The sequence below is a fragment of the Anabrus simplex genome, chromosome 6, assembly GCF_040414725.1.
Source record: "Anabrus simplex isolate iqAnaSimp1 chromosome 6, ASM4041472v1, whole genome shotgun sequence".
Lineage (NCBI taxonomy): Eukaryota > Metazoa > Arthropoda > Insecta > Orthoptera > Tettigoniidae > Anabrus > Anabrus simplex.
This window is the reverse complement of record NC_090270.1, coordinates 200,993,697-201,065,785: the sequence shown is the minus strand read 5'-3', so window position 1 is coordinate 201,065,785 and position 72,089 is coordinate 200,993,697. Positions and strand designations below refer to the sequence as shown.

General features: G+C 38.9%; 1 protein-coding gene across 1 annotated transcript; it reads left to right on the top strand.

Moving 5' to 3' along the window:
- The first annotated feature begins 23,058 nt into the window (after positions 1 to 23,058).
- Positions 23,059 to 65,467, top strand: LOC137501219 (DNA repair-scaffolding protein-like). Its single transcript, XM_068228091.1, has 5 exons — positions 23,059 to 23,264; positions 34,792 to 34,974; positions 46,697 to 46,899; positions 51,235 to 51,288; positions 64,872 to 65,467. The coding sequence occupies exons 1-5, from the start codon at positions 23,162 to 23,164 to the stop codon at positions 65,061 to 65,063; spliced, it is 735 nt and encodes a 244-aa protein (XP_068084192.1). The 5' UTR covers positions 23,059 to 23,161; the 3' UTR covers positions 65,064 to 65,467.
- Positions 65,468 to 72,089: the final 6,622 nt, after the last annotated feature.

Below are 72,089 nucleotides of genomic sequence, written 5' to 3'. Positions count from 1 at the left end.
TCATCTGTTTCCTTAGTTTTTATTATATTGAGCATGAGTAAAACAAAGTTGGATTTTTAGCATAATTCACTTACTGTATAGGAAATGTAATTGTGTGTCAGAAATCATATTGAGAAAATATTTGTGAGCATTTTAATCAACATACAGTACCGTATTTGCTCTCATATAACTTGCACTTTTCTGACTGAAAATAAGTGCCAACGGATTGCTTGGATTTCCGGTGATAAGTGATCAACTGCTTATCTTATTCAGCGCATCAGCATAGCTTAGTAATGTCACATCCATTCTCGGGATACTACCACCTGGTAAAGAGCTGGATGAATTTTTCTTCTTTAATGCATGACTTTGTATTTTATGGATATTCATGATATATTAGATTACTAGTTTAATAATTCTTTGCACATTGTGTGCATTCAATAAAGTGTGAACATTTTTGGTGCGTGATATATGCGGGTGATTTGTGTGCGAAGGATTGTATTCCCGAAAAAACTAAAAATTTGCATTAGGCTATTGAAACAAGACAGCGTGCATACTTACCCCATTCATTGCCACTGCCTTCAATCTCCGAGCTATTCTCGTGTGCGTCATTCTGGTCACCATCCCATACGGCATAATTGTGACTTCTGTCCAATGCATTTGTGATGCCCGTCTTCAAGAAGCTCTTCACGATAATGTCTGTCGAAACCATAACCCATGCCCGCATAACCCAATCACACACGAGTTCGACTGATGGCCTCTTTATTTTGTCTGCTGGCATCAGCTCATGCTCCCCTCCTGCGATCCATTTGGCGTACAATTTAGTATGTTGTCTTTTAAGGGCTTGTTGACGGAAACATCTAAGGGCTGTAGATAATGTGCAAGTCCACCACGGATTACGAGATCAGTTTCCATTTCCTGAAGATGTTTCTTCATGTTTTTCACCAAGTGTCCGCGGAAACTGTCCCACACTAGCATTGCTGGGCGTCGAAGCAGTGTCCCTGGCTGTGCTCCCCACACTGTACGGACCCAGTCCTGGACAAGAGCTGTATCCATCCATCCTTTCTCTTGAACCCGTACATGAATGCCTTTGAGAAACTTCACTTTAAGCACTGTTTTTCTTTTGAAAATAACGTACGGTTGCAATTTTCTTCTGTCTGCAGTTATTGCTAGCATGAGAGTGCAGCGCTGTTTTTCACCCCATTTGTACGAGCAAGCACACTAGATTCTCCCTCGCTGAAATCACTTGGAATTCTCTGACAGTTGTTCACCTTCGCAGACTCAATCCCTTTCGTGTCATAAATCTACGGATCCAACCCTGGCTTACTTTCAGATCGGAACAGCCGATTCCTCCTTTAATCGCTAATTCGCACACTTTGAAATGTAGCATCTCGCGCGAGATACTAAGGCATCATTTTGCAACTCTGTAACATAATGAAGCAATTCGTCTTCCAGCCCAGGAAACTTATCAGTTTTCGGCTCTCTGAATGCCTTACGTGTTCTGTTAGTGGTTTCTAGGGCAGCTTTCTGTTTAATCCAGTAGCAAGCATTAAACTCAGACACACCGAATTCTCGACTGGCATCTCTGTTACCATGTTTTTCAGCATATTTTATCACTTTGAGTTTAAACCAGCTGTATAACTCCCACATTTCTCCATGACTTAAAGATCGACCTACATAAGAAAACTGAACTGAGAAACAACAATGAAACATGAAGACAGGATACTAGTACTTGTCGACAATATAACAGATGGACGATACTTAATACTGTGATCACTTGACTGCCTGGACGGGGAAACACTCCCAATTCACGTGATCAGCTCTGCCAGATGGGTAGCGATAAGCATATTGACAAAGACATAAGAGTGAGAGGGATGGCTGAAGCGGGGGTTTGCGAGTTAGGTATTTTAGTTACAACAGATAGCCTCAGCCGTGCTGCAGGTAGAAAGAAATGCAGCTTCTTCTTGTAATGTCACTTACAAAGTACTGTAAGAGCAACTGAGGATATTTAATGTAGGCACGTTCACGGAATACCCAAACTTTATTTTGTGTATGTACCCTATGTCTTTATGACAATGTCAGAAATTAATGCGTGTTTTGTGTGGGGATTTTTTTCCTGCAATTTCAAAAGTTAAAAATGGGGTACGAGGTATACGTGGTGGCGAGTTATATGCGAGCAAATACAGTATATCATTGTTCACTGACTAAGAGAAATGAAATTTGTAGTTGGTAGTTGTAGCCTTGGTATATATTTAATCTAGGTGATTTAATGGTGTGTATTACTACAAATTTTTAGGAAATTTTACTGTTTTATTATGCTTTGATACTTTCATGATCATGCACTCTATGTTTATGTTTCCAGTCAAGTGAGCAACTCGTTTGTTTCTCAAGTGGACAAAGGGGTAACAAAAGAGTTTCCTCATAGTCTTACGTGGTCAGTGTTGGGCAAAGACTCCACTGATGAATGTTGTGAAGTAATACTAGGTTCTCCTCCTTCAAACTACATTGAAATCAAAGATGAATGGAACAACATCATGACAGGAGCAGCTATTGGAAACACTTATAAGTTTACTGGATTGACTGTCATCAAGAAAATCAGTGGAGATGTGTGAGTAAAAAATTATATATTGTTGCAGAATATTTCTGAACTATCTGTTTAAACCTGGAGTTTTATGTGGCTGTGATATTTTGATCACTTGATCTCAAATTATAACACAAACAGTTTACTGAAGAATTGGAATACCGTACATATGACTTTTCATTTCAAGAGTTCCACTTGCATTGTTCAAGTTGCCAGTTACCTGAATCGGTCTGGTAAGTAAACTCATGACCTCATCCCGAGATGGTGCAGCTCTTTTCAGGCACACTCCCAATGGAGATGAACTCCATGTGCCATACCAGGTCTCCTGCCATTCCTAAATTTCTGGCAGGATGGGGAATTGAACCCGGGCCCCCCGAGGACAGCAGCTAATAACACTAACTTTTATGCTATGGAGGCGGACATTGTGTGTGGTGTCAGTGTGCTACTTGTATACTCTGAGCAAATTGACAGTATTAATTGGTGGGAGATTAAGAAATTTAAAATCATTTATTACATTCAATTTAGATCATCATCATCATCATCATCATCATCATCATTTCTTCCCAGCAAGTTGGCTAGGACTTTCTGAATGATACAGCTCCACTAATTCCTCTCCTGGTATATTTTCTCTTTCGCTGTAGCATTCATGTCTCTCTAGACCTAATTTAGAGGAACTTCAGTCTGTTCCAACCTCATGTGTTTTGGATATGCAAATAGTATTAAACTTGGTGCAAGAAACTGGATCCTTTTGCTATTCTGTGGTAACTTCAAACTTTCCATCTTTTCGTAAGGCACTTCCAATAGTTGGAAGCTCTCATTGCCATTATCTTGCTGTCTTAGCCTCTACTGTGGGCAGCTTGAACTCTCAGATTAGAAACGTAACTTGTTCAAATAGTTCTGTCATTTCATAAGTGATTTTATCAAAGACTGGAGTTGCTATTTTATGAATCAGCTTGCTGAACTGCTTGTTATGATTGCTGCCAGAAGATGAGGTGCATATTAGTAAAGGGTTCAGTTTCAGTTGTGTTCTCACACTCTCTGGTAGACATAATTTTGTAGCTTCACAGGCGAATTGGAAAATTATGGTCATTATCTGTACCATTTCGTCAGTTGGATAATGCAATGCCTTATATGTAAATTAATAATTAATAATAATGTTATTTGTTTTACATCCCACTAACTACTTTTACGGTCTTCGGAGACACTGAGGTGCCGGAATTTAGTCCCGCAGGAGTTCTTTTACATGCCAGTAAATCTACTGACACGAGGCTGACGTATTTGAGCACCTTCAAATACCACCGGACTAAGCCAGGATCGAACCTGCCAAGTTGGGGTCAGAAAGCCAGTGACTCAACCATCTGAGCCTCTCAGCCCGGCCTATATGTAAATTAAATCTGTTGATGGGGAACTATTATTACTCTTGGATAGCACAGTTTACACAGTGTTTTGTTTTGCACTTAAAATTACCCTAACTTGTCCTCTTGAATTCCAAATTTATCTTCATCTTTCCTACTTTTAAAAGCTCCAGAAACTGTAGTTTTCTGCAGGTTGAGAATATACAGGGGGAAGCGAAATTCGCGCACTCGGGCGTCACAGCGTGACTCCTCACATGCCAGTAATAAAAAAATGTCTGTCATAAAACTTTGTCCTGCGAGTATATCGGGCAGAAAAAGGACGTTGAAGAGTGGTAATCTGGCAACACTGTAACCACATGTAGGGTAACTACCTATGTCAGCACATACTAGTCGTGCTGTACAGTTGGTGCAGTGGATAGAGTTTGGGTTAGCATACATGGGCTCGAGGGGTCGATCCTGGGTTGAAGCGTATGTTTTTTGTTTTGTAAATGTAGTCCAGGTAGTATGGTATCTGGCACCTTAATCGTCAACAGAGAATAAATTCACGCCCACAACGTGGAAAGGGCGTCTTTCAAAGCTGACCAATGAAAACGACTGTTTGTCCATTTCTAGGATTGTAGTATGTAAGTGCAAATGGTTTCTAGACGACCCGCTGCAACCTCTGTTGACGATTAAGAAGCTGGATACCATACTACCTGGACTACATTTACGAAATAAAAATATACGCCTCAACCCAGGATCAATCCCTCGATCTCCTGCATGCTAACCCAAAACTCTATCCACTGCACCAACCATACAGCATGACTAATATGTGCTGACAGAGGTAGTAGTTACCCTGCATGTGGTTACAGTGTTGCCAGATTGCCACTCTCCAACGTCCTATTTCTGCCGGATGTACTCGCAGGACGAACTTTTGTGAGATAATTTTTTATTGCTGGCATGTGAGGAGTCGCGCTGCGACGCCCGAGTACACAAATTTCGCTTCACCCCGTATAATGGATAGCCTACGAAATCTTGTATCTTCATTTATTTGTGCCTACCATCTTCGTTCAAGAAGTTGGTTACTCCAGTGTGATGACTGCATGTTATGTGTGTGTAATGTGTATAGGGAGAGAGTGAAACTCAGTATTGTTGCATAGCCTAGTCTGGTCAAATAACACCAAGGGGTCTGCTGAAGGCTTAACATCCACATCCCACAAACAAATAAATCACCATCAACAGCGGCATATGCCCTCACTTCACAAGAGCTCTGTGGAGAGGTTTGGAATTGATTCCAGGCTTTTGTCACGCACTCTAGTGATTGGGAATTTATTGTATACCACGACCCTTCCTACCATGTCAGCCAACATTCTGATGGTAATTTTCTTTCCTATTAATGGGCCCGAAAGTAGCTAACCATGGTGTCAAACCATAAAGACTTCATGTCTTAATGATCATGGCCACCAGATGGGTTCCCTTTTGATGCGTTGATTTCTTAAAATTACATACATACATACATTATCATTAAATACTGTTATGCCTTTCAGCGTTCAGTCTGCAAGCCCCTGTGCATTTACTAAACATCGCCACAATCCTCTATTTGCAAGTAGTGCCGTGGTCTCATTTAGTTCTACACCTCTTATCTTTAAATCATTAGAAACTGAGTCTAACCATCGTCATCTTGGTCTACCTCTACTTCTCTTACCCTCCAAAACAGAGTGCATTATTCTCCTAGGTAACCTATCCTCCTCCATTCGTCTCACATGACCCCACCACCAAAGCCGGTTTATGCGTACAGCTTCATCCATCGAGTTCAATCCTAAATTAGCCTTTATCTCCTCATTCCAAGTACTCTCCTGCCATTGTTCCCACCTGTTTGTACCAGCAATCATTCTCGCTACTTTCATGTCTGTTACTACTAACTTATGAATAAGATATCCTGAGTCCACCCAGCTTTCACTTCCGTAAAGCAAAGTTGGTCTGAAAACTGACCGATGTAAAGATAGTTTCGTCTGAGAGCTGACTTCCTTCTTACAGAATACTGTTGATCGCAACTGTGAGCTCACTGCATTAGCTTTACTACACCTTGATTCAATCTCACTTACTATATTACCATCCTGGGAGAACACACAACACATTTATGTAGTTTTATTCACTTTTCCAAATTCAGTTTTTAAATAATGTATGTGTGATGTTAGTTTTCTTTTTGTTAAGAGCAGCTAACATTGTTTTCCCCCTTAAAACAACTATCACCACCACAATAAACGTATCATCAGTTGAAACTACTGGTCTATAAATTAAAGACTTCGCCTTAGTTGGTATAACATTTCAGATGTTGTTACATTGATATTACATTGAGTAATGAACATCTAGTAATTTTTTGAAACATTCTTTAATAGAGCTGCTGGGCTGCTGAATGTGGAGGAAGAAAAGAAGTGCTGCATTCCTCAGAAGTTCCTTTATATTTTGTCAGTAGCAAGCAAACAATGGGAGATGATACACATAAAATCAGGATTTCCTGCTTTACAGCCAGATGTCATCCAACCGCAAATACAACCGTTAATAGAAGTTATAAAACAGGTAAAGTTTTTACCGTCTAGACATCACATTCATGTGTTCAAAGATGGAGTAAGGGAATTGTTACTGAGATAAGAGTGACTGAATAATTATATAGAATAAAGCATATTCAGAGCAATCCGTATAAACCTTTACCATTATAATGACTTAGAACTTCTGAACCAACAAGAGGAGATGTGTATATTCAGTTTTAAATTACAAGAGTGTCTGTGGGAGAATAATTTTTAGAGTAAATGCTGGAAATGTCTTCCATTTGCACCTATACAAATGTACCTGTTGCACCATATTCTGTGACATGGAGCATTACGTGCAAAGTCAATGGCGAAGACGTTGCCACGGGTGCATTCATTGTCTCCTTCAAATTGTCAATGTTACCAGAAAAAGTAAAGGACCTATCGCTGCAATGTGAGGCTGTACATCCCACCTCCCAAGCGCTGCTATCAATGCCAGAGGTTCAGGCGTATGGAATCTCATTACTTGAATCCGTCTGTATGTAGTGCATGTGGCAGAGGAGCTCACGGTGCAGAAGAGTGCACAACTCCTTACAGGTGCAATAACTGCCCTGGTCTTCATTCACCCCGAGATCGAAACTGTCTGGTATATCTCGATGAGAAGAAGATCCAGGTGATCAAGACCCTGGATGGTCTTTCCTACCAGGAAGGGCGCCATAAGTTCAATTCTATGAACGCACCTGCCGAGACGCTAGACTATACAAAGATAGCACCGAGAAGGCGGAGAAGAGGAGCGCCCCTACCAGGCGCTGTCGCACTTCTCCCGCGAAAGAATAATGAATGAGTGCCAGCAGGTACGTCTGCGCCAAAACCTGTGCGCTCCCCTCGTAGGAGGAAACCCCCCCCAAATGCATCTAAATTCTGGGCGTCAGTCTCCTCATCAGTTGACGATGGGATGGACGTCAAGCTTTCATCTACATCACCGGATGTAAGATGCTGATGTCAGTGTTTAGGTTTAAAAGCATCTGCCGCTTATAACCTAACATGCCTCCTGTTGCGAACGACGAAACAACATATCGGCCGCACATAACAAAGTTTAGTTCCATAGGCGCACAAATACAATTTTGAAACAAATCAAATGGAGGACCAGACTGCCCCAAACGAGCAGACACAAACACATCACTCACAAGGTGATTCAAACATTTATTACACATGAATAAAACACTGCATATTTACACATTATGTCCAACAAATTCGAAGGTACACCAAAACACGTGTACTGCTGCCGGTCGCCATGTTCAGTGTCTTTGTATATAACAAAAACGCAGCAGCACATTGCCAACTGTTACAAAATGAAATGCGGCAGACGAGTACCAACACAAAAGCCGCAACATACTCCCCCCTTTGAGGGATCTCAACACTCAAAATCAAAGTCAAGTGTTCATGTTCATCACAGACAAATTAATAAAAAAGTAAACTCAGATACAACATATACAAATATACAACTATACAACATCCTTGGGCAATGGACACAATTTCACTATGGCACGGCGCAAAAGACCAGTTTTAGTCTTTACACTGACCACACGAGTAATATTGTCACAACCAGGATGGAGCTCCTGGATTATACCAGTTTTCCAAACCAGAGGAGGAAGGTTATCCTCCCTTAGAAGCACTAAATCTCCCACAGTTGGAGTCCACTTTCCTACAGAAGACCATTTACGTCTTTGTTGAAGTGATTGTATGTATTCTTTTGACCACCTCTGCCAAAAATCGTGATACAGCTGTTGCACCAAATTCCATTTAGTTAGGCAGGAGCGGGAGCTGTTGGATATGTCTGGAGAGGGGATAGAGGTCAATCGTCTCCCTACTAGAAAATGTCCAGGTGTCAAATAGCATTGATCATTGGGGTCGTCAGTCATTGAACAGAGAGGTCTCAAGTTCAACACAGACTCAATTTGATACAAAAGAGTACTCAGCTCTTCAAAATTAAGAATGCATTTTCCTAGGGTCCGCTTTAAAAGTGATTTTGTGGACTTTATTCCAGCTTCCCAAAGTCCACCGAAATGAGGACTGGAGGGTGGAATAAACTTCCAATTCACATTCAAATTAGATGAATATTCCTCTATTTCAGTAGAGCTATCCTTAATAAATCTTAATAACTCATTGTTGGCTCCAACAAAATTTGTGCCATTATCACTCAAGATGAGATTTGGAAATCCTCTACGGGCCGTGAATCTTCTAAATGCGGCGAGGAAGTCCTGAGTCGTTAGACTCTTCACAGTTTCAAGATGTATTGCTTTAGTGACAAGACAAACAAAGAGAGCAATGTACGCTTTAAACTTTATCTTACTCCTCGGGTTATCACCTTTAATGATGATTGGGCCACCATAATCAAGACCAACCTTAACAAAGGGTAATGATGGCTCAACTCTATACGAGGGTAACTGACCCATTATGTGAGTGGTGAGTGGAGGTTTGCTCTTGAAGCACTTGTAGCATGAATGGATCACACCACGAACAACTGTCTTCCCATGTGGAATCCAAAATCTGTTGCGCAAGGAAAACAATACAGCCTGAGGGCCGGAATGCAATAGCATCTCATGTTCATGTTTAACAATCAACTTAGTAACAAAGTGTTTTGGAGGAAGAATGATGGGGTGTTTTTCATTGTATTCCAACTGAGAATTCACGAGTCGACCACCGACTCTCAACAACCCGTAATCATCGAGGAATGGATTCAAAGTTTTCAATGAGCTCGAAGAGGCAACTACATTATTAGACCTCAAGTCATGAAGTTCCTTACCATACTCAGTAGCTTGCATCAGACTTATTATTTTCATTTCACTAATCATCAGTTCTTCAGGGGTGAGTGGACCAATGACACGAGCATCCTTAGTGGAGCGAACATTGGTAATAAATCTCAGAACATAGCTATAAACTCGCTTAAGTTTGAGAAAGGACGAAAACTTCTCTAACTCAGGTGGGTACATGTTAACTAGCAAGACTCTCAAAGAGGGTTTCGATTCTGCATTCACAGCAGATGGTGTATTACTGGCAACAAAATCAGGGTACACGGGGGACAATTCGTGCAACCAGGTGGGACCATGCCACCATACATCAAGAGAAAACATTTGTGAGGGTAAAACACCTCGAGACAAGTGGTCAGCTGGATTGCTGTGGGTAGGTACGTGTCTCCAGTCTGAGATTGAAGTGAGGGATTGAATTTCAGCAACTCTATTAGCGACAAAGGTTTTCCAACAATTGGCGGGTTTCTGTAACCAACACAGAACTATCGTGCTGTCAGTCCAGCAGTATGTTGAGAAAGGAATGTGCAATTTCAGCGATTCAGTTACCTTACTCATTAGGCGAGAAAGCAATAGAGCAGCACAAAGCTCTAAACGGGCAATAGATTGCTGCTTTAATGGAGCAACTCTCGATTTAGAAGTCAACAGGATCACTGATACCTCATCATTATCAGATACTGTCCTAATATACACACAAGCACCATAGGCAGCTTCTGAAGCGTCAGAAAAGCCATGGATTTCAATAACCTTATTCTTAGCAAAGGGCATTACATTTCTTTGCACTCTGAGGTCATTAAGCAAGGGGAGCTCACTGTAGATAGCATTCCAGATTTCAATAATTTCAGATGAAGGTTCTAACGCATCATCCCAATCAATTTTCAACTGCCAAAGAGACTGCAGGATAAGTTTGCACTTAACCACGGCACATCCTAACAATCCAAGGGGATCAAATATGGAAGCAATGATAGTGAGAATGCTTCTCTTAGTGACTTCCTTAGGTGCTTTCTTCAAGTTTATTTGAAACTGAAACTCATCACATTTAGGATGCCACACGATACCTAATGTTTTAATAGCTTCATCCTTAGTGAGGTTACAAGGTGACAACATTTCTCTATCCTCTACAGGGACATTGGCAAGAGCTTCTGGACAATTTGACGTCCATTTTCTAAGATGAAAATGTGCACTATCAAGCACAGAAGAAATTTCTGATTGAAGCTCCTTAGCTTCTTCAACTGAACTAGTACCTGTCAGCAGGTCGTCAACATAAAAACAAGAGCGAATGATCTCTGATGCAGTGGGGTGAGATTCCTTGTGTTCATCAGCAAGTTGAACTAGACATCTCGTAGCAAGAAAAGGGGCGGAACTTGTACCGTATGTGACAGTAGTAAGACGGTAGTCCTTGATTTCTTCATCAGTAGATTCACGCCAGACAATTTTCTGAAGATTTCTGTGGTCAGGATGAATTAGCACACATCTATACATCTTCGCAATGTCAGCCGCAAGAGCAACAAAATAGGTTCTGAACCTTAAAACAATGGACAGCAAGTCAGGCTGAATAGTAGGACCAACCATTAACATAGAATTCAATGCTATCCCATTTGATGATTCACAACTTCCGTCAAAAACAACTCTCAACTTGGTTGTAGTGCTAGAATCCTTGAGCACACAATGGTGGGACAAGTAAAAGCTTAAAGAGTTAGAGGTCTCTGGAGGTGCAATTTCCATGTGACCCATTTCACTGTATTCACGCATGAAATCTACATACTTCCCTTTCAAGTCTGGAAGCTTAGCAAATTTATTTTCCATCTGTTTGAGCCTTCTAACTGCTTATGCTTAGACTCAGCCACAGGTGGCACTTCAGCACGAATAGGAAGTTTGACAACAAACCTACCAGAATCATCTCTTTGAACACTATTCACAAAGTGTTCTTCACAAGCCCTTTCTTCAGGAGTAAGAACTGGTTGATGAAGTTCTTCAAGCTCCCAAAACCTTTGGAGTTTAGTGTCAATAGAATCAAGTTTTACAAGATTAGCACGACGAGCCTTGGCATTATTCTTAATGCACGACTCAGGGAAAGTGCCTGAGAGCACCCAACCAAATTCGGTATCTAATAAGGCGGGATAACCCTTCTTATGCAAAATATTAGAAGACACAATTTCATAGTAGACATCAGCACCTAGCAAAATATCAATAGTAGAGGGCTGATTAAATGTCCTATCACTCAAAATAATATCATCAGGAATAACCCAATTGGAACAATCAATTTCCTGCGCAGGGAGTGGACTTGTGATTGTGTTCACGACTGCACAGTTCAACTTCAATGTATAATCTGATACGTTGGAGAATAAAACAAGGTTACATGTGGAACTTACAGGAGACACATTCGCATTGCCTATACCAACAATAGGTAGACGACAAGACCTAGTACGAATACCAAGCTTCTTGACAAGATCAGAAGTCACAAAGGATAATTGACTCGCAGAGTCTAACAAAGCTTTAACTAGTATAATCTCTCCTGAGCTATTTTTTACTCCTACACACGCTGTGCTCAGCAAAACATTCGAACCTAGTCCTGAAACAACCTTCATGGCAGTGGGTGAAACAATTGCAGAACTTGTAGCATTCATATTATTGTTATTATTGGGACTTGCTTGTTCCTTGTGAACCAATAAGTTGTGTGGCCCATTACACTGGGGGCACTTGTTTTGCTTACACTGTTTAGAAACATGAGAAGCGGAAAAACAAAGATAACAAAGTTTATTTTCCCTCACAAACTTGCGACGATGATCAATGTTTGCTTGTTTGAACTTTCTACAATCAGAAATGCTGTGATTATCAAGTTTACAAAACCTACAATTTAAGGAAGTGCTATTGTTAGCAATGTGAAGGGCTTTTAGGTTGGATTTTAAGTCTCGTTTTTGCTCAATAACAGGTTTCTTGCATTCTGTTAACTCTAATGTTTGACATTTTCTTTCCAAGAAATCAATTAAATTATTTAGTGTGGGAATATCAGTAGAGGCAAATTTGTTTTCCCATTCACTTCTATGGTTGGACTTGATCTTACTTAGAATCAATTCCTGTAGCAAAATTTCATGTAGTGGAACTTGACCCTCTAAATTGTCAACAGCACTAAGATTAGATTTTACTTGGTTTATCAATTTGCGATATTCAACGGAAGATCCACTAGTACAATTATGGAGATTGAGCAAATGTTTTACGTGCTGTGAAACAATCAAGCGTTTGTTATTGTACCTTTCATCAACTAAATTCCAAGCAACAGTGAAATTATCAGCACATATGGATAGGTTATCTAACAAATCCCTAGGTTCGCCTTGAAGAGACGACAATAGGTAGTGTAGTCTTTGCACATTGTCAATGCGGGTATTGTTAATAACTAAGCTTTGAAAGGTGTTCCTGAAACTCAAGTATTTTGTCAAATCTCCTTTAAAAACAGGCAATTCAATGGGAGGGAGCTTCAAGCTACAGCTAGATCGAGTAGAGTTATCAGAGACAATGGATGTGTTACTAGGACTCCTGGGTCTTTCAAATGAACAAAGCAATTCTTGAATCCTACCAACTATTGCATGATATCTGTTTTCAAATTCATCATGCTCTCCAAAGTGAGTTTCACTAGACTTTGAGTCTAATTCACATTCTAAATACTCCCTAACAATGCTGAATTCCTTCCAAATTTCTGGCAGCCTATTTTGCTTAGAAATTAGTTCGTGATGGTTGATGTTATCTTGCTTTAAGTAATTTTCAAGGTGAGTTAATGACCTTTTAAGTAGACCACGTTTTTGAACAGCCTTTGCTTCGGATTCAAACACCATGATGAATACCGGTAGTTCAGGTAATCAATTATTGACAAGATAATAATAGAAATCAATCCTACAACTATGGTGACTATACAAACAATAAGCCCTATAATCAGTGCACTGCATTCATTTGCATTGTTAGAATGAGTGACAGTCTTTGAATGGAACGAACAATGTAGGTAGATGCACAAAAGCATGAAATAACATATAATAAACCACGTACGTTCTAAAATATAAATTATTAGCACGAAATCGTATAATGCCCATGAGAAGTCAAGACAAATCTGTTATTCTATACACCGAAAGTGCTAGCAGTAGGGTTAGGATATCAGGCAGGATGTCCACCCTAGTCAAGATAGGAACAATAAAGACAAATGGAACAGACTTACAGTGCATGGCGGTGCTGTATCATCAATCATCACTACCACTGGAAACACTCCTTGGCTGGAATCACATGCCCAAAGTGACTGGAAAGTCCAAAGGATGACGTCTGCGATGTAATGTTCACTGGAGTCCAAATTCCAAGTAGCATTTAACATCTCGAACATCAGGGTATCAGATAAAGGCTGGCGTAAACAGCTCACAAGAACAAATGCAATAAATAGCACGTGGTAACTTCCACAGATTGTTAACGTGCGATATCAAAGCAGCTCCAAAACAATGTAGACTTCGTTGAAATCTCAATATGACGAATTCAAACATTCGTAGTAATTAGCCTTAAGCACGACATCCTGGTGCTTTTATACAATAACTGTTCACGATGCTTTTCGCGCCAAGCTCGTTGCTATGTTCAAACGGCGATTGCAGGCAGCAATTCATGACGATAACAATTTTTAGGTGACTGGCACAATGTTCAAAGTTTACAATGATTCTCATCGCGGCCCGGAAAGACCAAAATTTTATGTTGCGAACGACGAAACAACATATCGGCCGCACATAACAAAGTTCAGTTCCATAGGCGCACAAATACAATTTTGAAACAAATCAAATGGAGGACCAGACTGCCCCAAACGAGCAGACACAAACACATCACTCACAATGTGATTCAAACATTTATTACACATGAATAAAACACTGCATATTTACACATTATGTACAACAAATTCAAAGGTACACCAAAACACGTGTACTGCTGCCGGTCGCCATGTTCAGTGTCTTTGTATATAACAAAAACGCAGCAGCACATTGCCAACTGTTACAAAATGAAATGCGGCAGACGAGTACCAACACAAAAGCCGCAACACCTCCCTTATAGTCCACACTATGGCACTGTTACAGTGGAATTGTGTCAGATATGATAGGCATCTTGCTGAGCTGCGCGAACTCATTAATGAGTATTCGGTGAGTATAGTTTGCATTCAGGAAACATATCTCAGACCAGGTCATCATACGGTCTTAAGAAATTTTCGACTACTCGACAGAACGACGGATAAATGATAAAAAGACACATTATATGGTTGTACAGAGACTGAATCATGAGGAGGTTGACAGATTGCCTTTGAAGATTGGGAAATATATGTTTAAAAGAGTAGAGGAGTTTAAATTCCTTGGTGTATTAATTGATGAGCAAAACCGAAGGCAACAGGAATGCCAAGCTAGAATTAAGAATGCAAATAAGGCATTTTACTCTATGAGCCATATATTAGGCTCTAAATTTGAGACGGCAAAATATGGAAAAAAAATAAAAAATCAAATAACTTGCATACCTATTTAATTTTCTTCAAATATACCAGAAATATAAATTCAAACAGCTCACAGTTAATAAAATAATCACAAAAATCATAAATAAAATCTGTCCAATACTCAGATCATTCACAATTCACCGTCGTCATCTGAAAAGTTTCACCGTAGGATCTTTCGTTGCTGGCATCTTTCCACAAATAGTCATCCTCACTACTGTCCACTGAATTTGAAATTCCACATTTCTTAAAGCTTTTTGACACTAGATCATTGGGAACGCGCGCCCATACAGTCTTGATCCAGCTGCATGTTAGTCCCACTTCAGGCCTCTTCACTCCTCCGGTTGGTGTTAACGCGTGATCACCATCAGACATCCATTCGGTGTACAACTGTTTCATTGCAGTTTTGAAAGGCCGGTTCACGCACACATCCAACGACTGTAGAATAGAAGTGAGTCCTGCGGGAATTATCACAAGATCGGTTTTTCCTTTCCTCATCATATCTTTTACGGCATCAGTTAAATGTCCTCGGTAACTGTCCAACACAAGCATGTTTCGTTTTTGTAACAAAGCTCCCGAGCAACGTTGCCAGACGCACTTCACCCCGTCCTCAACTAACGCACTGTCCATCCAGCCGGACTCCTGTCTTCTAACAATAACACCGGACGGCAAGTTTCCTTTCGGAAGTGTTTTCGTTTTAGGAACCACATATGGAGGGAGTTTGGTTCCATCCGCTAATACGCACAACATTTCCGTGCATCGTTGCTTTTCGTTACCACCTGTTCTGATGGTTACACTTGTAGAACCCTTCGTATCCACTGTATTTTCCAATGGCATTTCAAAATAGACAGGTGTCTGGTCAGCATTCCCAATTTGTGACAGCAAATAAGAATTTTGCTTCCTCAAATAAATAATATGACGCTGAAAGGCCGTTAATTTTTCTTCATATGCCCCAGGGAGACATGAAATAGACGTATGTTTCCGAATGCACAATCCCTTTCTCCAATAAAAGTTTTGGATTCATCCATGGCTTGCACCAAAACCCTGTGTTTTGAGTTCTTTTGAGATCTCTAGTGCTTTCAATTGACACATTTCACTAGAAACACCATATCCTAACTCACGTTTTTCTATCACAAATTTGTGGAGTCGTTCTTCAATTTCTGGAAACACTGCACTCCGCCCGCAAATGCTCTGTGATTGCCGTTATTTTTTAAAAGTTTTTCCTTCTTCTTCCGCCAATCACGAATACATGATTCATCAATATCGTACTTTCTGCCAGCGGCATGATTTCTGTATATTTCAGCTTTGCTTACAACTTTAAGTTTCTCATGCGTAGTAAATGACCGCAGATGCCGTTTTGAATCCATCGCTTACCATCGAGACAGCACTTTCACGGGACAGATACGGAACTTGAACATGAGCGAGGTAGACTTCCATAACCAACAGTCTCGACCCTCGCAAAGTACGATATCCAAAGTATAGATAGAAATTTATAAATAATAATAATAAGTACGATATCCTGCGAGATAAGCTATTCACGCACCCAGCATGCCAGCAACACTTATGAAACCAATGACGATTGAGCATCCTCAGCAGCGGCTTTCATATTTACTGCATATTTACTCATATTCTTTGATTTATCGTATTTCATTACCTTACATTTTGCGTTTACATGCCATTGTAACCGTATTGAGAAAAATCGATCTTGTTTTCTAGAACGCAACTAAAACACAATAAGACCTGAATGCCCATTTGCATGTGGTATATTGAGTACGGTAACCATATTCAAATCTATTTCAATACTCCATGTAAACGTGGTAAATATTCTGAGAATGAACGGCTTGAATACGACCCGCACCCAAGATTTAGAACCATTATGTTTTGTTGCAAAAAGTGCGGGTGGTATTCGGGATCATACAGTATCTACAATACAATCGTTCGACCAGTACTTCTGTATAGTTCCGAGACATGGTGTATAACCAAGAAAGAGCAACAGCAGTTGCAAGTCTTTGAGAATAAAGTCTATAGGAAAATATTTGGCCCATGGTTCAATCCTATCTCTCAAAGCTGGCCGAAAAGATCTAATTATGAGATTTACACCCTTTCTCATCAACACACTATAATGGGTGTGATAGAATCTAACAGACTGCACTGGGCTAGATATGTACTGAGGATGCAGGATGACGGAGCACCAGTAGATCTATACAAGGGATCTTTTAATGGGAAAAGACCTTCAGGAAGACCCCGAAGAACCTGGAAGAAGGAGATCAACAAGGTATGCTGGACCCTCCAAATTGATAACTTGGAAGAGTGGGCTCAGTATCGAAAAGGATGGAAGAGGATTGTGAGATCGGCACAGGATCTTCACGTCCTTCGGAAGTCTACAGAGTGAATGAGTGAGAGTGAGTGAGTGATACCTACAGTGAAGAGGTTCCACTAAGAACCCCGCTGGAGGCTGTAGCAGTTTGTGTTCCGCTACCTGTCATAGCAACAGAGTGTAATGTTTATTTTCCAACAGGGCAGCCTCTTAATATAAATGATGTAACTGATCTTATAGATCAGCTTCCACATCCATTTCTCTTATTGGGCGATTTTAATGCCCATCACCCTATACGGGGCTCTGAAACGCCTTGCCCCAGGGGAAGGGAGTTGGAAACATTAGTAAGAGAGCTTGATTTATGTATTTTGAATATAGGTGAACCAACTCATTTCAGTGTACGTTACGGCACATACTCTCGCATATACGTTAGTCTATGCAGCCAAACGCTGGTTCCCGTGTTTCGGTGGAATACACACGATGATTTCTGACAGTGACCATTTTCCCATTGTTCTTACTTTGTTGAAACAGAAATCCGTTGTAGCTCCTCCTCGATGGATTTTTAAACATGCTGATTGGCCAAACTTCACATCACTAGCTGTCTTTAACGACGTGACCAGGCGGAGCGTAGATGGTGATATAACTTACGTAACACAAGTTACTCTTGCTGCTGCTGAGGAATCCATTCCATCGTGCTAAGGCACGAGTTCTTATTCGGCAGAGTAAGAAAGCTTTGTGGAAGAGATATGTGTCGTCTATGACATCACATACATCGTCATCTCAAGTGTGGACTAAACTTCGACGTATTTCGGGTATACATGGATCATCTTCAGTACCGGGAATCTCCATTGCAGGCAGTATCGTCTCTGAAGCGCTTTCGATTGCTAATCACCTAGCCAGTCATTTCGCGGATGTATCTGCCTCCGGGAATTACCATCGTGGTTTCCTCACTCCTAAGAAGGAGGCAGAACGTCATCACCTCGGTTTTGCCACTCAAGCTTCAGAGGACTATAATGTGCCCTTTGTGGAGTGTGAACTCCGCAGCACCTTGGCGCTTTGCAAGGACATGCCTCCTAGACCAGACATGTCCATAACCAGATGTTGAAACATCTTAGTGGGGATAGTTTGTTATATCTCCTTTGTGTATTCAACCGAATCTGGATAGAGGGTGCATTTTCATGTCTGTGGCGAGAGGGCATAGTAATTCCTCTCCTCAAGCCTGACAAAAATCCGAAGTATGCAGGAAGAAGGTACAGACCTATTTGTCTTACTACCTGTTTGTGTAAGCTATTTGAGAGGATGGTAAATCGCCACCTTGTGTGGTGTCTGGAGAAAAAAAGGACTTTTGTCCTATTATCAATATGGTTTTCGAGCTGCTCACTCGACCATTGACCACTTGGAGAGTTCTATCCAGGATGTATTTATCCGCAAACAGCATTTGGTGGCAGTTTTCTTTGACTTAGAAAAGGCATATTACACCACATGGCAATATGGTATCCTTTCAGTCCTGCATTAATGAAGATTTCGAGGTAACATGCCGGTATTTATTGCAAATTTTTTGTCCCTCCGTCTATTCCATGTCCGAGTAGGGAGGGTATATTTGCAATACAACGTTCAAGAAAATGGAGTCCCACTGGAATCGATTCTTTGTGTCATTTTGTTCGCAATTGCCATAAACAGTATTGTCGCTGCTGCTGGTTCAACAGTAATACAGTCACTATATGTGGACGATTTTGCTCTGCATTATAGCTCACACTATATGGCAGTCGCAGAGCGACAATTACAGCAGGCTATTAGGAGATTGGAACAGTGGACCTTAGAACATGGCTTTCGGTTTCCAACTGCAAAGACCTCTGTTGTACACTTTTGCCAGAAGCGCACCCTCGCTCCCATCCTGAGCTTTTCTTAGGGAATGTCGCTCTTCCTATAGTTGACACTTACCAATTTCTTGAGCTCCTTTTCGGTAACAAATTATCAGGAGCCACACGTGCGGCAGTTAAAAGTGCAATGCACTAAGAAGCTGAATATTTTCAAGTTTTTTAGCAGCACTACTTGGGGGGCTACCGCATTGGGCTCCTATGATTTTAGAGGGCACATATTTTATCCAGGTTAGACTACGGCAGTGCAGCATATGGATCATCAAAGCAAAGTGTCCTTGCGAAACTGAATAGCATCCGCCACAACGGGGTTAGGTTGGCAACAGGAGCTTTTTGTACAAGCCCCATTGCTAGCCGGCTCGCTGAATCTGGTGTGCCGCCTTTACACCTGAGGCACCAGCAAATGCTTCTGTCCTATGCTGCAAATTTGCGACAGATGCTACCTCACCCAAGTTATCCTTGCGTATTCCACAGTGGAAACCATCGGCTGTATGCTGCTTATCCTCGAGCAACGCAACTGGTTGGAATATACTTGGATAGCAGTCACAGATTGTTTGATATACTTTCGGTTCCCTGTCTCATCAGACAACCAAGTGGGGTACCTCCGTGGATAATACGACGACCTGAAATAATCCTGTATCTGCACACTGGCCTGAAGGAAAACACGACCTCTCGATTTATCGGAGGCTCTTCCTGTCCATTGTTGGCCGGTATCCAGATTCAGTCGTTTACACGGATGGTTCAAGGACAGAAACGAAAGTGGGCTGTGCGTTCGTTGTTGACAATGATAGGTTTTTTTTTTTTTTTTTTTTTTTGCTCTCCCGGAAACCTGTAGTGTGTACACAGCAGAGCTCTATGCTATCTGTGGAGCTCTGCGGTACGCACTGTCCGATGATCGCCGATACTTTCTGCTGTGTACAGACTCCTTGAGCTCACTACAGTCTATTGATACATGTTTTCCTCGACACCTTCTGGTGCAGTGGATCCAGGACCTGCTGGCTGGGTGTTCGGATGCTGGCACCAGAATCACTTTTATGTGGCTCCCAAGCCACATGGGTGTAGAGGGAAACAAGTTAGCTGATAAGGCTGGCGAGGAGACTTGCATTGCCTGTGTTGCCTTACAAGTTTCCAGCAAGTGATATTCGCTTTCAGCTGAAACATTTGGTCATGTCCCTTTGGGAGATGGAGTAGCAGGCCACTCCACATCCAAATAAGCTGATAGTGATAAAAGGAACAACGAAGGTTTGGAGGACTTCCCTTCGGGCTTCTAAGAGGGAAGAAGTGGTGTTATGTCTTCTTCAGATCGGCCACGGTATAGTAACACACTCCTATTTTCTGAAAGGAGAACGCCGTCCGGTGTGTACTTGCGGCGATTATCTTACCGTAGTACACATCCTTACGGAGTGCGTGGATCTGGTTGATCTGCGCCATAGTCTAAAACTCCCGAGTACCATCTCCCTCGTCCTGCAAGATGACGAGCAGTCAGTAAACCTCTGACGCAAGTGCGATAATGGAAATAACTTGAAAACAATATTCTCTCACCCATGGGTAACTAATGCAAATATCGAGCTTGAATTATTATTATTATTATTATTATTATTATTATTATTATTATTATTATTATTAAGTGATGTACATCCATTTAGTATTAGTATTATTATGTATGTAGTCGAATGATTGCATTGAGTGTGAGGTTATGTCATGAAAGTATTAGTATTATTATTATTATTTACGTAGTCGAATGATCGTATTGTGTGTGAGGTTATGTCACAAAACATACACTGTCTATAGACATTTGTATCAGTTCAATTAATGTAAGAACCTGTATATAATTAATTCTTACCTGTATATATAATTTGTAAACCATAATTGTGAAACACACTGTAACTTCCAGGATGATAATAGGCAGTAGAATGATGGAGAATATTCTGTACATTATAATCTATGTATTAGGCACACTTAAATTTTCGAGAAAGTATATTTGTGATGTAGCTTTCTAGAAGCCTGGCCAGGCACATATATAAGGTGGTGGTCTTGATGGTAACGCGAGTTATTGGTTGACGAGTTATTGTTCAGTAGAGTTATGGTGTAGCAAGAATATTTATCTCGTGTGACATGCAATAGTTGCAGTCTCCATATTGAAGTGACAGTCAGTTGTTTTTTTAAAATGGCGACTCTGTGATGTGAGTGTTTTGTTTGTGACAGCAGTGACTAAGGTTATGTGTGTGTTAATTTGTAAATAGATGTGAATAAATGATTCTGTACCAACTGACAGCATCTCGTGTGCGTTTTTGTGGATACGTTACCTCGTCATCCGTTTTATGAGGGATAGTGGTTTGTATTATCGCATATAATCGTAGTGTTTTGTATTAGTCTTTATATTATTGTTCACTACGTTTTATTAAATTGACTGTTTTAGTTTGTGTTTGTATATTTTAATGTGTTTTTTTAAGTAATTTGCATGGTATATTATTGCATTTTGCCGGGCTGAGTGGCTGAGACGGTTGAGGCGCTGGCCTTCTAACCCCAACTTGGCAGGTTCGATCCTGGCTCAGTCCGGTGGTATTTGAAGGTGCTCAAATATGACAGCCTCGTGTCGGTAGATTTACTGGCACGTAAAAGAACTCCTGCGGCACTAAATTCCAGCACCTCGGCGTCTCCGAAGACCGTAAAAGTAGTTAGTGGGACGTAAAGCAAATAACATCATTATTATTATTATTATTATTATTATTATTATTATTATTATTATTATTATTATTATTATTATATTTTAAGGCAATGTTTTATTCTAACATAATGTATCATTTATCGTTGTACAGAAAATAAGGCATTGCGAAATAGATCCAATGATTATTTTAAACTCACAATCATTGTTCATTTTCATTTGTTTTAAATTCTAGTCAGTGGATACATTTTAAAATTTCAATTATATCATGTCGTCCAACTCGTACCATTAGGGGCCAATGACCTTCGATGTTAGGCCCCTTTAAACAAGCATCATCATCAGCAGCAGCAGCAGCATTTGCTTTTACTCATCTTTCCTTCAGTTCCTGCATTACATGCACTCTATATGTGCAACAATTTCTTTGATGAGTTAATGAAAATGTCCTTGAACATCATCAACTCTGCCTTGACTTATTGCAGATCTGTGATTTCCACCGTCGCTGAGGAACCGGCTAGTTATATCCAGCTTTGTTACTACCGGTAGAATTGTTGGTTTGGTTGTAACATCATGCACACCATATTCACTTGGAAATACTCAGTGTATTTCAGTCAGGCAATTTGTCTTCTAGTACATTTTCAGCACAAAAACACATCAAAGGGAATACTGCATGTTTGTGATATAACTATGAAAATTGTACGAATTAACTTATGCAAAATTAGTCAACAACTGACAGCAGGGGTATCAATATAACAGGGTAGACAAGAAGTCATCGTACCCTTATGTAACCTCTGCTGTTCATTTCCTCATTGACTTATTAAGTAATACTCAATGGAGCGGCTCCACAGTCTCAGTCAAGAAGGAACACAAGAGATACTGAATCGAATTGGTGAGAGGAGATCGATTTGGCTCAATTTGATGAGAAGAAGGGATAGAATGATAGGGCACATCTTAAGACACCCAGGACTTGTTCAGTTGGTTTTTGAGGAAAGTGTAGGCAGTAAGAAGGGAAGGGGTAGACCAAGAAAGCAGGTGCTGACAAATGTGAAAACTACTGCAGTATTAGTTTGGTATCTTATGCCTGCAAAATTTTAACAGGTATTATTTACAGGAAAATTATGATGATGATGCTAGTTGCTTTACGTCACACCGACACAGATAGGTCTTATGGCAACGATGGGATAGGAAAAGCCTAGGAGTTGGAAGGAAGCGGCCATGGCCTTAATTAAGGTACAGCCCCAGCATTTGCCTGGTGTGAAAATGGGAAACCACGGAAAACCATCTTCAGGGCTGAAGCTCACAGTCGCGCGTCTCTACGCGCACGGCCAACTCGCCCGGTGATGATGATTAATGATTAATGGCATTATCACATTACTGTTCTCTCTGTCAAGTTCAATGGGAACTTATTTGTATATGATTGTCAGTTCTGAAGTCTTTACTGATTGTTATCTTGTCTCATTTTTAGGTTGACAGACGTAATACCGCACGGCATACTGTACTAGCTAAATTGTTGGCTAATGTTGATGGCTTTCTGTATATCACTGACTCTTCGCTCTGCTCTGCTGAGTCTACCTGTGGAACTCCTATGTATATCTCCATTTCTGTGAAGCCTGCATGTGTTATTCCCCTTCGAGTTTCTGCTAGGATGGCAAATGTAATTTATTTACAAGATTTACAGCTTTACAATGGTAAGATGACTTTCTGTTTTATTTAATATTTAGTTTGTTAATTTTGATTGGAAAGGTTTTTACATAACAGATTGTAGCTGTGGATTATATTTTCTATGTTTAGAAGTTGCATTTTGTAATTGATAAAATCTTATCACGCAAGTGCCTGCATTTGTTAGAACATTTCTTCATTTAAATTGTTGTCTAGTCATATCTGTACACATTGTGTGTCTAGTTTTTTTTGTTGTGTTGCTGCACTAGGGAGTAAATAATGTTAATATATTATATACAAGTTATTCCCATTTAATGTTGTAAATTTCAGTTTGAATGTGATACCATTAATCTTACAAAAATTCAAATTTGAACAGTTGATGCTAATTTCAATAACTTCTATGGTTAAATGGAGTTTTGTTTTGACTTTCAATCATTTTGGGTTTTGCATATTCAAGCCAAAAATTACATAAGTGGATGTTAACACTGATATTGTCCATTATTCCTAGGAAGGTCATAAGCAGTGATTTTTGACCCCTTCACTTCCTTAGCATTCTGAGCTCTGTTCTGTTCACTGCTTTCTTCCTGTGATATATTTACAAGTGGCACTGTAGGAGCGCATGTTGTAACTAAATAGTATGCCTCTAGCGGTGGTCGCGAGTGGACGAGTTAGTGCCCGTCTCTTGTGTAGTATAGTGTGTAACAATGGCTCAATGGCAAAAACTTACTCTTGTTCAATTATTAGCGGAACTTGAAAAGGAACTGTTAATGAAAATACATTATCAGATGTAGAAGTACAGTGTTGTAATTTCTTTCTGATGTCACCTAAACAGGGCAAACAGTATAGGTACATTATGGACATTTTGTTTTGCCTATGATATGTAGCTGCACAAAGATGACATGAGTGCGAGAGCCATTCAAACATCATGACATATTTTCCTACAAAGAACTAGTCACTTCTTCACTATTGTATGTTAATTTTTAATTTATAAAAATTATTTCAGGGTATGTTGTACTTTACTATATCCTGCATTGTGCTACTGTATAACTTTAATTAGAGTAATCTGCAGAAAAATCTTATGATTTGTAAATAACTCGCCCCTTATTCCGTAAAACTCGACATTTCAGAAACTCGATACTCTCTCAGTCCACATTAGGTTAAGTTCACGGAAGTCTACTGTATGTCAGATAGTGATAGTTATTCGGCTAGCCCGTCTGGTGGTCATGTTCGTTAAAGCTTCAAGTCTATATGGTCTGACACCATGGTTAGCCGGTTCAAGTCCTGTTGGTCGAAAAAACTTTCACCATCAGAAGGTTGGTCATCAAGGTAGGGAAGGTGGTGGTATACAATTTCTAATCACTAAATTGCATGCCAAAATCCTGGTTTCAATTCCAAACCTTTCTGCAGTATTCATATGGAGTGAGGGCATATGACTCTGTTAAGGATGATTTGTCCATCGGATGGAAACGTTAAGCTTTGAGAGACCCCGTGGTGCTATTGAACAGGAGTAGTCTATGTGCAGGCTCTCGGTTTCACCCTCGCCCTTCTTATTATCATATACCATGTCATTCATTTCATCTCATTAACTTCTCTGATGAGGTTGACGTCAGGAAGGGCATCTGGTTGCAAAAACTTACTACAAAGATTCTAATGAAAATATGCATACAGTGAACTTCATATCTACAGTAGACACAGTTACTCCTTCAACTAGCTGTGATAAATCTTGCAGCAGAGGATGATCCCTTAGCAGTGGGCAACCTGTTTGAACAGGAAGGGGACGAGGTGGGAGTGGTCGTGAACTGGGAAGGTCTCCTTCATTTACACCAGGGGATCAGTTATGTGGTAAGGATAGAACAACTATTTGGATTGTTATCAATAGTAGTGGGAACCCTCCTGGAAGGATGGCTGCACAGAATGTATGGAAAGAGACTGCTGGGCTTACGTCTCACGCTAGTATAACATAGAGACTAATAGCAAGGTTAGTACTTGGTGTATATTCATTGATACATCCATGTTGATTAATATAAAGATGTGGACAGAGGCCGAAGCTCGTAGACATATGATGAATAACAATTGGTCTATTTCTTTTGAAAAATTGGATGCATTTATTACTTTGTTATATGCTCGTAGAGCTTATAAACTTACTAGTCTTTTCGAGGATCGTATTTGGTGATCTTTATGGTGTCCCATTATCTTCATTAACACTATGGCAAGAAACACGTTCAAAGAAATACTAAGGTATGTGTGCTTTGATCTCCGTAAAACTACTGTAGTTCCACTTGTTTGCAGATAGATAAATTTGCTATGGCATCAACTGTTTGGAACAGATTTATTGAGAGCTGTTATGGGTGCTAAACCAGGAGCAAATGCCACTGCTGATGAACCCCTCTTCCCCAGCAAAGCTCGGTGCACATTCATGTAGTACATGGCCAACAAGCCAGATAAATTTGGCATAAAATTCTGGCTACTGGTTGATATTGATTCTAAGTATGTGTGCAATGGGTTTTTTTATTGTGGGAAAGACAAAATGTGACCTGCCAGTTAGTCACTCCCTAAAAATGTTGTCATGAAACTCATGGACCCATACCTCAAGAAAGCCGGGCTGAGTGGCTCAGACGGTTGAGGCGCTGGGCTTCTGACCCCAACATGGCAGGTTCGATCCTGGCTCAGTCCGGTGGTATTTGAAGGTGCTCAAATACGTCGGCCTCGTGTCGGTAGATTTACTGGCACGTAAAAGAACTCCCGCGGGACAAAATTCCGGCACCTCGGCGTCTCCGAAAACCGTAAAAGAGTAGTTAGTGGGACGTAAAGCAAATAACTATTATTATTATTATTATTATTATTATTATTATTATTATTATTATTATTATTATTATTATTATTATTATTATTATTATTATTATTATACCTCAAGAAAGGACGTAACGTGACCACTGATAACTTCTTTACATCAGTAAATTTAGCTGAGAGACTGAAAAAGAAGCAAATGAGTATTGTTAGAACAATCATTTGAGTGAGGAAGGAAATCCCAGGGTCAGTGAAAGCATGACGCTTGAATCTGTATTAGACTGTCATACTTCAGAAAAAATATTTCATTACTCGCACAGTATATCGAGGAAACGCCAACAAGAATGTGCTTCTGTTAAGCACTCTGCACCCAAGCGTTCAAGTCAGTGAAGAAAACAAGAAGCTCCCTAGTATTACTGAATTTTACAATGGAACTAAGTATGGTGTGCATAAAGTTGATCAAATGGCACCTAAAATACTCCAGTAGGGCTCTATGTGTATTTTACAACGTACTTGATCTAGCAGCAATAAATTCAGTAATAGTCTACAAGAAATTTACGGGACAGAGAATCTCTCATATGAATATATTCTTCAAGTACCGAGCAAGTGACCGCATGGTTTGGGCCATGTAGCTATCAGCCTGCATTCGGAAGATAGTGGTTTCGAACCCCACTGTTGGCAGCTTTGAAAATGGTTTTCCGTGGTTTCCTATTTTCACACCAGGCAAATGCTGGGGCAGTACCTTAATAAGGGCTGCGTCACTTCCTTCCCACTCCTAGCCCTTTCTTATCCCTTCGTCACCATAAGACCTATTTGTGTCAGTGTGACGTTAAAAAATGTGTAAATCTAATTTTGTGAAGGCAAGATCCCGGTTGTTTGAATTTCCTACACTTCAGACTGAGCCTCAGGTCCAGTGTGCCAGTTGTAAGCAACAACAATGTCAAGCAAACTCCAATTCTAAACAGAACAAAACTTCTGATACGTGTTCTACCGGGTGAGTTGGTCGTGTGGTTAGTGGCATGCAGCTGTGAGCTTGCATCCGGGAGATAGTGGGTTTGAACCCCACTGTCAGCAGCCCTGAAGGTGGTTTTCCATGGTTTTCCATTTCCACACCAGGCAAATGCTGGGGCTGTACCTTACTTAAGGTCATGGCCGCTTCCTTCCCACTCCTAGGCCTTTCCTGTTCCATTGTCGCCATAAGACCTATCTGTGTCGGTGCGACTTAAAGCCAATTCTAAAAAAAAATATACATGTTCTTCATGCAACTAGGTAGTCAGTGGAAAATGTTTGGGTAAGGTGATCACTTGCATAAATTTCTTATCAAGAGCTTGAACAAGTCTGTAAACAAACAGAGAGTATTGTCCACATAAATAATTTTTATCATCTCATAAGCTTTTCACAACAGCATTTGATAGCAAGTGCACCAACATATTTTATTGCTACCTATTAGAAGTGAGGTAAAATGAACAATTATAAATATTTAACAATGGGTTGCTTTGTATACAATAAATTCCAATGGGTAATTAAGTTATTTTAAAATACATTATTGAACATTCAGATGTTTTCCAACCCCTAGATGCTAGATATATAAGCCTCTGCCAGGCTGAGTGGTTCAGACAGTTGAGACACTGGCCTTCTGACCTCAACTTGGCAGGTTTGATGCTGGTTCAGTCTGGTGGTATTTGAAGGTGCTCAAATAAGTCAGCCTCGTGTCAGTAGATTTACTGGCATGTATAAGAACTTGTGTGGGACAAAATTCTGGCATCTCTGTGTCTCTGAAAAACGTCATAAAGTAGTTAGTGGGATGTAATAACAAGGGCATTTTTATTGTTTTTATGACTGTTATTATAACCTTCTGTGGGTGGGGGGCGGTAGAATTGTTCCACGGTATCCCCTACTTGTGCCTGTTGCCATTTCTTGATGGATGCAGTATTTTTGTATCTGTCTCTTGGCACAGGCCAGAGCAAAGTGTAGCTTCCACCGAAGTCCCAGTCTCATCCATGGCTGTGACAATATGGAAGCTGCTGGGGTATGGGTGGTGCTAAGTAATGACATTTGGAGCACAAATAGTGTCAGAGTGTTATGAAAGGTGTTGCTCATAGGATCAGTCGTGCTGCAGTAGCACCTTCTGGTCCAGTGAGGAAAGCAATGGCAAACTACCTCACTCCTCATCTTGCCTAGTACGCCTCATTTGGGCTCTGCCATTGGTTTTTGTGGTTTTCCTATAATTGCATAGCCTTTGGTGGTGCTATCTGAGGATCCAACCAGCCTCTGGGCTGATGACTTAACAGACATCCCCTACTTGTTATAAGAGGTGACTTAAAGGGGCCCCAGGGGCTCTCAATTTGGGAGCTTTGGGTTGGTGCCCATGGGGCCCTTCGCTGTGTCCTGGCATTGCTTCCACATATTTGTGCCAGGCTCCTCACTTTCATATATCCTATTTGAGCTCTCTTTATCAACTCTTGTTCTCTTCTGACCCTGAAAGTTTTTTTTTTTTTTTTTTTTTTTGCTAGTTGCTTTACGTCGCCTTGACACAGATAGGTCTTATGGCGATGAGAAAGTATTAGTTATCGAGGCCTACAGAGTCATTTTCACGCCCTTTGTTGCTCTTTCCTTCTTTCTTTCTTTCTTTCTTTCTTTCTTTCTTTCTTTCTTTCTTTCTTTGGTAGTTACCTTCATTTTTCAAAGTGTTGGACCCCTTCCATTTTTTCCGTTTGATTAGTGTTAATAGAGGATTGTTACCTAGCTGTACTTCCTCTTAAAAAAGTAATCACCACCGCCACCCACGCTAGATATATATATCAGTAAGTGGCAGCGGTTAAAATGACCACCTGCAGCCTTTATAAGTATGTGGAAAGTACAGCTGTTCTAATGTTAAGGACTAGTGCCAATCCTGCATGTCATGCAGTAGGGGGTCCAGTACTCTCTGTTAACCCTTAACAGTCAAATTTTGCTGGTTACATAACTCTACTGGTATTTATTTTTCTGGAAAAGTGTGTGCATATTGCTATCTATTTTTAAGGGTAGACAGTTTTTGTACTTAACTCAAAATGAATTAAAAATACTTTACATGGTTACATAAATGCTGGAAACGTTGGTATGCTTCTCTGTTCTACTTTTGCTCTCTGTATAACATGTCTCAAAGCAAATGCCTTGTGAAGGACTAGCTCCATTCAAATGTTTTTGGAGAAGACTTTGCTTTCTTTTTGTCTTTCTTTACTCTACACGCTGTTACTACACTCAGCACAGTTTTTGAGTATATGGCTTTCTGTTCAGCGACTCATTATCTGAACAGGAAATATTTATTCCATAGACTGTGACATTTTACCCAAGAGTTGCTACTGTTCTCAGAATATACATACATATATTGGAAAAGTTCCATCATATAACAGATCATGATTTTGGAACAAATCCAATGTGTTAGCCATACTTGGTTTTAAAATCAGATTTATGCTATTCTCTACTCTCTGGCAAATGTTTTGATATTTGAGTTTTTTATGTGTTGGTTTATTCCACCATAAAATCAAATATTTAAGTCAATGGATACAGTAAAATCTCGTTAATTTGAAGTAGTTGCGACGAAACAATTGGACTTCGAATGACGTGATTTTGAATTAACCACCAGCTCTTAATTCAGAAATGCCAACCCTTGCTGCTTCACAGAATATTCTAAGACCTGTTACTGCATGCAATTACCTTGATTCACAGTTTAAACCTGAAAACAGAAAAAAAGAAAAAGACCAACCTAAAAACCCTATTTCCAAAATGTATCCAACAAGGTGCATTTACAGTAATAATTATTAAATTAATGTTGTAATGGTCCACCATTTTGATAATTTATTATTGTGATCACAATTCAATACGGATCAAAACCATGAAGTTTATATCCTATGGCAATTACAGTATTCAAATAATGCACTTGGATAACTCACTGCCAAACATAACCTTAGCAGCGAAAAAAATAAACACATAATTCAAATACAAGGACAAATTATGCTGGCTCTCCTGTGCAAATGCTTTATTTCTTTGGATTACTGTACTTTTTGCATTTTTTAGATGCCTTGTACTTGCACGGAAAGTGCCCGACTCTATTCAAACATCGTGGTTTATCAAACTTTATGTCGAGGGGAGGAAGTCTCTTGCTTCCATGTGCATTGCAACACAGTACAATGACCTACACCCTTGTAAGATTTCCCGGCTGGCACTTTTCTCCTTTAAAACCGTAAGTCTGTTTGGGTTTGGCATTAAAAAGAAACAACGCAGTTTCATCAACATTGACAAAATTATAAATTATATTATATTATATTATATTATATTATATTATATTATATTATATTATATTATATTATATTATATTATATTATATTATATTATATTATATTATATTATATTATATTATATTATATTATATTATATTATATTATATTATATTAAATTATATTATATAACTCCACTTCTTTTTTTACAGTGAGCAAATGACTTCACTGGATCACTTTCAACCAAGTTTTAATTGAACATCTTCAGTGTCTGACCTCTGGAACAAGAGTTCTTGGTGTTTTTGTCTGTTATCAACATTGCAGATACAAAGACAGTTTTGTATTGAAGTCATTTGGTGCATTTAATCTCAATTGTGCCTGTTCATTGAGTGTGTTGGCCTACAGCATAAATATATATTGGATAAGTTCCATCATACAAGTACAACAGATCATGATTTTGTAACATATCCAATGTGTTAGCTGTACTTAGTTTTAATATGAGATTTATGCTTTTCTGTACTCTCTGGCAAATGTTTTGATATTTGAGTTTTTTATGTGTAGGTTTATTCCATCATAAAACCAAATATATTTATGAAAATAAGTATAGATTTCACAGATATAATAAATTATATAACATCGAAAACATCTCTGGAATTAAACAACTCTGAGGACCGATTGTATATATGTTACTTGAGATAAGTTCACACTGATGAATTTCATTTCCTGAACTAGGATTGACTGAAGAAATTTTTCCAATCATACTCTTTGATCTCAGTTCAAGGAGTTATTTTGTATGTGAGATACCAGAACAGCTTACTGTAAACATTAATATTACGTTTCTTATAGTAAATGTTAAGAAAATGCACAAAAGACTAACCTCATACTTTGCTAGCTGTAGTTGCTGTCCGTATATAGGCTATGTTACGCTATTCATAATACAGTGTACTTTAATTAAGGCAACGGACGCTACCTTTCCAATCCTATTCTTTTCCCATCCTTGTGTCTCCGAAAAAACCTCCAGTGTGTTAGTACAACGTTAAACCACTAGCAAAAAAGAATAATACAGTGTAACACAATTCTACAAACTAACCTGTGTAAATTATTTACACTGTTATATTATCTCTTTACTGTTTTACAGATGTCTGATTACTCTGATTTGCATTGAAGGAAATTAAAGTGATACGATTAATGCTAGGAGTTCGAGGACCTGTTCCTCAATTCATAGTAAATTTTTGTACGTGTTTAACTTAGACGTTGCAGAACTACTAACTGCTAACTACATCTTTGTTAGCTTTATGAGGTTCAATTTCATTGCTTAGAAATCATTGTTATATGCTATAACTCTTGTACTTTAACAGCATTATAAGAATAATTTGTTTTCATTGTAAGCCAAAATTATAAATTTCATTAACTCATTATGCTTCGTCCAATGTGGCAACCTTCAACTGAGTTAAGTTTTTGTAAATAGTATCTTCTGATGATGAAAATTATGAATTTCATCAGGCTCCCCATGTATTTTATGAAAGAGGAAATCCAATGAGTGAAATAAGTGATAAGTTGAAACTGAGGTATTGCTTGGGAAAAATACCATGGAACACCTAGAACTAAGCCAACCAAGAGAAACAAACCTTTGGCACATGCTGTTACTAACACTGCGATTCTTTGCCACGGGAAGTTTTGAGATAATTGTTGGCGATTTGTTGCATGTAGATACAGCAACAGTTTGCAGAGCCATTCATCGTGTATCTAACCTTATTGCTATACCAAAACACGAGTTTATCAAAATGCCTTCCAAACAAATTTATATGAGGAAAATCATGCATGATTTTTCGATCTACAGCACTTGCCTGGTGTTCTAAGCACCACAGTTTGTACCCACAACATTCCTATAATATCTCCTGAGAGAGTGATAACACAGAAGTTTGTGGGAAGGTATACTCCTCAGAGACAATGGATATCGATGTTGTTGTTATCTTGCAACTAATAAACTTAATTTTTGGAGTCTGTATTGACACTAGTATAAACAACTTTTATTCCTTAATAGTACATAAACTTTAGAGTTCCACTTATTCAATACTTCATCACATTATTCATGTTTAGAATGATGCTTTCATGGCCCGTAATTGTAGACATGATAATAAGTTCTTGGGCTTTTGCCGTGTCTAGAAGACCTAAGGTGAAATTCTTCATGTTTCACAGATAATTTCACCTTGTTTTCTTGATACGGTAAAAGCCAAAAGGTTTATCATCATGTCTATACTATTCATGTTCTAATAGACATTCTACTGAGCTCGATAGCTGCAGTCGCTTAAGTGCGGACAGTATCCAGTATTCGGGAGATAGTGGGATCGAACCTCACTGTCGGCTGTCCTGAAGATAGTTTTCCGTGGTTTCCCATTTTCACACCAGGCAGATGCTGGAGCTGTACCTTAATTAAGGCCACAGATACTTCCTTCCCACTCCTAGTCCTTTCCTGTCCCATCGTCGCCATAAGGTCCGGCTCCATGGCTAAATGGTTAGCATGCTGGCCTTTGATCACAGGGGTCCCGGGTTCGATTCCCGGCAGGGTCGGGAATTTTAACCATAATTGGTTAATTACCCTGGCACAGGGACTGGGTGTATGTGTCGTCTTCATCATCATTTCATCCTCATCACGACACGCAGGTCGCTTACGGGTGTCAAGTCAAAAAACCTGCACCTGGCGAGCCAAAGTCCTCGGACATATCCTGGCATTAAAAGCCATACGCCATTTCATTTGTCGCCATAAGACCTATCTGTGTCGATGTGATGTAAAGCAACTTCTAAAACAAACAAAAAAAAACTGTTGTCCTTAAATGTTAGTTATTTGTGATGCTAGGCTCAGATGCCTAAATATCGTAGCAAGATAGCCAAGTTCTACTCATGATAGCAGTGCATGCTAGGACATATTTTGGCTCATTTTGGGCCATCTTCAGTTAAAAGGAAAGTACAATTACTTATAACTATTTATGAAATGTTGCCATTAAAATTGGCACGTTATGGTATATTGTACATATTAAAAAGTATCACAATAGTTAAAAAAAGGAGCAGGTTATAAATATGAGTAATTAAAGGTCTTTAAAATATTCTCTTTTGACTTGATGAAATGATTGAGAGTGGTACCACTTGTTGAAAGATTGATGCGGATAAAATGTAATGATTTAATGGGTACTGGAAGATATCGTATTATACATGTTCATTTTTGTTGCTAATATTGGTATTTGAGAAAATTATTGTCTGTAAGGAAGCCTATGTTTTTTTGTTATATTGACTAAATTAAGCAGATTTTCTTAATTAAGTTATGTGAACCTAAAATGAAAGGGAGAAACCAGAAGATCAGTGATTGTAATTGTTAGTAATATTGATAATAAGTTAATAAGTATTTGAACTTACATTGTCTTTCAGTCACTCTTGTTGTGGTTATCAGGTGAAATGATCATCTGAGTGAGTATGTGCTGTTGTCTGTTTAAACCTGTTAGTGATGGAAAGTGGAATTGGAGGAGGTGGTTGAGTTGACTGATGAAGAGCTTATGACTTGTTTTGAGCAGAAAATTTAAGCGTGTTGATGTTCAATATTTTGTCATATAATATGTTGGTTTTCTATGTGATTTCATTACGATTGTGTATGGGGTTGTATCATTGATCTATTTGAATGTGTAACTTTTCAAGGATATTTAGAATTGTTCCTTTATGAGCTATTTGGAGTGTCGTCATATCTTGGTTGATAGTAGTGATTGTCTCTGCAGGTCCTACCTGGACCACTGAAGGGATCCATAGATGATGATGATGATGATGATGATGATGATGTCAAGTCTGCTAATAAAGGTACCAGGCACAACTTTGACTTGGAATCGAAAGATAGTGGGTTCGAACCCTACTGTTGGCAGCTGTGAAGATGGTTTTCTGTATTTTGCCCTTTTCTTTCCCATCGTTGTGTCGGTGCAATGTAAAGCATCGTGTAAAAAAAAAAAAAGTTTGGGGTGGTGGAGCTGGAATTACCAGGTATCTTCAACTTTGCTATTGGTACCAGTTGTTTGCAGGAAGTTGCTGATATTTCAGCCATGAACCCAGCATCCCCTAACTGTTTGTTGGAATAACAATAAGCATAATCCACTTGAAGAGCGCTGAATTCAAACTGGTTCAGTTTAGACTCATTTCTCTACAATATGCAGTCTATGTTTTTAGTAACCTTACCCAGAAAACCTGACCTTTCTCCTGGTTTTTCTTTTTCCAGCTTCACTATGTTGTATATTTTACTACTTTTATAGCAGGATATCTTATGTTTGAATCAATGGCTTTTTCCTCTCTTATTACAGGGAAATAGATAGTAACATATTTCAAGTTCTGAAGTTCCTATCTCAGTCCAAGGCCAAATGATTGCAGTTTCACATGGCAATATCAGGCAGTTTCAGACAATTTCTTCATACAAAGTACATGGTTTGATGACTAGAGATGTAGGATATACATTCATGACTGTTTTCCTTTCTGGTTTCAGGTCAGCTGTACGCAGACAAATACAGCCGTATATTCGCTGTGAGGGATATCAGTTCCAAGACTGCTGATGAAAAATTTACTTTTGCTGTGGATGGAACTCTCTTTTCATCTATATCATGCTTGCAGCCAGTGTTAGGCCAGTTACGGAAATCCTCAAGAGTTCATGAACTTGTAACAGTTGCAGGTAAGAGCTGGTTAAAAGAGTTCAGGATTGCTTTTTATGGAATTACATTCAATTCATATGAAGAGCAGAAGAAGCATGTTAGTTCTTCAGTTGGAATCCACCTCACACCTTTATATAGTAAAACCTTGATGCACCATTTTTCAGCAGGGAGGGGGAAAATGACGACGGATGTGGAAAAACGATAAATGCGGGCAACGTAAACGATAGGGGGAAAGGAAAATAATAAAATACAGGTACTGCATTTTGACATTTTTTAAAAATGTAAATTATTATTATTATTATTATTATTATTATTATTATTATTATTATCATTATCATTATCATTATCATTATTATTATTATTATTATTATTATTATTATTATTATTATTATTATTATTATTATTATTATTATTATTATTACGGTGTTATCCGTGGAAGGCAGAGGTGAAAGAAGGTGCGGGCTGGAATGGGTCTAACTACAAGTCCGAAAAGCAAATTTAAATTTCAATAAAGGTTATATTTTCAAAAATGCCAATACTTAACAAGATTTAACAAAGCTTTAGACTTCAACAAATAACAGCAAGTCAACCAATAACCAACAATAAGGTCCAAGACCAGGAAAGTCAAAATTTAGAGGCAATTAAACATATTTTCACTAGGTGAAATTACCATAAAGCAAAATCCAGGTACAGGTATGATTTTCCAAATGAAAGAACAAGTCCAATGTTCGTTACAAGTGCACCTTACATCTTTGAGCTTCAAGCCCAACTTGCCAAGGTACCTTTTGAACTAAGGGGCAGAAAACCCCATCATACCAAGGAGCACTTGCTCCTAATTACAATGTTAAGCCTCCTAGAGGCACACAGATCAAATTTAGGAAAGAGCAGACCCGCTCTCAATAGTTCAAGCCTATCAGAAGGCCCTAAACAGACTTTACACTTAACTGCCCTTAAGGCATACTTATAAATAAACAGGGGTAACTTGTACCCATTCTACTTGGCGTAGAACAAAAAAAAAAAAAAAAAAAAAAAAAAAAAAAAGGTTAATTTAAATGGCACTAAATGCAAAAGGATTGGAGGCGTGAGTTAGCACTCCTAAATACACATTTTAAAACCTAAGAGGCACTAGGCCGATTACACAGGGGCTAATCCCAATCTATGAAGGTGACTAGTATACAAAATAAATTTAACATATTAAGAAGGAAGAGAAAAACGGTTACGAGAACATAGTCACCTCAAATTCAAAAATGAAGGGTAGCTCGAGAGGGTAAAGCACTCTCTATCCCCGATTTACAGTTGAAGAAATTTGTAGTTTTTACATAGACCGAAGAGGGATTTACATTTTAAAGAGATGGGTTAGATATTAAAGGTTTCGAACCTTCCCCGCGAGTTGAACTGCTGAGCTAGCAAGAAAAGATGTAAAACGGCCATTACCTTGTTGAAGAGCTGCTGTTCGAAGGAAGAGGCGCTTCCCGCCCCCTGCTACATATCCACACGCTAAGCTAGATGTTATTGAAGTGGCGCGGAGACAAGAAAATCAGCAGTTTTAATACCCTCGCGGAAAATTCGAGACCTTTCATGAATGATTAAGACCCGCCCACAAACGTTTATTGGCTAACAGCAAAAGTTACACACAAATCGATGAAGAAACACCTTATTGGTGGAAAATTAATTACAGAAATTTAGGATTGGTTAGATTCAAAACAGGCGGAATGAAAGCTTAATATTGCCAACCCACAAATGAAAGAACAAAATTTAGTAAAGACAAAAACTTATGAATACAAAATTTCTCCAAGAAAGTTCATTCCTTCGCACCAGAGTACATTATCATAGTTTTTTAGTAGAGACATCTGTTACAGAATGTCCACACTTCTTGATCAACAAAAGCAAATCAAAAACACCCAGTGACATCTTCTGATAAACAGTAGAGTTGATTCAGTAGTTACAGTTCAGGGTTTCTCCTGTCGAGAGGTACTTTTAAGACGGAAAATCAAATTGGCAGCGTAAAGGTGTACCAACCGTTACAATTATTATTATTATTATTATTATTATTATTATTATTATTATAAAAACAACAATAATAATGGCATGTGGCCTCTGGAGCCAGATGCAGGTCTTTCGAGTTGTTGCGTGATAGGCGATTTACACGCATATGAAAATGCCGCCCTGCCTAAGACAAATTCTAATGTTTAATTCGGCAAGCAAACATCCCCTGAACCATTGGAAGTAACAGAGGAAAGTTAAAATCCTCGACTCGATCGAGACTCCTTGGACCAAAGGTCAACACGCGCTAATCATTTAGCTCATACTATACATGTATGTATGTATGTTTAGTCCTCAGCCCGAAGGCTGGTTGAATCCTCAACAGCTCCGCCATCAGCTGTCATAAATGGCCTAGGCATCACTGAAGAGGTGTACTAGGGAAATGAGGAGCGAGGTAGTTTCCCGTTGCTTTCCTCACTGAGCCAGAAGTTGCTATTACATATCAGTCTGCCAAGCCCACTGAAATGCATGCACCAACTGACCCTATGAGCAACATTTTCACACCATTCATAGCAGGGACTGGCTGTATAAGGAATGGCATTACTAGCATCACTCATACCTCAGTCACTTTCATATTGTCAAAGCCAAGGATAAAGCTGAGACAGATCAATGAAAGTAACAACATTGCTCTAGCCCATACCAGAAGACATAGTGCACTGTAAACACTACGTCCTGCCAGCAAAGGCATCATACTATACATAACAGTATCAAAATATTGCAACCATGATATAGGCCTACGTGATGAAAATAAAAAGCGTGACTTTTATGCAGTTTCATTTCACTTTTCTTTACACATTTTGTAATATTTGAAAACCTTTAAGTTTAGTTCTGTTTTTTCAAATTAAAGATATAATGGATCTTACGGTGATAACTTGTATTTAGGAAAAGATTCTGTAGACCCTTCATGAGCGATAGCTTAGATACTCAACACGGCGCGGCTCCTGCAGCTCAGCTCACACGAACAGAGTTCTGTATTTATAAAACAATAGGAGACCTTACTTTTGGGATTACCCTCGTAATAATAATAAAATCCTGTTCAATTCTAATAGCATGAACACAAGCAGTAGCCTATTTATAGTAAATCGGGAATGTATAGGTTGACATGCCAAGAGTGCGATAAAAAGTATGTAGGGCAGTCGGGTAGAAGTGTAGCAGTACTCTACAAAGAGCATGTCAGCACAAGAAAATACGCTAAATACTCTGCCGTGAGTGAACATATGCATTGTAATAATCACCAGTTTACAAACATAGAAAGTGACCTGTTTTTGCTACACTTTTAAATAAGGGTAAACAGATGAACATTCTTGAGAAATTAGAAATTTATAAATTACAGAATTAACAATGAAAATAGTTTAAAGAAACACATGGTAGATGATAATCAGTTATTTAAACTAAACTTGCAATCCCATATTCCAGAAAGAGAAAGAAAGGGAAAGGGCAACAACAACTCCCCTCCTATGCTGCAGACTCCTCCCACTCTAGCCTTCCCCCCCTCCAGTCGTTCAAATCACCAGCTAGGCAGTCAGCCGATTTAGCTCATAGTGCCCACACACCTGCAAGACCTCTGCATCTATCTTTCTATTTCAGCGTTGGATTCTAAGCCCGTCATGTTGCCTTTAGTACCATTACATTTTAGTTTTTTCTTTTTTCTTACAGACGAATGAAAAAGTTCATTTTAACCTGGCAGGCTTGATCTACAAATAACAGATTTACTTTCCGTTTAGATATTGTAATGATAAGCAAACGGTCTCAACACTAAATGGTGGGACTACGCAAGACCATTAATAATGCCACATTTAAATACAATGGATCAACAGTCAACCAGCTGTATTTTAACACATTACATACAGACATGTCATAGAATTGGGACATTAGGGAGATTTTCGTGTTTGATTTTTTATTATTGTTGTATTGTCTTGTCTGCAATCTGTTGGCACATAGTTCATTTTAAATAAGGTCTTTGATACATGTGATCTTACCAAGAAGCTGAAGAAGAGAATTTGGTTTTCTCGAAATATATACTTGCGTGTGTATATAAGTAAATGAAAGTTTAAATAATAATACATTCTGAATTGTATTGACAAGGTGGAATCTGGACACAATTGTAATAATTAACTCAACATGGACCATTTATGGCCATCATGGTCAAGTTAATAGATATTAACTGTTGTAAGTTGATTATAATCCAGGATGCAATCATATTTACATCCTGATACAATGCACACACAATATTCTATTATTTTGACTTCGTTTGAAACCATCCATACCTTGATGTTCGAAACACATGAAAAGAAATGAAAACACAAATAAACTGTGCATGACAGGGTATTCTAACATGGTAGCCAACATAGAAATTGTGTTCCAACAATAAAGCATTTCAACATCTTACCTAGTTAGACAAACACTGAAAACAATCTCATTCTTTTCTGAAATAAGAGTCAATGGTGCGCTGTTTAAGTGCATTTCTGTAAGTTGTCGAAATTAAATCTTCTATTACATCCATTGCATTCACAACTTTTTCTGGGGGGCATTGCTGGTAGATATGACACTGTCCAGAATTGATAAGGCTGTCATTGTTCTTTAGCCAGCAGGCGCGTGAGAATAATCTCCATTTCAAGTGTTTCGTCTGCTTGTGATTCCACTTCCGTTAGCTCACACTGCTCAGTTACATCACAAAAGATACCGTCTGTTACTAGTATTTGATTGTCAGTGTTCACAGAGTCTTCGAACGTTTCTCCCAACTCCAAATACTCTTATAAATCAGTCCGGTCCCTGTTATCGGCATGGGCTACAGCTGTTTCTTCTGTATCATTTGCAAAGAATCCGTACTTCCAGAAGCAGTTCTTTATAACACATGGTGTTACAGTGTCCCAAGCCACAGCTACAGTCAGTATAGCATTCATGACATCCACTTCCTGATATCAGAGTAGGTCACATTTCTTGATATCTCTGTTACAGTGGAACCTCAGTTCTCTGTGTTTGGAGGGACCACGAAAAAAGAACGTTCAACACGGGAAAACGAAAAATCCGGGAATGAATGAACCATCAACAATTTGGCTAAACATCACAAAAATGAAATACAGTAGAACCTCGATAATTCGAAATCGGTTAATTCAAAATCCCGCCTAATTCGAAGAAGCTCTTGTTCCCAGAAACATGAGATACAGTTTTGCATGTTATTTCAATTGTTTAATTCGAAATACGGATAATTCATAATTCGAAGTACAACGTCGGCCCCATTACCGAAATTCAGACTTTTAATTCGAAACTGCCTTTACATTTTAAAACACTAGTATGTTACAGAGTAATTTCAACTCAAAGTTTTTTTCATTATAAACATGCTTTCAATCCTCCCGTAGCAACAGCAGCCACACCCACAACGCCTCCTACCATTGCATCCTCCCCATTGGCCGACAACTTGCGCTATGTCCCGCCTCCCTTCCCCTCACCGCTACCTTCCCCGTCTCCACGACCGCATTCATACAACACACGCAGCAGTAAGTCAGTTACCATCAAACCTCAGTAAACAACCAAGGGACCAGTTCACACACGGGTAAGCATGTTCCGTTATCATCTCCTTACAGTGCTACAGTCTTTAAATTTCCAATAGCTGACACTCATATTATTTCCCCTTTTTCTTCTTTTACAGGATACATCCGTTTTAAATTTCACATACTAGATCAGTAATTCTCCGTTAGGAGAACAATGTCAACACTCTACTGCACAAATGATAACTGAAACACAACGCATCCCAATATACAGCAGCAAATTTAAGAAGCCAGCATCTGTTGAATTCCTTGACCCACAACTGAAAAATTTCCATCCCTATCAACTTTTTAATGCTATACGGCGCTCTGGTCTTTAATCGTAAATGAACGACGTGACTTCGGCTCAGTGGTTCTTCAATTGGATACCAGTATCTTATAGGAGCCAGCGTATTCTAATCTCCTTATCCAGCAACTCAAGAATTATTTTCTATAACAGCTTTTTAATGTGCACTGGACTTATTATGAATCTCTTTCAGAGAGTTATTTTTTTAACATAGTGCTGCACAATATCTCACATGGTATGTACTTTTACGAGACCTTACGTGTCTTTAGATTGTTTAATTTCTTCGGTATTTGTGTTTTAATTTTGCTTTAGGCTGACGATGACCAAGTACTAGGTCAAAACTAGTCCCTAATCATTTATGTAATTTAAACTCTTTACATTTTGTATTGAAAAGGTGGACCCAAATGATACATTAATTTACTCTATTGTAATCACAGTTCAATACGGATCTATCATTATGAAACTTATTTCATTTAATTAAGAGCAGGGTTTTGCGAACTTGCCTATAAAAAGAGGGCGTAATATCTCACTGCCATCTGCGTTACAGCACAGCATCATTCTCACTCTGTCCTTAAAAGATTTTCCGCCGTGACAAGCTTGTCCTTTCAGAGCGAGAGTTCTCTTTGGTCAGGTATTGAAAAAGAGAGCTGTCTCGTCCATATTGAACATGTCCTTGGGTGCATATTTTACTAAAATCGGTGCCCCTTGTTCCCGCCATTCGTTAATACTTTCTGTGTCAATACTTGCATTTTTGCCACTTACTGCCAAGTGATATTCTTCTTTCTTTGAATCATTTCAGCCAGCTATTCGAACACTTGAAGTCCTGTCCGCGCTTCAATGCTAATTCGTTGGTTTTTTCTTTTATCAATGGATCATCCACTGGCACATTATTTAAACGGGCTTGATGAAACCACTCTTCTTCTTCTGTTCGATTTTGGTCATATGGACCACGGACTAACAACTACGTTATCCTGGATCATCTTTTCCTTCCCCTGGCTTTGATCTTCTGCCAATATATCTTCACTCGTTGGCTTATCTGCTTCCTTCTTTCTTCAGAGAGAGAAAAAAAAAAATCAATTTTGAAAATTTATTTTCTCCTTCTTCTCGAAAGTTTCTGAGTCTGAAACTAATTGTCGAAAGTGGTTCCTGATTTGGATGTCTTCATGACTAATGCCCATTCTCTCCATATTTAGCATGTATTTCCATAAACCACTTGGGAACAAATTTCCTGTCATCCAAGCATTTTTAGAACATCTATAATCACACACAATCTATTAACTCATCTTCTACTTCCGTGTGCTTTGCTCCTCGAATTTGCCTCTGTTGATTAATCTTCTTAATTTTGATCGCCTGTTATTCAATGTTTTCTTGATTTTTTTAAGAACATCGAAAGTATTGATAGAGGTATTCTGTATGTTTTGGCTATTCCACTTTTAGATTTTTTTCTTCTTGTCAACTTCCTTGATGATCCACAATTTCTCCGCTATTGTCTTTGCAGAATCGTCTTCTTTTCAGCCATTATAAACAAATTAAGACTCTACAAAACTTGAACAAAAATTGTACCGTATGTGTATCTCACGACAATAATCGGGCTCGATGACAATTAGATAAAAAAAGTAATAAGGAAGCAGCAATATAAGCTTTAATTCCTGAAAAACTGAAGTGGGGCCAACCTACTATTCTGGTGTGTACGTGATAGTGAGGGATATGAGACAATCGCTTATGTTCGTTAATTGTCGTCTACAGTGACTTTGTTTGTTAGCTGCTCTGCAGTAACCAGATTACAGTACTGATTATGAATGACATAGTTTAGGGGCCTGATGAGAACTTTGAGTTACATATTAACCGTATTTCAAATTTAGCGATCGAAATAACACATGAAGGCCTATATTTGAATTCAGGGAATGGCATTTCCTTCGAAATGCACGTATTTTAAATTAACCGACTTTGAATTCAAGGGTTTTCACTGTAGGTTAGTGTGAATTAGTTACCTGAATTAATTTTGAAACAGTTGACTGAAATTTCTTCAGATGTTCTTCAAATTTTGTGCCATGTCATCAAGGCCACCAGATCACTCCACTCACTCTCCTGGTGAGAAATATGATGCATTCACAGTAGAGGTGTACAGTGGTGCGAAGTGTATGCAATATTGTATGGTACCATGGATAGAGGCACCTGTTTTATGCAAAGCACGAAATTGTGAAATTTTATGAAATTTTACAAATTTTGCTCAGAAACACAAAACTATTTATGTTTAAGCAAAATTGTGAAATAATTTATGAAATTATTTGGAATTGCATCATTTGAAGTTAACGACAGAGATTCGAGGTGAGTTGTGGCATTAAAGTCTGATAATCAATGCCACAATAGAGTTTTGATATATATCGCAAGGTAATATATAGTATATCAATTAACGCTAAATTAGCTTCCTGTGAAGCAAGAAATTTATCGTATTCATAATTGTGTGACGGTGTATTTCATCTTGCCTGTTGAAAATCGCTGCTGATCGGTGCGTTTAATTTCCTATTTTGTGCTCAGTTTATTAAAATGGTTGTGACAGTTTTTGATCAAGAAAATAATTTGTATCAGAAGGATTTTACGTGTTTGACAAAACTAGAAAGATACTGATGTGCAAATACTGTAATGTGCGAATTGAGTGGCAGAGAAAGGACACATGCCTGAAACACATTAATAACAGAGTTTCATATAAAAAGAATAAGAAAAAGGTGCTAACGATGACAGGCACCAGAAGACAAGCTAGTCTCACCGACACTAGTTCAGCGGCAAAATGAGCGAAATACGATAAAGACGCATTCATTTTATCTACAACTCAAGCTTTTATGGAGGCAAATATTCCACTGGAAAAAGTTGATCATCCGAAGCTGAGAGTGGATGGAGAAGTATATACCAGGTTTGTGCAATACTATACAATTTTTCCGAGGAAGAAATTTGAGGTTATGTTTTTCTAATAACTTTGTGCGGTTATGGTGGTTTTCTCGTTTGGTGACATTTAGGCGTAGATAACACATGCTGGATCCCTCGTTTGCTTATAATTATAAATCGTTTAATTCATTCAAATAATGTTAAATAGCCCTCTAATATTAGGCCTATTGATTTTTTTAAGGTGCTGGAGACTTGCCCACAACTGGAAGACTGCGGAAAGTTTATGTACCTCGAATCATCAAAGAGGAGGAGAATAAAAAGAAGCTGTGAAAGATGAGAGAGTTTCAATTCTTTGTGATGAAACAACTGATAAAAAAGGGCAATGTGTGTTTGTGGTTCTGATGAAACTGCTTAGTTGTGGTGGTAATTCAGTTCAGAATTTATATGTAGAGGGAGTGGAAGTTATTGCAAATGCTAATGCTACAGGATGTTCACAAGTAATAATTATGAGCGTATTTCACAAACTTGAAACTTAGTACCAGAATATAGTTTCTATAATTCCAGATTCAGCATGTTACATGGCCAAGTGTATAAACGCAGTTAGGGTTTTAGTTTCAGAAGGGTTAGTACACACGCAGTGCTGGGCTCATAAACTGAATTTGGTGGGCAGTGTATGGGCTGTGGAACTTAGTGCTTTGAACCAATGTGTTGTACAGGCAAAACACATCTTCCTTAATACACGTAAGAGAAAGCATTTATACATTCAATTCTTGGATAAAAATATGAAGACGAACCTACTAAGGCTAAACTCTTCCCTATTCCTGTGATCATCAGGTGGAACTCATGGTTTAAAAGTGTTGAGTACTGGGAGAATACCTTCATGATCTAGTAGACTTTGTTGAAACTATTGAAGACGAGAGTGTTGTTGTGAACTATTTTAAACGCCAAATGAAGTAACAAAAATTCATTAACTAGCTTTCTTGTTGAGCATTGTTCAAAATGTTGTAACTTGCTACTCACATTAAAGAGCTCCAGCATGCCTTAATTCATGCACTTGAATATAAGCTTAGTGACCTTTCAAAGGGCTTTAAATTACTACAGGACGCATTTTTTTTTAGACAACCTCGGATAAACTTTCCAGACTACCAAAACAAATGTAGACACAGTTAGCATCTTTATTTCAATCTGTAGGTAGAGCAAGCCTGAAAAAGTTGAACCACTTAATAGAGTTTGACACAGGAAAGTTTATCATTTCTTCTCTTGGTAACCTTTTTGATCCAAGAAGCATAATGGAAGGTGATTTAGAAAATGATGAACTCTTTCGTCTAATAAAGCAAATTCGCATCCTACCAAGACAACATACAATAACAAAAGCTTATCAGTAGGAGCAAAATTAAGACATTATAAAACAGTCACACAGCCAGAAATAACTTATGCTAGTGAAACTATTTTAAAAACTATTAATACAACATAAACAGACAAAATATTCAATACAGAAAGAAGAATAATTAGAACATGCATAAATAAACAGTATCAAGTTAATGGACAATGGAGAATAGCATCAAAAAGGAAATTGAACTAGTATTGAGCACAATTGGGAAAGAACATATTATCATTCTTTGGATATCTTATCAGAACACCTGACACCAGAATTAGCGGAAGAATAATTGTAAAATTATGGAATAGCAAGACCGAGATTAAATGGATCACAGAAATTAAGGAGGATATTAAAAACTACAAATAACAATAGACGATCTCAAAAACAAAGCAGAAAAAAGTAAAATACTTCAAGACACACACACCAGGCTACAGACCAAGATCAATAAAAGGTCTAATGGGAGGGTATTTTCGACAGAACAAAGGAAGGCAGCATCTCTCAGAATGAAAATATATTGGGCTGATAGGAAATCAAGAAATCCTTTATATAATTGACTAGAATGGTCCAATGTAAACCATAAAATGTAAAATAAATATCCACCTCTGTGCACAGAAGCCATTGGAGTGATACTACTCCAGTTTCTCAGAATGAAATTGAACTTAAGCGTTCAAATTGTCATGGAATTAAAAGAATAACTAACGAGTAAGCTGTAGAATGAAAATATGCAAAAATGCTAGTTTTGAACAAACTAATTGCTGTTACATACCGACTTTAATGTGTGAGAGGTTTTTACCAGACTTTTATGAAAAATTGGATTTAACGACAATCCGCTGTCGCGAGTAACTTTTTCGCCGTTAGGAATTCTTACTATAATGGACTTAGACTCTATGTCAGATAAAGCTTAGATTTGAGTTTCAGTTTTAGGGATTGTTTGTGATTTCCCCAACACACACACACACACACACACACACGTACACGCACACGCACGCACGCACACACACACACACACACACTTGGGATGCGTGCATCGCTTGTGAGCGGCGGTGGGTTCCTGCAAAGAGTTTGTTTCCGTTGTAGCATCATGCTTGTAAACTTCAGTTTGATTGGAGCAATTGTTCTCTCCAAATACAACCAGGATTGTTAGTCATGGAGGGCCTTGCTTGCTACTGAGGCATCTATTTTTTACAGCCTAATTGCAACCCTCCTCCTGTATCCGGGCTTGGGACCGGCAACAGTAACTACTGAACTACTCATTCTACCCAGTAGTTACTGCAGGTGCATCATCATCATCATCTCAAATTTTGATGTCACTGGGCGAGTTGGCCGTGCGGTTAGGAGCTTGCATCCGGGAGATAGTGGGTTCGAACCCCACTGTCGGCAGTCCTGAAGATGTTTTTCCATGATTTCTAATTTTCACACCAGGTAAATGCTGGCTAGCGCTGTACCTTAATTAAGGCCATGGCTGCTTCCTTGCCACTCCTAGGCCTTTCCTATCCCATTGTCGCCATAAGACCTATCTGTGTCGGTGTGATGTAAAGCCAATTGTAAATAAATAAATTTGATGTAATTTCTCATTACATGTTCATGAACAGCCTTTTCACTTTCAGGCTGTGTCACACATGTGGATGAAGAGACAGCATTTGCTTGGCCAGCATGTGGTAAATGTGACAATGATCTTCTTTGTGAAGTTGATGAGAGTATCTACCTGTGTCAAAGTTGTTCTGGACCTGCTCAGGTGTATACTAAGATGTCTTTGGAAGTGTTTATTTCTTGTCCTGGTCTACCTCATCATTACCAGATCAGAGTAAAAGTAAGTATGTTCATTAAAAACTGCAACTTTAAGATCTTAGACTGGGTTCTTGAAAATTGAGATAAAACAAAACAGAACCCTGGATAGAAAAATAGCATGTTAAACTTCTTGGTTGAGTGATGGAGACATACATTAAGTACTCGGTTATAATAATTGTATTTGATTTCTTTCTTGTTTCTCAAAAAATACTTTGTTATTGACATTAGCATAGAAACATGAATAGGAACATACTGTATAATGGGGACATGGAATAATGGGTCAGTTTGGGAAGAAGGAGCAAGAGAAAGAGGACACTGGAACAAACTTGAAAAACCGAAAGCATGAGGACAATCTCTGCATCTTCATATACTCCCATCTTTACATAAACAGGCTCTTATCTCATCAATCCCAGTTCTTCAACATCCATGTCTTCTCAGCTCATCTCCAGCTTCATTAGGAGGGTGGGCTTCACCACTCTGGATCTATTTAGTGTTGTAATATGGAAAACTCTTGCAACAAAGTAGATATTTAAACATCATCATCATCATCATCATCATCATCATCATCATCATCATCATCATCATCATCATCATCCAGCTCCCACCTTTCCATTTTCCTCTATCCAACCACCATTGTTCCTCCTTAACTATGTTCCAGTCCAGGTTTCTTCTAATTATACTATTCTTGATTATTTCAACACCTTAGTCTGGGTCTCTCTCTTGCATCTCTACATCTATGATGTCCATTACATAATTAACTATGAATGAGGGGCATGATAGCTGAGTGGCATTGTCACAGGCTGTTCACCTAGGCAGCCATGGAGAAATGAAAAATTGTATTCCTGTGGTTTAGATTCCTTTCAAAATTGTAGGCCCTGTGGCCATGGTCACTATTTCAACAGTACAGTGCCAGTTCCGTTGAACCATTTCATTGCCAAATGAGTTCATGGCATTAATTATTTCACATTTTGTTGAAGACCGGTTGTAAAACATGTTAAAAAAATGCATATTAAAAGTTATAAACATGCACAATAGATCCAAAATTTGAAATATATGCACTAATCTCAAATACATGCAAGTGTGCATGTGCTATTAAAGTTAATAATTTGTCCAGTTTCACCTTCAAAAGCACTTCCTTGTCGGTTTTGGAGGTCTACATATCAGGAAACAAAATAGGCATTTGTATACATATCTGATGTCTAACAATAACAAACAAACCAAACCAAACCCCTTGGCCCAAGAGCATGGGTTAGTGACCACTGGGTCATTAGCTGAGTCCTGGCATTGCTTCCACTTGTGCTAGGCTCCTCATTTTTATATATCCAACCTCCCTTGGTCAACTCTTGTGATTTTACAACCCCGACAGTTGTAGGTCTGCAGGGAGTCCTTCATTTTCATGTCCTTCATGGCCCTTGTCGTTCTTTGGCCGATATCTTCATTTTCCAAAGTGTTGGACCCCTTCCATTTTTCCTTCTGATTAGTGTTAATAGAGGATGGCTACTGAGTTTTACTTCCTCGTAAAACAATAATCACCATCACTGCACAGTGCAGAGTGATTGTTTTTCAGAGTATTTTTAACCACTTATTCATAATGAATTACACTCCATAATAATGTATAGGAAACATACATACATACATACATACATACATACATACATACATACATACATACATACATACATACATACATACATACATACATACATACATACATACATACATACATACATACATACATACATACATACATACATACATTATAGACCGTAATGCCTTTCAGCAAATACAAAGAGGAGAAGAATTCCACCTAATCAAAACACATTAAAAAGTGCATATTAACAGTTATAAATATGCATATGAGGACGATCTCTGCATCTTCATATACTGCCATCTTTACATAGACAGCCTGTGACAGCCCCTCTTTGGTCTGAAAACACACTGGTTAATCGCACCCTCCCTTCCAAGATGCCAGTGAATACTTTGCCTGGAATACTAATCAATGAGATACTTGATAGTTGTTGCAATCCTTCCTGTTCCCCTGCTTATAGACAGGTGCAATTACTGCTTTTGTCCAATCTGAAGGTACCTTACCAACACTCCATCCTAATCTACCTCATAGATTACCGATACCTTTCAGCATTCAGTCTGCAAGCCTCTGTGAATTTACTAAAAGTCGCCACAGTCCTCTTATTGGCAACTAGTGCTGTGGCCTCATTTAGTTCTGTACGTCTTATCTTTAAATCGTTAGAAACTGAGTCTAACCATCGTCGTCTTGGTCTCCCTCTACTTCTCTTACCCTCTGTAACAGAGTCCATTATCTTCTAGGTAACCTATCCTCCTCCATTCGCCTCCAATGACCCCACCACCGAAGCAAGTTTATGCGTACAGCTTCATCCATCGAGTTCATTCCTAAATTAGAATTTATCTCCTCATTCCAAGTGTCCTCCTGTCATTGTTCCCACCTGGTTGTATCAGCAATCTTTCTTGCTACTGTCATGTCTGTTACTTCTAACTTAGGAATAAGATATCCTGAGTCCACCCAGCTTTCGCTCCCGTAAAGCAAAGTTGGTCTGAAAACAGACTGATGTAAGGATAGTTTCATCCGGGAGCTGACTTTCTTCTTACAGAATACTGTTGATCGCAACTGGGAGCTCACTGCATTAGCGTTACTACACCTTCATTCAATCTCACTTATAATATTACCATCCTGGAAGAACACACAACCTAAATACTTGAAATTATCGACCTGTTCCAGCTTTGTATCACCAATCTGGCATTCAGTTCTGTTGAATTTCTTACCTACTGATATCAATTTAGTCTTCGAAAGGTTAATTTTCATACCATACTCATGGTACTCTATGAAGCCATTTCATCCCTGCTTTCCCACTATACTTCACCATTTCAGGTCTAATTTCATCTATTCCTGCTGTTTTATGACAATGGAGTTTATTTGCCATCCTTTCCACTTCCTCAAGCGTAATTTCACCATCATCATTTCCCGAGTTTATTTGCCATCCTTTCCACTTCCTCAAGCGTAATTTCACCATCATTTTCCTGCTCCCCATGAGCTTGGTTGATCGCAACACCAGCAGGAAGATTTCCTTTTACGTTGAGATGTTCAAAGTTTTCCCTCCACCTCTCCAGTGTTCCTGGGATCTATTATGAGTTCACCTGAATTACCCAAAACACTGTTCATTTCCTTTTTCTCTCCCTTCCTAAGATTCTTTATTACTGTCCAGAAAGGTTTCTCTGCTGCTTGACCTAGCCTTTCCAGGTTATTACCAAAATCTTCCCACGACTTCTTTTTGGATAAACAACTATTTGTTTCACTCTGTTTCTTTCATCTACGTATAATTCCCTGTCTGCATCAGCCCTTGTTTGGAACCATTTCTGATAAGCCTTCTTTTTACGTTTAGAAGCTGCTCTCACTTCATCATTCCTCCAAGATGTTTGCCTTTTCCCATCTTTTACATATAGTTGTTCCTAGGCATTCCCTTTCTGCTTATAGTACATCATCCCTGTATGCCACCCATTCTCTTTCTGTATCTTGAACCTGCTTACTATCTACTGTTTGAAACTTCTCACTAATCATATCCATGTACTTCTGTCTAATTTTCTCATCTTGGAGATTTTCTACCCTTATTCGTTTGCAGACAGACGTATAGGAAAAACTCATAATAATGCCACCTTCTCTAAAACAATAGCACATAAAACTATATTCTCCCCACGTGAACACACCGAACATAACAACCTTCTAAGAATCGTAACTGCTGCTTATTCTTAAATAGAAACACAAACTATTGTTGAATTGAGAAGGTTTGCATTTATATGTTTTCTAATCAGTTCTAGAATATTGCCGTTTTCATAATGTCTCTGGGTGTTTTGAAAAAGTTATGGAGAAAGAGAATGAAGAAAAGAAAGGAGCAAAGGTAAAGGTAAAGCAGGTGGAACAGAAGTCGCTGCAACTTGCATACTGAAAAATATTTTATGGTTGGTTGGGGTTGGGCTTGGTTTAACAAGGATGGGTGAAAGGGAGGAGGTGTGATGAGTAGACAGCAGGTTACTGGCAGATGTTTGAGAGACAAATACATAGTGACCACCATTACTGTTTATTTTTGGCTTACCCCTGATTGACTTGTTGTGTACGCCAAGTTGTGAACCGCTGATCGAACATAATTCACAATTGACTATGATGTCTCAAACTTCTTAGCGAATGCCATATAATAATATTAATTTCTCTAATTGAGATAATAACTTAATATAACGTTAAACACTCAAGTGTTTTAAATTTAGTTTAATTGTTTCATGTTCTGTTTGCAGAGTAAGATTTGAATTAATAACTCTGTTTGTTTTGCAGCTACAGCAAAGTTCTATCTCTTCTCTGCTGCCTTCAACTCAGAATGATGGAAAGGTGAGATTATAACATCCTTTTGGCTATTCTTTTGTATTCGTACATTTTAATCCAAAATATTGTGCTGGATAACTGAGAAATAGAGGGTAGGGTGTGACTTATCTAGGCATATAGTACAATATTTAACCGTGTATTGTATGCAACATTCCCGCTCCCCCATATTTATTGCCATAATGGATGTAACTTTTCTTCCAGTGTATATAACAAAACAAAACAAAGAAAACTGCAAAGGCAAAAATGGACTTATTAAAACATGCATTTGTATGTGAACTAATTGATAACTTCAATAACAATATAGCAATCCAGTAGCGATTACAAATGATGTATTAACAGTCTTGCTACAAGCAAATCCAGCATCAGCTGTTTAACTTCTGTAACAAAACATAGATAGCATACAGCATACTGTAACTTCAAATGAAAATAAAGTACAGCAGTAATTATCAGTGAAACACATTACCAATATTTTATTGCTACTATTATGGAAAATATGCTGTGTTACTTCGGTATTTTGATTTATTTTTAACCATTGCAAAAATATTGTTCGGCAACACAAACAACTACTGCAGACTTTTCATTAACACTGGATTGTTAGCTGTTGAGTGTGTGCATATTATAAATGACCATTCACAAAAATAAATTTTGCACATTGTTGATTAAAAAAACTGAATTTGAACATGACTACTTCATCCTTCACTTCTCATCATTGCAAATCAATTCTACACATAAATTCTGCACATACTCTAAAAACACTGCACACTATATAATCCCCTTTACCCACGTCCTATGGAATTACTTCCCTCCACAATTATTTGCTGCTCTGAAGAGGGTTTCCATGTTTTCCCAATTTTCACACCAAGCAAATGCCAGTTACTTTCTTTCCATTCCTAGCCCTATCTTATTATCACCTTAAGACCTGCCTGTGTGCAACATAAATAGCAAAAGATAAATTGCTAACAATTGTGGTCAGCTTATTGTGTGGTCAGCACAACTGAGTCTGCAGCCGTTAATCTTCATTTACTAGTTCTATTGCATTCTGCAATCCATCCAATCTTAAGATTTTAAAATATTACTAAGATAATTTTTGTTGAAAATGAAATGCATCCATTAAGTGTGGATTATTTTTCCAGAATTTGTTGGGAAAATTTGGATGTATCCATTATGCTGTTTCATCCATTAAGGATGGTAAATTGAACAGTGCAGAAAGAAATGCCGGCCCCGTGGTGTAGGGGTAGCGTACCTGCCTCTTACCCGGAGGCCCCGGGTTCGATTCCCGGCCAGGTCAGGGATTTTTACCTGGACCTGAGGGCTGGTTCGAGCCTACGTGATTAGACTTGAGGAGCTATCTGACGGTGAGATAGCGACCCCGGTCTAGAAAGCCAAGGATAACGGCCGAGAGGATTCATCGTGCTGACCACACGACACCTCGTAATCTGCAGGCCTTTGGGCTCAGCAGCGGTCGCTTGGTAGGCCAAGGCCCTTCAGGGGCTGTAATGCCATGGGGTTTGGTTTGGTTTGGCAGAAAGAAATACAATACATTAACAAGATGTATTTCTCACATACCATTTTTACACTTATATACCGTTTTTACACGTACATATTTAATCTTGTAATCTTTATACACATGTCTTTCTGTGTATAGAACTTTGATACAAACTTATAGGTGGACTGGTGTAAGGTTGCACATGACAGCTGCACAAAATGTTGGTCACACTGCAATGCCTCCCAAAGCTATGTTGCTGTCACAACAACAGCTGATTGCACGACACAGTGAGTTTTTAGAAATATGCTTTCAGTTTCATCGCAATGAACAGTCGCACTTACAACGCACCGATTAAGGTTATAATAAAATATATTATCTTACAGAATGATACTAGATAAATCTAATACAAGGTTCTTATTATCGTGGATTTATCAAAATACGGAAGAAATCGGCTGACAATAATCTGGCCTTAAATACACCAATGAATGTTACAATAATATATACCGGTGCTGTCACAAATGGTTACTAGTAAAATCTAATAAATTTACAAAAAATTAAAAATCATATTCTTCCTACCTGATTTACAATGTACGTTTCACAGAGTGATCTGTAGTAACAGAGTGATGGTAGTGATTATTGTTTTAAGAGGAAGTGGAACTAGGCAACCATCCTCTATATAACACTAATCAGAGAGAAAAATGGAAAGGATCCGATACTGAACAATGAAGGTATCAGCCAAAGAAAGGTAAGGGCCACGCAGGGCGTGAAAATTAAAGACTCCCTAGGCCTCAAGTGCTCTAATACCGTCGGGGTCAGGAAAAAAAAACAAAAATTTGACCACAGGAGGTCGGATGGGATAGATGAAAGTGAGGAGCCTGGCACAAGTAAGTTGAAGCAATGCTAGGACTCAGCTAAGGGCCCCATGGTCGCCAACATACACTCCAAAGTTGAGAGCCCCTGGGGCCTCTTTAAATCACCTCTTACGACAGAGGGGTATACCGTTGGTATTATTCTATCACCCCCCACCCAGAGGGGGACTGTAGGAACAGAGGGACGGCCATACAAGCGTACGAATTTCCTCTCCTTCTTGTAAAACTCACAAGTCCTCCACACTAATTCACATGCCTAACTATTAAGGGGCACGCCTCGGTGTAGAGGATTATCACCGCGCTATTCACCACACTTGAGCATGTGCTAGTGACAACAGTAAAAATGGCAACACAACAGTCAAGCTGCTTATAGATGGCACCACTATACTAGCCATATGGCCAACAACAGTCGAATGAAATTACCTAATTTACTTGTGTATTAGACCCCCTCTCCTATAGGAAGCAATTTAAGGTATATACAGCAAAACCCCTAACTCCACCGTTGTCCAGTCCAAAGCCTGGAATGAGAAAGGAGGAGGGTTAGCTGGGTTGGTAACCAGCTTGTAAAAGCAGCTAACGCCAATTGTTGAACGGCAGTAAATAACTCGACCCCCTAATTTATAATAATATAAGAAATTTATTTTAACTCAGCCTATTCAGTATAGTACAAGATGTTAACATATTAGTTAAACATCGTTAAAAATCATTGAGACATGTTTCGCCCCCTCTGTGGGGCAGCATCAGTCATATCAAAATACCTCAAAATTCTACCAGACGTCTGGTTGGAAATTATAAAAATATGTTACCTGAGTGAATACATTAAAAATCATTTACAAGATCTTATAATTAACAAAATAACAAAATTAATTAAAAAATGTTACACTAGTGAACACGTTGGTGAATTTTCACTCAAAACAAGGCCATTCTATGTACAGTATTGACAATAATGGTAGTAACATGGTGTAACATTTTCTAATTAATTTTGATAGTTTGTTAATGATAAGATCTTATAAATGTTTTTTAATGTATTCACTCAGGTAACACATTTTTATAATTTCCAACCAGATGTCTGGTAGAATTTTGAGGGTATTTGATATGATTGATGATGTCTCACAGAAGGGGCGAAACATTAAACATGTCTCAATGATTTTTAACGATGTTTAACTAATATGTTAACATCTTGTACTGTATTGAATAGGTTGAGTTAAAATAAATTTCTTATATTATTATAAATTAAGATTCTTTCAATACGGAAAAAATGATTTTCATTACTTGTATTGACCCCCTAAGGTAGGCCAACGGCTATGGGCGGAGGAGGTTCCTTAGGATTGGGTGATGGTACCCCACTGGAGGAAATGCCACCGAAATCCAGCGTGTTCTGACCCAACAGCAAAGCAGGCAGAAGAGGAATCTCTTATTTCTTACTTCCCAACGGCTGTGGAGTTGGAAGAAGTCATGCCAGGTGGATTGGCTGTAAAGGCGCAATTCAATTGTACTCTGAGTGTGTGGTAGTCCGTTGGTGTTCTGGTGATTGAAACTGCATGTCTTATGTTATATATGCCTCAGTGAATGGCTCCAGGTCCATAGCGTATGGGTCAATCCCCGGCAAGTTGCGACCCACCTTAAACAAATTCATACCTGTGGCATTCTCTCCTGCTGTTCCTCTAAAAGCCCAACACCGATGGGATAAGGATGATGGATGGGTTTGGTTAAACTGGAAGCTTCTAGTCTGGATCTGCACGTTGGCAGCAGATGTGCGATGGTTGCCTTCCTGAGACCCTGTGACTAATGAGGGATCTGGTGCTGCATCTGTGACTCAGCAGGTCTATTTAGGATCACCGCTGCCCACCTTGAATGGGGAAGACCCTAGAAAATGTGGGCTAAACATCGGTAGTCACTTACAAAACCTGTCTGGGAAACCACACTCAGAGGGTTACCCCAACTTGCGGTCGAAATCATGAAAGAAAGAAATCTACATTCGTCACTGTTGGTGCATGGAACGTCAGAACATTATTAGACAACGATAACAGACCAGAAAGAAGAACAGCTCTCATCAGCCATGAGCTAAAGAGACTCTACATTGATGTCATCGTCGTGAGTGAAACCAGATTCGCGGGAGAAGGAAAAATTATCGAGGCTTCATCAGGTTACACCATCTTCTGGAAAGGAAAGGAGGAAAATGAACGTCACATCCATGGTGTGGGTTTTGCAGTAAAGACCAAATTGCTGAATGATCATCGACTCGCTCCCATCGCAGTAAATGGAAAACTCATGACTCTCCGCATACCTCCTGCAGGAGACTGATTCATTACTCTTATCTCCTCATATGCCCCCACTCTTAAGGTTGACGAGGATTCTAAGAACCTCTTCTACCACCAAGTGTCCGACTCGTTGGCTGAACGGTCAGCGTACTGGCCTTCGGTTCAGAGGGTCCCGGGTTCGATTCCCGGCCGGGTCGGGGATTTTAACCTTGATTGGTTAATTCCAATGGCACGGGGGCTGGGTGTACGTGTTGTCTTCATCATCATTTCATCCTCATCACGACACGCAGGTCGCCTACGGGTGTCAAATAGAAAGACCTGCACCTGGCGAGCCGAACCCGTCCTGGGATATCCCGGCACTAAAAACCATACGACATTTCATTTCATTTTACCGCCAAGTGAACAGTCCTCACCAAGGTGCTTGCTACAGACAAGCTTGCACTACTAGGAGATTTCAACACCAGAGTGGGGAGGGACAACCTTTTATGGAGAAAAGTCATGGGAACTGCAGTGCTAATGGTCTGTTACTTCTTGGCCTGTATGTTGAGCATGAGCTCTTTATCACCAATACCCAATTCCAACTGCCAAATCGCTTCAAGGCCGCATGGATGCACCCACGCTCTAAAAACATTGGCATATGATAGATTATGTCATCACCCGACAGTGCGACAAAAACAATGTCCTAATCAAAAAAACAGCCCAGAATATTGATGACTGCTGGACAGATCATAAACTTCTTATTAGTCGATTCAGGATTACCATCCATAAAAAGCCACGAACCCACTTCACAAATCCAACAAGGAAGAAGTTCAACACCTCTAAGCTTCAACTTGATAGTGTTGCCACAGAATACTAAAACTCTGTTCCAGAACAGCTAACTCACAGTCCAATCAACACAAAGGATGTAGAATGTGAATGGACCACACTTCAAAATATCATTACAGAGTCTGCACAGAAAGTCATTGGCTATGAGGAAAGGAAGAGACAAGACTGGTTTGATAATAACAATAAAGAAATCTTGAACCTCATCAAGGCTAAATGGGATGCCTATCTATCCGTTTCTCAAGATCCATCCTCCAGAGAGAAGAAAATGCGTTTTCAAGAACTAAAACAGAAGTGTCAGTCTGAAATCAGGGAAATAAAGAACAATTGGCAGCAGCAAAAAGCCAAGGAACTTCAAAAATTATCAGATATCAGGGACTTACACAACTTTTATGCTGGACTGAAAGAGCTGTATGATCCTATCCACTCATTATCAGGAACTCTGAAAGCTGTTGTGAATATCACCATTCTTACAGACAGCCAGGACATCTTGAAACGATTGAAAGAGCACTTCAGCTCATTCTTGAACCATAGTTCTGCTGCTGAACATGTTCCTCAACATACTCCCCAACCCTGGATGGATACTCCTCCAACCTTCCAAGAGTTTATCAAAGCTCTCAGCAGAATGAAAACAGGAAAGGCTGTAGGATCAGACAAAATTCCTCTTGAACTCATTCATAGTGGAGACTCACCTCTAAAAACCAGTCTTTTCTATCTGATTCTTCTAATCTGATCCTGCTGCCATGAAAAACTTCAGAATCGTTACAATATTCAAGAAAGGTGATCACAGTATCTGTGGAAACTACCAAGGTGGAAAAATATTTGCTAGAATCTTACTGAATCGACTTCAGGTTATTTCTGAGAGGTTACTACCTGAATCTTGGTGTGGGTTTCGTGCCTCTCGTGGTACAATTGACGTGATCTTCTGCGCAAGACAACTCCAGGAGAAGTGCAGTGAACAAATGACACCTTTGTTCTCAGTGCTCTATGACTTTGAAAAGGCCTTTGATGCTGTTCCTCGAAACGCTATGTAGATGGTTTTTGAGGTGCTTTGGATGCCCTGAGCATTTTGTTGGTCTCATCCAAGCTGTATCAGAATGATATCTCAGAAGAATTTCCAATCACAAATGGACTCAAGCAAGGATGTGTACTTGCACCTACACTTTTTGCCCCGTACCTGGCAGCTATGCTTTGAGACAATGCCTGCAAACAACACAGGTGTGGAAATTAAATATTGGTATGACGGGGTGCTTTTCAACCAGGCCAGACTTCGCTCCAAAAGATTAGCCTATTCCCCCCTGGTCACAGAATTGCAATGTGCAGATGACAAGCTTCTCCAGCCCACACACCAGAAGAGCTTCAACAATGTACCTGCTTCAACATAGCTTATGAACGTTTTGGCCTGGCTGTCAACATTCACAAGACCAAAGTGCTTACTCAGCCTGCTCCTGGAACCAACCCCCCAGATTTTGATATCACCATATCAGGCACAGCTCTGGAAAGGGTGGAGCACTTCTCGTACCTTGGGAGTATTCTCTCAACGCACTGTACCTCTGAGAAGGACGTGGAAAACAGAATACAGGCTGCCCATGTGGCCTTTGGACATTTCTCATATCTTGTATTCCAGAACAAAGATCTAAGTATCCGCACGAAAATAATAGTGTACCAAGCTGGTGTTATTTCTACGTTACTCTACGGGTGTGAAATCTGGACCCTGTATCACTGGGACATCAAGAAACTGGAACGCTTTCATCAACAAAATCTTAGATCCATCATGAACATCAAATGGGATGACTATATAACTAATATAGCAGTTCACAATTAAGTATTTATTTATTTTCCACCTAGTCGATGCAATGATTGCTTAAGGCAATTTTTAATGGTCAAAAGTGGTACATGTTTCGTATATTACCAACATCTTCAGCCACATAACACTGTTTAGATGAAAAATATATAAATTGCAAAGAGGACACTTCCTCTAAAGCATTACTTTGTCAATTTATATATTTTTCATCTAAACAGTGTTATGTGGCTGAAGATGTTGATAATATACGAAACATGTACCACTTTTGACCATTAAAAATTGCCTTAAGCAATCATTGTATCGACTAGGTGGAAAATAAATAAATACTTAATTGTGAATCTATTGAAGTGCGATACGGACCATGAAGCTGATTTTATGTAATAATATAGCCGTTCTTGAGAAAGCAAAGCTAAACTGTATTGAAGCCACCATCGTTGGTGTTGGTCATCAGCTTAGGTGGGCAGGCTTTATCCATCATATGAGTGACAGCAGACTCCCTCAGCAAATCCTGTATGGTGAACTCAGCACTGGCAAGAGGACATGCAGTGCTCCTCTAAAGCGATATAAAGACCCACTTAAGCAGACCTAGAGAAGAGTAGATATAAACCCAAATACTTGGCATACTCTCGCATTGGATCTACCTTGCTGGCATGCTACCATCTCAGCTGCAGTTGCACAGTTTGAGCAGGAATGTCGAAGACAGGAAGAGGAAACTCGCCAGAGAAAGAAGCTACGTCAAACACTGCCACGTCCCCACATTTCCATCAGATGCAACGTGTGAGGCCGCATGTTTTATGCAAGAATTGGTCTGATAAGCCATCAGCGCCACCTTCATCGTGTGGACTAAGAATCACGGAACTGCAGGTGAGAAACGAAAACTCAAATACGAGTATCGGCTGCCGCCGACAGCGAAATCCTCTCCCGTATTAGACAACTCCTCCCGGGCTTTTCGAGACAAAGAAAATTTAAAAAAATAAATCTTGCATACAAGAAGGCCTCCCAATGTAATTCGTCAGAGAAGAATAACGATTCCGCTTTGAAGCGGGTACAAGCCCTTCTGCAGCTCTGTTGTCATCACACAAATTTTGAATATTTTTGTCTGTATGACCCACGCAATGAAACCACGCGTTGAAGTCATGCAGTACATCTCTGCTTCGTAGTTAAGAAATGTTCGCCTCGGTAGCATAGGCCTACTGCAACTCTGATGACGTCGCACTAATAGGTGAATAGTTTCATGTCCGACCCGCGCATTGCGAGCATGCATCAGTCATGCTATATGTCTGTGTTTTGTAGTTAAGAATGTCTGCCAGCATAATGGTTAGCACAATTAGATGCTGTTCTCGGGAGCCTGAGTTCAATTCCTGGTACCGTACTACCAGAGATTTACGAATGGCAGGAAGGTAAAAATGGTACATGCAACTCCCCTCCACTGGGGGCGTGTCTGAAAAGAGCTGCACCACCTTGGGATGAGGAAGCTAGTTTACTTTAGTTGAGAAATATTCACGGTTGTTGTTATTAGTATAGCAGGCGAGATCATTAACAAAGTGATCGTTTAATATCTCATAACTCGGGCCAGTATATGTATTTTTTTAAGAAAAGTAAGTTTAAAACTTGATAAAAACAATCCAGTCATCATGATTATTTTACTTGACAACGTACCTAATTAATAATAATAATAATAATAATAATAATAATAATAATAAGGAGAAGAAGAAGAATAACAATAATAATTATGACTAACAAAAATAATATGGTATTTTATTCAATCTAAGGCAACAAGGCCGAGATGGTTCCAGGAATGCGAAAATAGATCTGAGGCAGTTTGGTATTTGAGACCAAGAAATTCCTGACAGGAACGCATTCAGAAGGTTGGTGAACAAGTATCAAGGTTTCAAAATGGCATTTTACTGACTAAAAATGCAGAAATTCATGAGAATTTTAGCCAAATCTTTTCATTGTTACTGACATTTTCCATGTTTTGGACATCAGTGTTAATAGAATTAATGTCTATTCCAATGTTAACACTGTTATTTTAAATGTTAATCTGTTCATTGTGTTGTCAAATATCTATCTGTTAATGTATTTTACCACTTAATATTAGGATTGTAATTAAGTACAAATTAGTTATAAGTAAAGTTAATAACATTATGTCTTAACCTTGAGAAAAGCTATAAAGTCTGAGGATGCTCGGAAGTCGAGCGAAACATGTCCCTGTTAATGTAGTATTTTAGTAAAATGATTTTCTAGTGACAAAAAACAATTTATGTATTGAATAGGTGGAAAACAATAATAAAAATTGTATGCAAATAACACCTGTAGATACCCATAAATGCAGCAACTATCCTGTTATTTATTTTTATTCTTTCTGCCTTGGAACTTCTGGCACTATTAGGCACTTGATAGTATACCTAACCTAAAAAATGCAGTCTCACTTATCTCATTTACTGGTGTTTAGGTAAATCCTTATATGATAAATGAAGAGTACAAGCATGAAATGCACTTAAAAATAATAAGGGTCTGGCTTTCAACAGCTGCAGTTATCCAAAGAATGCTTCCAGTCATTGTGTATTACATTCGGAAGTACAACTTGTAACATATGCTAGTTATCATCTGGTGGTTTGGCACGCTTTCTACAGTACGGCTTATTTGGAAGGAGTTGCTGCTGCTATACAGACATCAACTGGAAATATCAGAGACCATCTCCAGAAACCATTTGGGAATATATTCTCACTGTTTGGATTCTATAGTTGGGAACAACTATTTTTAAAAGTTTCAAAAAGATGGGACCTCGAATGCTCTCGATTGCAGTGAATGGCTGACAAGATAGCAGTGAAGATGACGTCATTTGGAATGATGACATGCCGGTAGCAGGGAAGTTGGCAGTACAAGTCGATAATTCAAATGAAAGCAGTGATTATGTTTACTGTGTGGTAGGCCTACTGCTCAGCTGACAGAGACAAATGACTGGCCATTAAGTTTTTTTTTTTCATCAATATTGCACAATATGATAGTACAATACCCTTATCCCTTTTCTCTGCGGGGTTGAGTATGAATTGAGGTGAATCTTCTGAGCGAGTTTTACAGCCGTATGCCCTTTCTGACATCAACCTCTTTAGAGGAATTAATGAGATGAAATGAATACATGATATGAGTTACTAAAACTGACTATATTTATTCTATATGTAGGCCTAAAAGTTGTGTTCACCATTTATTGTCATTTTACACTTTACATTTTACATTTAAAGTTTCCCTTCCATGTGGCCAGACTGAAAATGTGTCATGAATTTTTAGAGCACCTAAATTCCATTAATAGTAAGATCAAGTTCACAATGGAAGTAGAAAATGAAGGCAAATTACCTTTTCTTGATGTGTTAGTATACAAGAAGAACGATGGTACACTAGGCCATGCAATGTACAAGAAACCTACACATTCTGAAAGATACCTTCATAAGTCTTCACATCACCACCCCTCCCAAAAAGCAGCTCTCCTTCGAACGTTATATACTAGGGTGAATAATGTTGCAGACGATGATAACCGCTCGAGTGCAATGAGAGAACTGACAACATCCATGAAGAAAAACGGCTATACATCTGGAGACATAACACGAGCTGTGAAGATCAAGGAGCCTAACTTGAATAGCACCAACCAGGACTACAGCAAAAAGAAAAAAGTATTCCTTCCTTACGTGGCAGGTATAACTGACGGAATAGGGTGCATTCTTAAGAAGTACAATATAATTCTAGTTTTCACTGCAGACCGGAAGCTCAAATCCCTGTTTCGACCAGTCAAAGAGAAGCCACGTCTTGAAACACCGGGCGTATATGAGATTCCATGTGGTTGTGGTTGTTCATATGTTGGCATGACAAAGAGGCTTGTTAGCACCAGGGTGAAAGAGCACATCAGATCGGTAAAGAATGTCGCTCTTTCATCCTCCACGGAGAACGCTATAAGCCAGTCTGCCATAGCAGAACATTTCTACAGTACAGACCATGAAATCCTCTTTCACCAGGCGAAGGTCATCGCGCCTGTAAAAGACTTCTATGCTCGTCTTGTGAGGGAAGCCATAGAGATAGAGCTGCGCCCAAATAACATCAACAGGGAAGATCGCTTTAAGTTATCAAATACATGGAGACCTGTACTGCAGAAATATATGCATAACACCACCATGGCACAGTGGGACGCACTCAAACTGTCAACAGAGGGCGGTGCATCAGTAACTTCCCTCCCAACCACCACAGCACAGCGCCACGATCCTTGAGTCCAGTTAGTGGGGTAGGCCGTGGATAGTACGGGCATGACTTCCATGTTCCTTCAGATAATTTCTTTGCTCACTGTCGAGGCAAAACTTCACATGCCCTGATGAAGGCCAATGCAATTTGGCTGAAAGCTTGGCTTTATTATTAATAAATATATATATAGTGGCTTTAATCCAGTTAATTTATTTCTTTATGTTAACCTCATTTACAGTTTAACCGCAGTAAAATGAATAGCTTACCATGATTAAGTTGAATTTCTGTTGCATCAGGCCTGGTTTTGAAATTTTTTAGCTTTACCGTGGTTGAAAGTTTACCGGTCGTCATGGGCGCCCGCAGGATCTTTTCCAGGTGGGGGAGCATTAACAATTTTCTTGAATATAGAAACCAATATAACGTCAGCAACATTAAATTGTTTACAGAAATTTCTGGTTATAACAGATGCTAGATGACTGTCAGTAAGTTCAGTTTATGAAATAATATGGTATGATATTAAACAATTGAACATTAACTGTTTTAGAATTTCAGGCCCCCTTGCCCCACCTTGCCCCCCTTGCGGGCACCCATGGGTCGTGAGTGAGTGGTTAAGCAGCTAACTGAGATTTTAAGGCCTACATATTTTACATAACCTCACTAGTAAGTTGTGCGTATCAAACGTGTTGTGATCCGATTTAAAAGTTTAGACCTGCTGTTCATGAGTGATATAACCACACATTGTGTACATCCAAAGTGCCGTAATCTTATTGTTAAAATGGATTTGGTACCACATCTTGTATACCTACAGTATCTTGAGAATGATGAACATAGGAAAAGAGACCGGGGAACTCTATTTGAGGATTGGACGGATTCGTCGTTTCGAAACAGATCGATTTTAGTTGGAGGAGGAGACCGTGAATGTTCTTTTTGCAATTTTTAGGTGACTAACTTGAGTTCCCTACTCGTAGAAATAATCCTGTTTCACCAATAAATTGTCTAAGTCAGTGAGCATTTCAGTTTCAAATGCAGTATAATTTGGTCCTCTAATTTGCCCTTCCTTTTCCATATTGGCTAATACTAATAACATAAACTACACTTAACCTGACCTAACAAAACAAAATTAATTAATCTTAAAAATAGGGGGCTGTAGTAGAAGTTATTATTAAAATTACTACAATGATCCTGAGAAGGATAAATGATTATGCAACTTTTTCATACAAGTGTAAAATAATTTAAATTATATTCATCCCAGAAATAGAAGTCAGGTGATGGTTCCAGACAAAACATAAACAACTAGACAAATTAGATGCATGGAACTTTAGAAATTATCACTGCCTTTTGGACAAATTAAGGACAAGTGACCTTCAAACTCATCATTGCGTTCTAAATACTACTTTGAATTACTTTCCGAGGGGAATAATAGTGAGATAAATGAATGTCCAGAAACAACGGTTTCAAAACCAAAGTTTAGCAATGGTACAGCAGGTTAATAACAATACCTCAGTAAGATTTTACCATGGTTTTGTTATGCCTGATATTCGAGAATGGTGCAGCTGGGCATCAACTTAGCGCCTACACCAGTACAAAATTTAGTGGTTATCCCTGTTTGTATCATAGAAGTATTCTGTGTTAATGCTATAGCACTTTCTGGTAGTAGTATCCATTGAAGACAGATGTTACAAATCTCACAAGGTTACCTCAAAAGTCTTCAGAAGTCAACACATGCAAATAAATGTACTTTTAACCAAAAATAATAGTCATGTAGAGCATTTATATTCAGTCATTGAGTAAACAATGCATAGAGAGCATAGGATCTATGAATAAGCAATGTGTAATACACTGTTACTAACCAATGGTAAAATAATAAAAAAAGAAGCCTGATTCCAGTTAATTTGCACAGGACTCTTAGGTATGTGTTAAAGAATGCTAGGGATGTGAACAGTGCTTCTCTCTCTATTAAAGCCAGCTACTGAAAGGAAGTGTATGAACTGGGGTATCTCCCAGTCACAGGGCGTTAGGTTATAATTCTTGTGAAATGATATTTCTTCTTTCAATGTCCTGATTGTATTGTATCCTGTAATTTGAATATAGTTGTTACAATGTTTGATGTTAAACAGGGCTATGAAATGTCTTCAGTACTGAACAAGGATGTTGGTCCTTTGCATTGTGTGGTGCTCAAGGCAAGAACCATACCTTTTAAAAATGGTGAAGAGGAGAGTATGCAGTTTACTCTTCAGGAAATTCCATCTTGGGAATGCAAGCTACAACTTCAATTGCAAGAAATTAATGAGATGTTCTTAGAAGATTAAGCATTAAGTTTTATTATGTTTGGAGTAGCTGTTTGTGAAGAAGGAATGACAAACCATCCAGAGCTTCTGGAGATGATATGATTTGATGTTGTATGGCTTCTTGGAGATGATGATTGTTTTGATGATTTGTTGTATATATAAGCTCTCACCATTGTTATTCATTAATAATACACACTAATGTTTATATCTGTTAATAATTATTCATTAAGTTTATCACTTGTACAAATTGATAAAGGCTGGCCCTTTATTTATAAAGAAAAGTATCACATCAATGATTTCCTATTTTCTTTTTGTCATTCTTTTGTTTTATTTTGTCACATCATTGACATAAATTATATTTGAGTTCATTAGATTTAATTTAAAGGTGATCTCAGTGGAAAAGTGTGGATAGTTATCCCATTTAAGAATCAAAGTTAAGTTATCTCTATAAATAAAATTTATGACATGAAAATGATCATTTTGTTTTGTTTAAAGAAACCTTCCTTATCATATCAAATCCTTAAATACCACCAGTTCATTTTCTGCATATCTGTCAATATGTATGTATGTATGTATGTATGTATGTATGTATGTATGTATGTATGTATGTATGTATGTATGTATGTATGTATGTATGTATGTATGTATGTATGTATGTATTACCGGGCCATGTGGTTAGGGGTGTGTAGCTTTGAGCTTGCATCCAGGAGATAGTAGATTCGAACTGCACTCTCGGCAACCCTGAAGATGGTTTTCCGTGGTTTCCCATTTTCACACCAGGCAAATGCTGGGACTGTACATTGAGGCCACGGAAGCTTCCTTCCCACTCCTAGACCTTTCCTATCCCATTGTCGCTATAAGATTTGTGTCGGTGCGACATAAAGCAAATCATTAAAAAAAAAGGTGGGGAAAAAAAAGAAAAAAAATATCTGTATTCTGCCCATTTGCTAACACTCAGCAAGAGAAGATTGAGACACCTCAAGGGTGCTCAATAAGGATACAGATAAAAGTGGCCTAAAATGACATGGATCTAATGTAAAAAGTGACTAGGTCCCAAATAAATAAATAAATAAATAAATAAATAAATAAATAAATAAATAAATAAAAAATGTAAAATTAATAAATTTGTTGAAATAAAGGGCCATCCTAAATGACTAAGGTTGTGGGCATCCAAATATAACAAGCAAACGGGGTGTTATAATAAAAATATCCCTATAATGTCTATCAAATGATTTTGGTACCGGTAGTTAATTAATTAATAATTTTAATTTAATTTTGAAATGCTCATGGGTGAGAATCATAAAATTCACAAATAACTTTCATGCACAATGAAAATAATTACTCTTGATTTCTCAAAAACTCACTAAACTAAGAAAATAACCACTGCTGAAATCAAACTCAACAACCCTGGCAAAAGTATACAAGTTGACGAGAAGACCAAAAAATATAGACAATAGTAGAAATATAATGCTGCAAGAAAGGAAAAAAAAAAAAAAAAAAAAGTCATAGCTCAAAAATCACACACAAAGAAATATCCAACAACTACAAACACTGCCATAAATAGCACTATTCACATGTAACGGTATCCACAAAAATTATTTAAAGTCTAAAGTCATGATTATTATTTAGCACTTGCCGGCTGTGTTCGATGTCTTGAATTAATTACTCAGAAAACCAGTAGAGTTCGATTACACATTGTCCTATCTTACATCCAAATTAATGATTTGTAACTATATCAAAAACGTGGTCATTTATTTAGAACTATTACATGACACTATAATCTTGAAAATATGGGAATGAATTTTCCAAAATACAACCCAATCAATAATCAAGAAAATATAACACCCTTGAAGATTTATAAATCCATATGAGAAGACATTTTATTCATCTCATCGTGGCTTAAAATATCCTTAAGTACCTTACATAGTTCATAAATTCACAAAATGCTTTGAAAATCATGGCGCGAGAGAATACAACACATCCTCGAATCACTTACAAAATGCTTCAGAATAATTTGTTCTAAAGTCACCTATTTTCTGGTATCAGCAAAGTCTAGTCCATGCATTGTAGAGAGTACAGTAACATTCTTCTTGTCTTTTCATTTGATGCCACAGATATTATTGCATGAAAATATAGTCATCTCATGTTTCTGGGACTGCATTTTACTCAAGTCTTTGGACATGCCTTGTTTCTTAGAGTCTGACTGTTCCACATACATTCTTTAAATCTGAAGGTTTATAAAATTTTACTCCAAACCATGCTCACTTTGATTTATTATACTGAATGAAATGCAAACAGGCTCTGCATTTCATCCAAGATTCCTGCCAGTTTCGTACAGTCATAAATTTCGTTTCAATCATTTCCATTACAGAACATCCTTTCTAAGTGGATCCAATTTATTATTTCATTATTTACCAAATATAAATATTTACTCAGCTTGAGGAATCTAGCAAGAGGCATGACAGTTCTAAAATATGGCATGTCAGCATTTGCTTCTTTGCATCAGTAGCTTCTGTACTAATCCCATTAAAATGAAAATATCAGTATACATATTTATTTCATACCAGCTCATCAGTGACAAGTCTAGCTCAGCACTGGCATACCTATTGGTTTCATCTGCTATGTACCGCACTATAGACTATAGACGAACAACAGAGGGAGCAAAAAAAAAACCCAGTCGAGTCTGTAAAAATACTTTGAGGTACCTAGATTAGTTTCAACTTAAATGGCTAAGTACTGCCTAAAAAGAATCACCTATTTACATTTTCACAAATACTACTGTTAGGGCTTACACCACATGTTTCTAAAAAGTTAGGAATAACTGAAAAATTCTGGTTATGTATCCAGATTCCAGTTCCACTGAATATGCTGCTCACCCTCTTTCTAACATCACTTTCATTATCACTTTCACCATCGGATGAATCATGTGTATATATTTATTACATAATAACATTTCCTCAGTTTAGAGATTGCCTAAAAGACAAAGTACCAGCTAAAAGTGTGTAATGAAAAAAAAAACAAACAAACCCAGTCTGTTGAATTTTAAAGAAAATTACCAAAGATGGTTTCTTAAAATACTTTTGACGATTTTAAGGCAGAAAATTCACTGTCCTCAATCCAAGATTTTGGTCAGGTTCTTTTTTTTTTTTTTGGCTAGGGGCTTTACGTCGCACCGACACAGATAGGTCTTATGGCGACGATGGGATAGGAAAGGCCTAGGAGTTGGAAGGAAGCGGCCGTGGCCTTAATTAAGGTACAGCCCCAGCCTGGTGTGAAAATTGGAAACCACGGAAAACCATCTTCAGGGCTGCCGATAGTGGGACTCGAACCTACTATCTCCCGGATGCAGGCTCACAGCCGCGCGCGTCATAGGTTCTAGTAGGCTCAAGGCATGTGACATGTGGTACATTAATAACCGTTGTAATTGCCACAATTTTGAATGGAACATGCATGCATTGTGTCGTACAGGTGCCGTATGTCATTTTGTAGGATGGAGTTCTATGTCTGTTGCACTTGGACATTCAAATAAGCAATGGTTAATGCTGGTAGTGGATGACACTGGATTTGTCGTGGCATAATGTCCCGTAGGCCTACATGTTCAGTGAGCGAAAGGTCCAGTGATCTCGCAGGCTAAGGCAGCTGGTGGACTCACACTAGAGCACGTTGGGTGACAACAGCGGTATGAGGACGATCATCATCCTATTGGAAAATAACCCCTAGAATACCAGTACTGCAAATAAATAGCAGTACAATCGGTTCAATCACCAGTCGGACGTACAAATTCGCTGTCAAGGTTCTTAGGATTACAACGAGAATGCTCCTGCTGTCAAAGGAAATCGCTCCCCAGTCCATCACTCCTGATGTAGGCCCAGTGTACCGACGCCTCAGATAGTTTGGTTCCAAGCGCTCACCTGGTCTCCTTACCAACCCACTGTCATCACTGGCACCAAGATGGCTCTCATCTGAGAACATGTAAATCTGCACTCCGTCCTCCGATGACACCAGTGAAGTAGCAGTAGGCAGTGATTGAGAGTTAGTGGTATGAACCCTACAGGACGTCTGGCTCGGAGCTGTTCCTTAAGTAATCGATTTGTTACAGTTCGCTGTGTCACACTGGTGTCTACTGAAGCTCTAATGGCTGCTGCAGATGTACGATCCACCACGACAATGCGGCGAATACGTGGTGGCCCCAGGCCCCGATTTACAAATGGGCGGACTGGGCATTTGCCCAGGGCGCCAGTTTTTGAGGGGCGGCGGCCGGCGGATCGAGTAATTATGGCCTGCGTAATTACGTCTTAAATTCATTACACTCAAATTAATTTTACATTCCACAAATTATTCCAATTATGTTATTAGCCTATATCAAACACTTTAAACTATTCTGACTTTAAAACCTGAATTAATATATATATATTTAAATTTTATGAAGAAAATGTGTCTTATTTCTAAAATTATTTACTTACATACAAACTATCAAACTGAACCAACGGCTTTTTAAATAAAAATAAAAACAGCCCGACTCTTATTTGGCTGTTACCTCTATTTGGCTTGATGAGTTTAATTATGAGAATTAACTGTATTTGCATAATGTGCTGTTTTAAAACTCATAATCTTGAAAATTGTAATATTTAATTTGTAAACAGTTATTTTTTAGAGGAACAGAAAAACGAGCAGAGAGGGGGTGGGGAGGGGGGCTGCTAAATATTGTTTGTCCAGGGCGCTAACTACTTGAAATCGGGGCCTGGGTGGCCCGTGTGTAGCCGGACCCCGGTCTTCTTGAAACAGTGCCTTCCCGTGACCATTATTGTCAACACCGATGCACTGTGGATACAACTCTGCCAAGTCTTTCTGCAATATCGCGGGCAGAACATCCACCTTATCGTAGCCCTATTACACGGCCTCGTTCAATATCAGTAAGCTGCTGATAGTGCCTTCTTCGTCTTCTTAAAGGTATGTTTGACTCGCACCTACCTCATAACGTCAAAATCGGACGATGACTAACGCTCACGAAGTGTACAGCGCTTATTGAAAGCAAACTTGCTTTGCAAGGTCATAATGACGCTACTAGCACAATTTTTCATCGACTTCTACTTCTTTTTCTACCGTTTCTCCCACAGCTGTGGGGTCGCGGGTGCGAACTGTGTAGCACATGAGGATTTGGCCCTGTTTTACGGCCGGATGCCCTTCCTGACGCCAACCCTGTAAGGAGGGATGTAATCACTATTGCGTGTTTCTGTGGTGGTTGGTAGTGTAGTGTAGTGTGTTGTGTTGTGTGAATATGAAGAGGGAAGTGTTGGGACAAACACAAATACTTTGTCCCCGAGCCAGAATAATTAGATGCTATTAAAAATCCCCGACCCGGCCGGGAATCGAACTCGGGATCCTCCGAACCGAAGGCCTCTACGCTGGCCATTCAGCCAAGGAGTCGGGCAATAATAATAATAATAATAATAATAATAATAATAATAATAATAATAATAATAATAAGGGTCAGGTTGTTTATGACATAAAAGTAGCCCAAATATGCAAGCTAATATGCTCTTAAAATATGACCCAAAAAGTGGAATATATTACCAAACATACGTACTTCAAACGAGTGATTTTCGCCAATTTTTTTGTTTTTTTTGTTTGTTTTAATATTAAAGGTACAATCCATTACACAGTGTTATTGCACTACTTCAATTAATGTCCTTTCTAGTTCTTGTAACTTAATTCCAACACTGTATCATAAACGCATTATCAGTTATTCAAATATATTTTTAATATATATTGCAGTCCACAGTGGTAAATGAAATGGCGTACGGCTTTTAGTGCCGGTAGTGTCCGGACAAGTTCGGCTCGCCAGATGCAGGTCTTTTGATTTGAAGCCCGTAGGCAACCTGCGCGTCGTGATGAGGATGAAATGATGAGGAAGACGACACATACACCCAGCTTCCGTGCCAGCGGAATTAACCAGTTATGGTTAAAATTCCCGACCCTGCCGGGAATCGAACCCGGGACCCCTGTGACCAAAAGCCAGTACGCTAATCATTTAGCCATGGAGCCAGACTTACACGGTGGAGACAGAGACCAGCTCCTGCAAACCAATGAAAATCGTTGGTTATCTGGAATTACGAATATTTTATTGAAGTAAAATCATCTCATCATTTTCGAGTCTAGCAGTGTCGCTTTATAGCACTTACTTTAATTTCGCACACTTTGCAGAAGAAGATTGTACTTTTGGTAGAGAAGCATTCCTCCCTGAACTTTTTAATACAATTTCTTGTTTAACACTTTCTTTAGGTATCGTTATGTCAGCTTTATCGCTGTTAATAAAACTTTGAAAATTGTCTGTGTTGGAATTCTTGAGAAAGGTTACGGGAGAAATGTAAATTAAACGCTACGTGAGGTGGTCATGAGCTACAAGTGCTAAGACAGATAAGAAGATAAGCCCTTGTTGTATTTCCTTGTTTCTTAACGAGGGTAAAATAAAACGACGTATGGCTTTTAGTGCCGGGAGTGTCCGAGGACAAGTTCGGCTCGCCAGATGCAGGTCTTTTGATTTGAAGCCCGTAGGCAACCTGCGCGTCGTGATGAGGAAGACGACACATACACCCAGCCCCCGTGCCAGCGGAATTAACTAGTTATGGTTAAAATTCCCGACCCTGGTGGCCATGATCGTTAAGGCCTTGAAGTCTATCTAGTCTGACAGCGTGGTTATCCAGTTTGAGTCGCGTTGGTTGAAAAAAGTCAGAATGTTGCCCTGCAGGGTAGGGGAGGTGGTGGTATACAATTTGTAATCACTATATTGCGCCAAAACCAAACCCCATGGCACTACAGCCCTTGAAGGGCCTTGGTCTACCAAGCGACCGCTGCTCGGCCCGAAGGCCTGCAGATTACGAGGTGTCGTGTGGTCAGCACTATGAATCCTCTCGGCCGTTATTCTTGGCTTTCTAGACCGGATTGCGTGACAAAAGCTTGGATTAAATTCCAAACCTCTCCGCAGTACTCATATGGAGTGAGGGCAAAGACGTTGTTGACGGTGATCCCAATGGACGTAAATACCCA

Excerpts from the sequence above, each read along its gene's own strand:
- LOC137501219 (XM_068228091.1), top strand. The coding sequence starts at position 23,162 with ATGTATATCTCCATTTCTGTGAAGCCTGCATGTGTTATTCCCCTTCGA. Across the intron at positions 34,975-46,696 it reads TGAACTTGTAACAGTTGCAG|GCTGTGTCACACATGTGGAT; the intron begins GTAAGAGCTGGT and ends TTTCACTTTCAG. Across the intron at positions 51,289-64,871 it reads CAACTCAGAATGATGGAAAG|GGCTATGAAATGTCTTCAGT; the intron begins GTGAGATTATAA and ends GATGTTAAACAG.